Source organism: Protobothrops mucrosquamatus, unplaced genomic scaffold (genome assembly GCF_001527695.2).
Source record: "Protobothrops mucrosquamatus isolate PMUCROS unplaced genomic scaffold, P.Mucros_1.0 scaffold_282, whole genome shotgun sequence".
Lineage (NCBI taxonomy): Eukaryota > Metazoa > Chordata > Lepidosauria > Squamata > Viperidae > Protobothrops > Protobothrops mucrosquamatus.
This window is the reverse complement of record NW_015386358.1, coordinates 316,259-388,347: the sequence shown is the minus strand read 5'-3', so window position 1 is coordinate 388,347 and position 72,089 is coordinate 316,259. Positions and strand designations below refer to the sequence as shown.

Here is a 72,089-nt window from a genome sequence, read left to right as displayed (position 1 = left end):
GCAATGACTGAAGGCAGTTGAATGTTCATATCCTTTTTTCATGTGAATGTGATTTTAAACCCCTTTGAGGTCCAATTTGATAAAACACTTGTGTCTTTGGCAACTATTCTAAGAGTTCAAAAATCAATGGAAGAAAATAGTAGTCCACTTTGGTTATGGAGTTAAAGTGTCAGTAATCATGGATTACACATAGGGACCCATGTTCCTTCTTTACACTGGTGGAGGAGGAAGAGAAAGGCCAGATAAAACCTACATGCTTGTGGATAAATTACTTTAAGCAGCCTGACTTTATTTTTGGAATTGGGTAGCAGAACTATGGGAATATGATTGATTGTACAGTTACAAAGTGCCAGCTTTCCCCATATTCATACACATCTGATTGCTTTCATATTTGTCAGATAAAGTAGGAAGTATACTTATTTAAAGGTGGTAAATGCGGGGAGGTTGAGATCCTTAAAGGAATGAATCTAGTTTTTCATGGAATCAAAAATGATAGGATCCTGGTTCAAATATATAAATTATGAGTTTATAGCAGTTCATTCCCAGCATTAAATGGGATGAGGAAATAAAGTTGAAGAACTACTGATGTTTCCCATTAGAGTCAATCTGGGATAACTGGTTCATTTGATTTAGTTCTGATACTAGAGTAAGGCACTATTAACTTGACTGATGGTCAGTGAGGCTCTCAGAGGGTCAGCATTCAACAGTAATGATTTTCTGACATTTTATACATTAGCTTGGTTCTTTGGTTTGACTTTGCAGACGTTTCATGAAATTACTTGACTAAATACAAATCTTTATGGTAGACAAGACTGCTCATTACAAGTGAATTATTTGCATCAACTTCCTTCTGATACTGTGATGTTCTTCTTATGTGCCAGAAATTAATTGTGCAATAGCAATAGCATTTAGACTTATATACTGCTTCACAGTGCTCTACAGCTTTTGCTAAGCAGTTTATAGAGTCAACATATTGCCCCTAACAATCTGGGTCTTCATTTTACTGACCTTGGAAGGGTGGAAAGCTGAGCCAACCTTGAGCCGGTGAGAATTGAACTGCCAAACTGCAGGCAGCAGCAGGCAGCAGAATTACCCTGCAGTACTGTATTCTAACCACTGCGCCACCACAGCTCTGCTTGGTGATCTTTAAGCTGAACAGTACTTGTATGTTGCATATCTGCCATCTCTGGCCAGAGATTACAGGAGAGCTGCTAGAACCTGCCTCAATCTTCTCAAACCCCATTGCAAAGGACAGTCCATACAATTGGAAATGTGTATAGAATGTTTGCCATATTTCTAAGATGAAGGAAAAGGATGCAGCTTCATGGTAGAACCTCTATCCTACATCCAGAAGATCTTACTGTGGCTTTAATCCCTGATCTTTTCAGTGAAACCAGGAAAAAAATCCAGGTTAAAATTATGGAAAACAGTGCAGACCATATTAAACTAAGTAGATTAATAATATGATTTGATATAAGGGAGCTTCCTGTGTTCATAAGCACAGCATCCCTTTTTTTCAAGTCAAGTTGCCAAATTTATTAAAACGGATCTATTATTTCTTAAGACTGCTGTACTGTGTTTCTACCATGGAATATGACTCTTAAGATACAATACAATTATAATACAAAATTGACAAACATGTTGCAGCAGTGCATGCTATGCATGGAATAATAATCATTCCTACACTGCAGCTTTGCTTCTCTTGGAAAATATTTAAGGATGCATGTCTTTTATACCTATAACAATAAAAACATGTTTGCTTTTGACTCTTCATTTATAAACTGATGGGTTTATAAACTACCTATCATGCTTTACTCTAATAACATATGTCTCCTAGTCACAACTATCAGTATTTAGCCTCATATTTGATGTTTAATCTTACCTGACTTCGTGGAGATTGTAAAAAGACTTGTATTTACGAGAGAGCAAAGCTAGCCTCTCCACATTGCTGTGTAATGCTTGCTTGATAGTTTCTTTAGTATCATTGTATAGATCTGGTGAAATACCAGCCTTCTGAGAAGCTTCCCGCAACAGCTTCAGGTTTTTCCTCTGTGCTTCCACATTTATCCAGTAGCGCTTCTCTGTGATGTCGTATGTAGAAAGCTCTTCTATTTTTGTGAACATTTTAGGGAACCATGTAGTTTCTAGCTCAGAGGAATCTTCCTTTAATGCAATACTAGAAGAAGGAGTTAGCCGGGGAGTAGTAGTGATTATTTTTTCCTTAGAAACGGGTGGCATTTTACATTGCTTAACAAATATATCCAAAACAGAGCTTTCCACTACTTTCAATTTGGGACTCGAGGGCTTATGTTCCTTCTGTATCAGTCTCTGCTTCTCCGGCACTTTGCTCTTCTGCTCCTGATCTCTGTGCTCCTGATCTTGCTGTTTTTGCATCTCCTGCTGCCAGCTTTGCAGTTGCTGCTGCCAGCGCTTCTCCCGAATGTGTTCGAGCTCTTGTTGCTTCTGCTGCTGCTCTTTTTGCCACTGTTTATACTGCTCTTCTTGCTCCAGATGGGCTTGCCTCAGGGTCTCCATATGCTCCTCATGCTTTGCCTGTTGTTGCTGCCACTGCTTTCTCTTAATTTCATGCTCCTTATTCTCCTTTTGCCAGATCTCCTGCTGCTTTCTGTGCTCTTCCCTCAACTGGTTCCAGCACCACTGTTCTTTGGCCTGCTCCCCTTGGAGTACCACTTGCTGTTTGTACTGTTGTTGCAGCTGTCTGACCTCCTCCTGCAACCTGCACTGCTGCTCCTTCTGCTTCTCTCGTTGCTCAGCCCAGAACTGCTGATAATGATCGTTCTGCTGCTGCAGGCGCTGCCAATGCTCAAGCTGCAGCTGCCAGAGATGCTCCTGCTCCTTGTGTTGCTCCTGCTTCTGCTTCCACTCCTCCTGCTGCTTCTGAAACAACCCCTGCCATTGTACCAAGTTCTCTTTGTCCTTTTCTATTCGCTGACATTCCCCCCGTAACTGTAACTGCTCTTCTTGAATTCGTTCCTTCTCTGTCAGTAGCTCCTTTTGAAGTTGCTGGTACCAAAGCTCCCTCTTAATATTTAACTCCTGTAAGCTCTTCAGTTTCAGATGGCTCACTTTTGGGGATGGCTCTCTTGCTTTGTCGACAATCTTTGGTTGCTCCTCAGAAATTGGTATAATTATTTTGTTCTTGTCTTGTTCTTCCTGCTTCAGTTCCTTAACCTGCTGATCACCTTCATCAGGCACATGTTCCAAAGATTGCTCTTCTTTTGTGATAGGTAAAGTCTTGGCCAGGTCTTCTTCCTTCTCTTGCCATTTAGGCAGGAGTACATCCTGGGGAGAGAATGATTCTTTGCCCTGGGGAGGTGGGACCAGAATGGGTATGTCCTGGGGAGGCAGGACCAGAATGGGTATGTCCTGGGGAGGCAGGACCAAGGTGGTTATGTCTTCAGGAGGTGGGACCAGGGTGGTTATGTCCAGGTGAGGCGGGACTAGGGTCAGTATGTCCTGGGGAAGCGGGAACAAGGTGGGTATGTCCTGGGGAGCCAGGACCAGGGGAGGTATGTCCTGGGGAGGTGCAGGTGGGAACAGGGTGGGTTTGTCCTGTTGTGGTGGGACGAGAATAGGTATGTCCTGGGGCAGTGGGACCAGGGGGAGTATGTCCTGGGGAGGCGGGAGCAGGGGAGGTGTGTCCTGGGGAGGTGGAGGTGGGAACAAGGTGGGTATGTCCTGGAGTGGTGGGACCAGGGTAGGTATGTCCTGGGGAGGTGGGACCAGGGGGGATATATCCTGGGGAGGTGGAAGTGGGACCAGGGTGGGTATTTCCTGGGGAGGCGGGACCAGGGTGGGTATTTCCTGGGGAGGCGGGATCAGGGGGGGTATCTCCAGGGGGGGTGGAACCAGGGGGGGTATGTCCTGGGGATGTGGAGTCGGGACCAGGGGGGATATGTCCTGGGGAGGGAGGACTAGGGGGGGTATGTCCTGAGGAGGTGGAAACAGGGTGGGTATCTCCTTGGGAGGTGAGACAAGGGAGGGTATGTCCTGGGGAGGGAGGAACAGGCTGGGTATGTCTTGGGATTGCGGAAACAGGGTGGATATATCTTGGGGAGGTAGGAACAGGGGGGCTGTCTCCTGGGGAGGTGGGACCAGTGGGGGTATGTCTTGGGGACCTGGAGGCAGAACCTGAGTGGGTATGTCCTTGGGAGGTGTGACCAGAGTGGGTATCTCCTGGGGAGGTGGGACCAGAGTAGGTATGTCCTGGGGAGATGTGTCTTGGCTAGATATGTCCCTAGTAGGAGTGACCTGGGTAGGGGTTTCCTGAGTTGGGGTGAACAGGGTAGGCATGTCCTGGGTAGGTGTATCCTGGGCATGTATGTCCTGGGTAGGTGGAGTAGATGAAGGAGTTTTGGTTATTTCTTCTCCATTTTTATCTTCCAACTTTTCCATGCTTTGTGAAATGTGTTGCACAGTATCGTCCTCCAGATGAATAGAGGATTTTTGCTTTATCAAGAAACATTCTTCCACTTTGTCATGTATTGCCTTAAAGAGTTGTTGAACATGTGGATCTGTGGGTTGAAATTGAACTGATACTTTCCCATTGCCAGGAGGACCTTTCTTTAACTTTTCTAGCTTGTCCTCTAAACAAGCAAGAGTGGCTTCTTGAAATTCACGGAGAGCAGTTTCTTCAACTCTTGAGCTTCTCCGTTTTTCTTTTGCAGTAGATGCTTGCTCAGCTGTATCAGGAGGCAATGTGGACTTTTTTACACTGAATATTTTGGCAGGCCTCTCTGTATGGCGGCCTCCAGTCACTGGTCCTGCTGCAGTGTCTTTATATGATGGCTCTAATTCTTCGAAAAAATGTTTGATAGTCTCTATATCTATCATACCATCCTTCTCCCTGGCAATCTCTTGCAACTTTAGATTTAAACCATGAATCACTCCTTCAAACTTCTCGGCCTGCTTTGGGAGTTGTAATAATTTACTCCACCGCTTTGTTTCTTTCTTTTCTCGGATATCTTTTGATTTGTCTGCTAATGGTTTCGGGGCTTCCTCAGTTTGTTCTGCTATAGCTGTTTGTATCAGGTCTTTATCTTGGGACTCTGGCTCCTCCTTGGTTTCTGTTGTTGGCTTTTGAGTCAGTTCACCTCCAGGAATATCCTGGGCAGGAGTGTCCTGGGTAGGGATGTCCGGGGTAGGGATGTCCCGTGTAGGGGTGTCCAAGGTAGATATGTCCCTGGCAATCTCTGGCAACTTTGCATCTAAACCATGTCTTACTCCTTCAAACTTCTCTGTCTTTTTGGGGAGTTGTAATAATTTATTCCACCGCTTTGTTTCTTTCTTTTCTCGGATATCTTTTGATTTGTCTGCTAATTGTTTTGGGGCTTCCTCGACTTGTTCTGCTATAGTTGTTTGTGTCAGGTCTTTATCTTGGGACTCTGGCTTCTCCTTCATTTCTGAAGTTGTCGTTGGCCTTTGAGTCAGTTCACCGCCAGAAATATCCTGGGTAGGGGTGTCCTGGATAGGGGTATCCGGGGTAGGTATATCTGGGATAAGTGTATCCCTGGCAGTCTCTTGCAACTTTGCATCTAAACCATGTTTTACTCCTTCAAACTTCTCTGCCTGCTTTGGGAGTTGTAATAATTTACTCCACCGCTTTGCTTCTTTCTTTTCTCGGGTATCTTTTGCTTTGTCTGCTAATGATTTCGGGGCTTCCTCGGTTTGTTCTGCTGCAACTGTTTGTGTCAGATCTTTATCTTGAGACTCTGACCCCTCCTTGGTTTCTGAAGTCATTGTTGGCCTTTGAGTCAATTCACCTCCAGATATGTCCTGGATAGGGGTGTCCTGGGTAGGAGTGTCTAGGGTAGGGGTGTCCTGGGTAGGGGTCTCTGGGGTAAGGGTGGCTGGGATAAGGGTGTCCTCGGTAGGTATGTCCTGAGAAGGGGTGTCCAGAGTAGGTAGGTCCTGGGTAGGGGTGTCCTGGCTAGGAGTGTCTGGGGTAGAAATGTCTTGGATAGGAGTGTCTGAGGTAGGTATGTCTCTGGCAATCTCTTTCAACTTTACATCTAAACCATGTCTCACTCCTTCAAACTTCTCTGCCTGCTTTGGGAGTTGTAATAATTTCTTCCATCGCTTTGGTTCTTTCTTTTCTCGAATATCTTTTGATTTGTCTGCTAGCTGTTTCAGGGCTTCCTCAGTTTGCTCTGCTGTAGCTGTTTGTGTCAAGGTTTTATCTAGGGACTCTGGTTCCTTCTTCGTTTCTGAAGTCGTCATTGGCCTTTGAGTTAATTCACCTTCAGGTCTTTCCTGGACATTTGTGAATAGGGGAGTTATGTCCTGGCTAGCTATGTCCTGAGTAGGTGTGTCCTTGGTAGGTGGGAATTTGACCACCTTTTTTGTTTTCACGGTCACTACAACTTTATCTGCGGTACCTTTCAGTGATAACTTACGCCTAGCTCCTTTTTTATCTTTTTGGAAGCTTTGACCTGAAATGTCTTCTGCAGTCGGTTCAGTTAGTGATGAAGGCTCCATTGCAGATGGACTGCTCTCAATAGGCTTTTCATCACTAGATTTAGGAGCCCCCCTATCAGATTCTGTGTCCAGTGTTCTGTGACTAGTGAACATTTGGTTAAGTCGCTCCGATGATCTTTCAGTGAATGTTCCAACCATTGGTGGACCTTTTGCATCTGAAGCCATCGGTGGTTGCTTTGTTTTCCATTTGTCAGAGGTGTCTGGCAATTTGTCTTCCTGTTGGGGTAATTTGTCTTTTTTAATTCTCCTCTGTTTAATTTTTATATCTTCGATGCTTCCAGTTGGAGTTTGTTCTCTCCCAAAAATAGGTATTAGAGATGTTTGTGAACCCTCACCCTGAGATTCCCATTTTTCATCTAAGATTTCTCCTTCACCTTTTCTAGTTAGGTTCTTCTTAGGTTCTATCGGGAGTATTGGTTTCTGAACTTGTTTGCTTTTCACATTTTTTTCAACATCAGAAGGTTTACTCTGAGTTTTACCTGAAGTAGGCCTGGAAAGGGTGATGTCACCTGCTAATAATGTCTTCTCATTTGCATCATGCAATTCTTTTTGAATCATTTCATTTGTGATAAGGAGTGCTATGCATCTTTCTTCAGCACTTTGGACCTGCTTTTCCAATGCTGCCTTTTTGTCCAGGGCCATTCTCAGTTCTCTTTGTAGGACAACAACCTGAGGATCTTGCTTCCTGCTTTCCAAAATAGTCACACTGTCACACCTGAGTTTTAGGTTGCGGCACTGTTTAACTAGAAGGCTGAAAGCCTTTATAAGGTTTCCTACCATGGTTGCAGTGTACTTGAGGGCAATTATTTCTGCTTTGTTGAAAAATGAAGATTCCCCTAGTTCGTGTATCATGTTGTTAACATCATGACAACGAGCAAAAGCAAGAGATTCATCATCCAACATCTGTTCAGGTGTCAAAGGCTCACCTTCTTGAGGTGTTTCTGCCACTTTATCTCGCCATGCTTTAAACAGAAGGACATATTTTTGACCTGAGGTAGAAAGGTAATAATAAGAGTAATAACAATAGCAATAAGAGGAATAGTATTAGCTTTGGTAATAATGTAAAACTGAAATGAGAAATAAAGGATCATTGGACCAGAAATTCTTAAATGTTATTACTATAAGATTATATTAATAAACAATATCATATGTCAGAAGAATATTGCAATTAATTGTACTTATGTCAGTGCAACATAACTAGTACAAGGACATGGTCAGGGAATCAATATTAGATATATTTAGAAAAAAAGCTGCTCAGAGTCGCCTCAAACTGTGAGATGGGCAGCAAATAAATTTGATAATAATAATATTTTTTAAAAATGTTCTTCAGAAATCAGCTTGCAAACACTGCTAAACAATAGGCTTAGGACATAGTTGGTAAAACTTCATAGGCAATAAAAACTAGAACCAGATGACTGGGATTTGTATAGTGATTAAAAGGACATCAGTCACACAAAGCTGAACGAAATGCACATCTTCCCTAACAATATGCAAACTCTGACAGTGACTTAGAGATTGATTTTGCTTCTGACATTGGGTCTTTTGTGGCTCATCTTTGCCAGGTTATTGTTCTCAGATGCGTTTTGTAATTAAGCGAAAAATATAGCTTCTAGTGAACCCACTACTTTTTTTAGGTACCTGATTTCCGTCGTGCCCTCATTTTCTCTGTAAAGAGTGGCTGGAATAGCTTGATCAAACGTTGAACGTTTACTTCAATTTTTTCAATAAAGTTCATGAGATCCATCTCCATTTTCTCAACCATTTCTTCACTGGGAAGTAGTTTTTCTTGTAATCTAACTTTTTTCAGCATTCCACCTAGAGAGAAATTTTAAACTCAAATAGGATGAAAGAAAAATCCTTCTTAAATAACATTAACATTTCTCTTGGAAAATATTCTATTGAGCAGTCCAACAATATGAAAATTATATGAATTGCTTTTCCCAAGGCCTCAATTCTGTGATACATTCAAGGGACTTAATGTTGCTAGATTCATAGCTCAGATGTACAGTTTCCTACATAGAAAAGCCAAACATGGTTTAAAGGACCAAGCAGCAGATTATAGGAAAGACCAGCTGGTCTCTAGACATTTTGCTCGCTAATATAAAGGCAGTGGTGGGATTCAGCCGGTTTGCACCACTTTGGCAGAACCGGTAGCTATTTTTTTTGTTGCCCAGGCCCAGAATGGACTTCCGGAAGCGGCATACACACAGAGAACTGGTTGTTCATATATTTGAATCCCACCACTGTCTAAAGGACAACATTCTGCTCTAATATACAGGAAAGATAGGGCAATTAAATTTACTTCACTCTTCCAATAAAACTCTTCTAGCACAAGCTGGAGAGGTCCAACACTGGTTAAATAGTATACATAATTCTTATTCTCCTACAAAGAAAGACTAGCTGGAATTCAGAAGAGAGCTACAGGAGTCTGCCAGTACTACAGTGCAGGTAGGCCTCGACTTACAATAATTTGTCTAATGAGTGTTCAAAGTTACAATGGCACTGAAAAAAGTGATTTAAAACCGGTCATTACACTTACAACCGTCACATTATCCCCACAGTCACATGATCAAAATTTGGGCACTTGGCAATCAGCAATCAATTTTGTCAAGAGTATCCCTTTCCACTGCTGGTGTTACAGAACTTACTGCATTCTTTTAATGAGTCCAGTACTATGCGTAAATCCACTAATTTGCCCATGTTGACATTTAGCACATTATCAATTTCATCTAGAAGGTGAGATCGACGGCTTTTCTCCTCCCATGTTAGTAGGTTGTTATATTCCTTTTCTATTTTTGGATCAATACCATCATCTCTTTTGTAGCGATCATAAGCTCGATTCACATTCTCCAGAATGCGAAAGAGTTTTTTAGAAATCTCCTGTAAGGACAGAACATATTTGCAGGGGAAAGAAGTGTATTGAATCGTTAACAGGAATTCACAACTCAACTGTGTAAATCACTTCTTAGTTTTGAAGCTCTTTCAGTCTTCTCTTAAAATTCTGGGAAATTTGTAGATGTGTAATACTTTATTTGGTATGCTATCTGCTATGTGTCCTATGAAGAATGGGGATAGAAATGTAATGTTAAATAATAGTGAAATGTTAAATAATAGTGAAAGTCTCTACCTTAGATTTTAAACTGAGCAAATTCAAAAAAGATAGGCCTATCCATTTCTGCAGGTATTAACCAAACTATGTAAAATCTCCAGATTCAGAAATGCTTACTTTGGGAAAAAAGAACATAATTATAAACTTAAAATTCTGCTTCTAGATTTCCTTGAAGCATCTGCCCCCCCCTTGAAAAAAAACCAGAACCCTGGACTCTGCTTACTAGCAAGAGGAAGACATTGTGCTTTCTTTTTTTCATTCCAGAAAAGATTCAACAATATAGTATTTTTCATGATGAAAGAGCTTAATTTGAGTTTTAGCATTTACTTGTGGAATAAATTAATATTTTTCTTTTTCCTACCTTTCAGTGATGGTTGGAGATGCTCAACAAGGCTGAACCAAAACATTGGGATACCTGAGGGGGAACAGCAAATGCTACTCTCCTCAAACTGCATTTCCTAGTATTCAAGAAAAATCAGATGTTCCCCCAAGATAGTAAATCCCATAAGAAGTTGTCCCTGTGTCTGGGAGATGTAGATACATTTGCCCTTTTCTTCCCAAAAGTATAATAGTGATGATAGTGGTTTAAAATCAGGTTATAGTACTGTAATAATAAAGTTTAAGAGCTGACCATTTCTTCCCCTTCATTAACAACCAGAATCAGATTATATTTTGCCTAATGGTACAACTCTTCCTGATTTATGGTCTGAGAATATTTATGCTTTATGTACAATTGAGTCATGAATCTATGAAGCAAACCTAGATGCTATTGTGAAGTGATTAATATTTATATCAGTGATTAATATCAGTGATTAATATTTATATGTTACTTATATGTATGGGTGTAGGTCTATATATATGCTGTATATAGTATGTTTTAAATGTGTGTTATGTATGAGTACACTTTGAGAGGAAGCAACTAAATTTCATTTTTAATGTGTGCCATTGTGCCCACAGGAAAAAATGACAATAAAAGTAATCTAATCTAATCTAAGAGTTATGCAAATTTAATTGCCTTTTTCCAGGGACATTTTTGGTACCTACCTTCTTGGCTCGTTCCAGCTGTGCCACCTCAATTTTATCCAAAACTTGCTTTACAGGAAGAGGAATTTCATCTGGATGGCTAAGCGTGGTTTCTTTTTTGGTGGTTGTAACTTTGGGCAAACCAAAACCTTCTGATTCATATTCACTCACACTTCCTGATTTCGATGATGATGAAGATTCAAAGACATCAGATTTTGAAGTTAAGGATGGTCGATTTTCCCATGCCACAAATCTTTGGAAATGCATGATTACTGCACAAAATGAGCCAGATAAGCGTCCTTGTATTCTTATCACATAATTTGTGTTGGTAGGTAAGTGAATGGGTGAAAACAAAGAGATTTACATTTCAAAAAAAATTGGTTTTCTACAGTTAAATGGAAAATCACCCAGAGAGGAGCAGATTCTGTTTATAGAATTAATGTCCCCGTTGCCATTCCATGGCTTCTAATCCATGATGTCACTAAGCAGACAACAAACATTTGCATATAAAGAAGCTTCAAGGAAAAGAAAATCTTAATTCTACATATTGAATAGGAAGTTTCATTGACAACATGTCCCAACCTGTATCAGACTTTTGGAAGGAAAGCAGCATTGCAGTGCTTCAGTAGTATACAATAGTAGTTGAGCATTATAATCCTCAGTTTAGCTAAAGACATTTTGAAAATATTGAATATACAGTATTTGTATATTGGCACTGAATAGAGCAGTGATGGCGAAGCTTTTAGAGCCCGAGTGCCCAAACTGCAACCCAAAACCCACTTATCCATCGTTGAGTGCCGGGTGGGTGTGGCCCATTGGGTGGGTGTGGCCCATTGGGTGGGCATGGCTGTGGTGGTAACAGCAGACTGGGTGGGACTAAAAAGTTCAATCAATCAATTCCAACTTTGCAAGATCTTTTTTTTTCCTGCGAGAAGTTAAAATTGACTGATTGATTGAACCTCTTTTTTTTGCACATGGCGGCGGAGGCCTAAAGCGAAAAGGTTTTATAAAACCCAGTTGAAGGCCTAGGACTGGGGTGACGGCGCGCGTGCCCACAGAGAGGGCTCTGAGTGCCACCTCTGGCACCCGTGCCATAGGTTCGCCACCACTGGAATAGAGTATCCTTTCAATCCTGGCATCTATTTCTCCAAACTTGAACTGACAGTATAAGCCATTACCAAGTATTACAAAATATTTAATGTTATAATTTTTGCATAGCAGGCAGCTGATTTGAAGCATGTGTCATAGAATGACAATGTTGATAATTGATTAATTTGTTATTGCATGTTTACTGCAAGAGACAGAGAAATCAGAGAATGATAACTACTTGGAGCAGAGTTCCCCAACCTTTCCATTTAGGCGGACTGTTTTTCTCTGCCGAAAAGATGACACCCAGGTATTTCCTCTGATCCTTTTGATTTTGTATTTATTTGAGTTTTTGTATTATTCCTTGTTTGCTATGCTGTTGTTTGTTATACTAAAGTACTTTTTATTGAGTGTATGATTGTGGAAGTTGGTGCTGAAAGTGCTCTCAGAAAGCATTGAGAATGTGCTCCTCCTAAAGTGACTTTAAGCAGAGGAAGATACGGTGTTCAGGAAAATACTATCGGATTTAAAAAGTGGGACTATGTTTTAGTCTGACCTCTAGCTCTTAAGATTAACTTAACCAGGCCAATCTGATTTTGATCTTCTATACTATTTTTAAATGCCAGTCCAATCCATAATACAAATGTTTTGGGTTGGATGTTGAGCAAGATGCTTTGTTTCCCTCTATCACATGCCAGGAAGCAGAAACATTACAGCTTCCAAAGCTGGGGAGGTAATAAATAGGAGGCTAGATTTGGGCCGATGAGAGGAAGGTTTCTAATATAACTGAAGGTGGATATAGGAGTCCCTGCAGATTTTACTTTGCTAGTCGTTGCTGACTAAAGGGGGTGGTGCTCATCTATCGATATTTGACAAAAAATATACTGCTCAAAAAAAAATAAAGGGAACACAAACTCCTTCAGTTCCATGTTAAAATGTTCCCTTTATTTTTTTGAGCAGTATACTATATTACATAAAAAGAGTACATAAAAAGATGTTTCTGATTTGGGCAGGGGCAATCTATTTGTCTAGTAATTGAATCAAGCCAACCTCATTCACACACACACACACACACACACACACACACACACACACACAGATAGATATATAGATATAGATGATAGATAAATAGATAGATAGATAGATAGATAGATAGATAGATAGATAGATAGATAGATAGATAGATAGATAGATAGATAGATAGAAGAGTTCCTTAAGAATGAGACGTCATTTTTTAAATTCCTGTCTTTGGAAGAGATTATGAGACTTGCAAGATTGATGTCAACCTTCTCATGTAGACCAGACAGGAAACACAACCAGATGAGTTAATTGTACTTTATTGTAAGGCTATATTAATGGAATCTTGCAAGTCTGAAAGTACAAATCCCCCACCTTCTCCTTTACAGTCTGAGAAACTTGTGAAGGTCCCTTCTGAGCCTCTTGCTCCACCCACCATCAATGCCGTCTCTTAACTGACCATTCCCTAGGCAGCATCTCTTTGCTCTGCTCCCAAGGTAGTTCCTACATACCTGTATTTCTTTCTTTTTTGAAATGTATATGGTACCTGCTCTTCTAGTTCTAGGCTGTTTATATGATATGAGACAAAAATACTAATTAAATAAAAACATTCATAACATTAATATATGATAAATGATGATTAAGCTGCCTACTTATTTTTAGGATTGCAATAACTTTAGGCTTTAAAATAACTGGAGAGCCAGGTTGGTCTAGTGGTTAAGGCACCAGGCTAGAAAGGAAAGAGTTCAAGTCCCACCCTAGCTATGAAAGCCAACTGGGTGATCTTGAGCCACACTCCGTCTCTCAGCCCAACTCACCTCTCAGTGTTATTGTTGTGGGGAAAATAGGAGGAAGGTTTAGCAATAGGAAAAGCACTTAGACTTATATGCTGCTTCATAGTGCTTTAACGCACTCTCTAAGCAGTTTACAGTCAGTATATTGCCCCAATACTCTGGGTTTTACCAACCTCGAATGGATGGCAGGCTGAGTCAACCTTGAGCCGGTGAGGATCGAACTCCTGGCTGTGGACAGGCTTAGCCTGCAATATTGCATTCTAACCACTATGCCACCAGGGCTCCTATATTGAATGTGTTCACTGTCTGGATTATATATTTATTAAAATAATAACTCTGGGATATAAATAAATAAGAACTTGTTTATTTACCATATCATGAATACATATATGAATAGTATTATTTGACAGAGGTATTTGTTTTTTTCTTGGCAAATTCATATCAAAGATCATTCAGTGGATGGAAACTAATCAAAGAGAGAAGCAAACTAGAATTAAAGACAAACTTCCTAACAGCGAGAACAATTAACCAGTGGGACAGCTTGCCTTTAGAAGTTGTGGGTGGTTCATCACTGGAGGTTTTTAAGAAAAGACTGGATCGCTACTTGTCTGAAATAGTATAGGGTCTCTTGCTTGAAAAGGGGGTTGGACTAGAAGACCTCCAAGATCCCTTCCAGTTCTATTCTGATTGATTGATATGCTATGTCTATAGTTGCCAATTTCATCAATTTCTTGAATGCAGTATATAGTTTTGTTTTGTAATTTCCTTAAGCAAATGATAAGAAGCATAGAATATGTAACTATTAGCTGGAATATTGAATTTTTCTTATATAAATGGTTGTTTTTGCCTTTCAAATAAGTTCCATTCCCTGCCAACAGAAGCCCTTCTCAGCTTTAAGTAGCTACTTACCTCGCTCTTGTTGAATTGTGATTTGACCTACACCAGGATCACTGAGAACTATAAAATCTGTCTTTAAAAATCTATTTCTTTGTATCAAGGTGGATAATAATTGATGATTTTTTTAAAATAAAAGAATTGATTTTTTTTGTTTATATTAGATTTTTTTTATTTTTATCAAATTTATTTTAATAAAATGCTTTTGGAGTAAAAAAATTATCTAAATATAGTTTTCTATTTGAGATACATTAATAATTTAGTTTATTCAGCATGAAATGGAGCTTAGTTATGTAGCATGAGGCTGCATATTCTGCAATATTTATATTTTTAGTAAACTCATTCAATGAATCCAAGCTCTGCAAGCTGAGATAACATGCACTGCATTGATGCATTCACATAATTTCACAGTAACCATGAGATAAATCATAAAACAAAGTTCAGGAATATTTTTTTATCCCACTGTTTTGCAAATCTATGTACATTACAAACTGTATGATTGTTTGAAGAGAAATGTATCTGTACCAGGCTCTAAGTGTTTTAATTAAATAAAAGAATTTAGTAGTTTTCCAACTATTTGTGATTAACCTACTAACCTAAAATCGGTTCGGATATCGCTGCTTTACTAACCTGACAGCTTATTATTTTAAATAGGAAACCTTCATTTTGTTTGCAAATAATATTAAAGATTCTAACTACCAGCAAGAATGAGTCCTTACATTTAAAGAGCACCTGTCATTTCAGATCCATCATGGCAGCGCCTGCTAGCGGGCATCCACTCACCTGCTGCCCGCCATGTTCCTCACCTTGTGTCACTGCTGCATCACCAGCTGTCCCATTAAAGTGAATGGGACTCTCAGTGAGTCAACAGCGGGTCAGAGGAAGAGCCACTGCAGGACAGAGATGACAGTTGCTCTTTAAAAATTATGATTTAAATCGAGTTGATTTAAATCAATCCTTTTTACTAGTAATTTAAATAATTTACTAGTGATTTAAATCCACCCTGTGTCAACGCTGCTAACATTGGATGTTCTTGCTTTGACAACAAATGGAAATGTAGCCATCTTTTCTCTTTCACTTTTAGAGTTAGATCATGCTGGGAGAGGGGATGTGGATGAGAGTCCAGTTAGTCATTAACAACAATAACTCAGCCGTGGGAATCAAGGTTATTGTGCCCAGAGCTGATAAAGATTTGGCAGGCTGGAGAGCTGGGGAGAAAGCCCATGCTTCAAGCTAATTGGGGGTTGTGATTTATGACAGTTAATTGGAGGAGGGAATTGTGCTTTGATACTTTGTGGGGGGGAATTCAGTTTTTGGCTTTAACTATGTAGTGCTGATACTTTGTTTCTCGAATAAAAGATTCTTTAAGGTAAACAATGCCTCCAAGTTCTTTTAAAGAGTTTCATCTGTCGGAACCATGACACCCTGCTTTGTATTGATTTTTTTGCTATATTTTGACATTATACATGTCCAACTTTATATAAAAAAAGTAACAGTAAGTTCACAAATTATAGTACTCATCTTTTGTGCACCTTACAGTCACAATATATAATAGAGCACACAAGAAAGTGAGTCTGATTGTATTTATGATGCAGAAATTTCTAGGCAAGGCTGCTGCAGGAAGGGGAGGGGAAGATGTTGAGAACTGGAAGTGGATAGGACAGAGAAGCTCACCCTTGACCATAATAGAAAATTCACTTATTCTCTTAAAGGCAAACTCACCAGCACAGTTCATTATACATTCAATGTTCTAAAGGGAATGAGAATTTCTCAAAAGCATGATAGAATTACCATAAACGACATGGTATCCCATTTGGAAGCCCCAAGAATTGCAGGGCTACAGAAAGATGCAGTAAACAGAATCTGTTTTATTTCTTAAGAGTTCTTCACTAGCAGTCAGTGCTGTTCAGCTGCCTAAATTGGTTGCTAATCTAGTTGCCATAGCATTTAGACTTGAGCCATAACTGTTATTCCTTAAGAAAGCTATTACAACTGAATTCCTAATCTGGAGGGCCTTCAGTTATGACTCAGCTATGGCTCAGGGGGTCAAGTTGGCATGCATTACCAAAACTTGGCAGGATAGGCTTAGTACAGTTGATTCCATTTAACTCTGTCCTCCTAAACACTTGCTCCAATATCAGGGTTGGTATCACCTACTGAATTCCATTGCCCTTCACATGAAAATTCTTCTACCCTTGCACTAGCTTTGAGACTATGCACCTGATGAAGCTCCTCTTCATCTTCCAAGTCTGAACTGGCCATTACAATAGAGATTAGTCAAAAATGCCAAGATATTGTTCAGAGTTAGTCTGAACAATGTCATTGATGACACTGGAAAATTCCAAAGTGGTAATCTTTGAATATTTTAATGTCCAGATTGAATCCCATCCTGATGGAATTAACGTGGAACTTCATGGTCACCAGAGATGTTCTCTTAGTGCTTCCCTGATCTAATACAGGGGTGTCAAACTCGCCGCATCACATGACATGTCACAACATATTGCGACTTTTTCCCCCTTGTTAGAGCTGGGGTGGACGCAACTTCTGCGTAACGCAGTTTGATGCCCCTGGTCTAATACATATTTTGGACATGGTTCTTGATTAGATACGGAAAATATGGTTTGGGGAGTTGATTTCTGTGATTACTTGCTCATAAATAACTACTACTTTGTTAAGTTTGGATTGGTATAGCAGACGCTCCCTATGGATGTTTACAACACTTTCTGCTAGCAAACATACAGGTGAATAATAAAAAGGGAGATGTACCCTCTAAGATAATATGAGGAAATGCCAAGTTCCTTGTTCATTAGCATGGCTCTGTACTGTCATATCAAAACAGAAAACATGGTGGGCAGGAAAAGTACTATGAAAAGATCATGGAAATGTTGGGTGACAAAGATGAATCAAAAAATTGATACTTGCTTGTATGAAATAGATTTTTTTTCCACTTATGTCCCCCTGCCTCTCTGTACCTACTATGTAACATACTAGTAGTAATATGGAATAGATTTCAGTTTTGTCTTAATTCAGGGCACGAAGTTATGTAACTTCAGTGCAATGAAGTTTACGAAAAAGGGTGCCTTCCTGAAATAATTATGTAATTAACAGCACTCCCCTCCCTCCGAAAATAAGTTGCACATAGCAGTTAAAATAATAGGTTTCTTACTCTTCAAGCTGCTACAAAACTTTAATTCTAGCATACTGGAGTGACTGAAGGAAGATACTGTAAAAAGAAGCATTTTGCAAAGTCGTCCTACAAAAAAAAAAAAACGTCGTCTGAGAAAAAAAAAACCCACGCTTGCGAAAATTTAGCTGGATTAAAAAGTTGTTCGTCCCTAAAAGCACTCAGGCGTGAGCTTATCCAAATAAAATAATGCAGAGACCGTACAAGATAGGTTTTCAGGGTTGGCTGGGTACAATAAGGCGGTTCGCATATCTTGTGAGTGCTTTTCACATGCCTGCAATACGACGCTCCCTACGGGCCAAGAATGGTTCTTGCGAAGAGCAGGTGGAAGAAAGGAACCCCCTTCCCCTTTCAGATAATGGTATATTCTGCCGCTACCACGCTCGCGCGGCTGCTAACGCAGTCGCTTGTCACCAGAGGGTCATTTCTCCGAGGCTTGTCAGTGAGCAGCTCGTGGTCCGGAAGCGTTTGTGGAAATTGCCCCGGAAGGGGAGGGGGAAGGATTGCGTGTGGCGGCGGCGGCGGCGGCGGCTGCTGGGGCTTGGCTCTGGTGGTGAATGGAGTGATAGAGGCGGCAGGAAGGAGAAGGAGGCCGGAGGAGGCGGAGCTCGCCTCTTCTTGCGCGCAGTCAGGCTTTCGTTGCCGGCAGTGGTGGAGGAAGACGACCTCGGAGGCCCGCCGGGCTTCGGTCGGGGTCGGGAGGGTCAAAGACTGGCGGGGGGGGAGGCTGGAGGAAGAAGATGCTGCTCTTCATGGAGGTGAGTAGGGATTGAGCCACGTGATTTGCCAGGCGGCGCGCGCGCTCGGCCGCTTGGCGCCCGGCTGGTGGTGGGGGGGGGGGATGGGGCTGACACAGCAAATAGCCCCTTGGCGCGCGTGGGCGCCGATGGGGAGCGTTCTCGGGGGGTCTCCGGGCGGAAAGGAGGGAGGCTGGAGAGGACGAGGGGACGCGCTCGGCGCACTTGCACGCCATGGTGCGCCATAGGGGGAGGAGGAGGAGGAGGAGGAGGATCACGCGGCCGCGGGCGGGTAATGGGGCGAAGCGGGTTTCGGGACCAAAGCGCCAATCGGACAGGCTGGGGCAGTGGGTGGGCCTCCAAGGTCAAGCTTCGTGAGCCGCGCGGGAAGGCCTGTGGCGGGGCCGGGATCTGCGCGTGTGGGCGAAGGGACAGGATGTGGAAGCGTGGCTTGCAGCCTAAAGGTGAAGTAGGCCTAAGGGAGCGGAGTTCAGGGGACTGTACTGAGGAGTTTTGTGTGTTCGTGGACGATGTGTGGTAATTTCTGCCTATTCCTCGGGTGTGTGTGTGGGGAAAAGAGTCTGGGCCGAGAGGAGAAGGCCACGAAAGACGTCGCAATGACCTTTCGTAAAAGTTCTCTTGATGGCTGCTGCTGCTTGGAACATGGCCGGACACGTGTGAAGGTTACACTGCATCGAGGAGGAAGAAACGTTTTGGAAGCCGTTTCCTGCCTCCCTGTTTCTATCTTGCCTCTTGTTAAATAAAAAAATAAAAAAAAAATAATACGTGGGAGGTCATCCACTTCCACCTCTCTCTCTTTTTTTTTTTTTTAGAAAACTGCAGGCACGTGGCAGGAGTACAATATAGTCAGCTGACTGCTGGCTTTCTTTTTCCCTTGCCTGGCTAATGCTTTGAGTAGATTCCAGATTGTATTGTTCTTATTGTAGAAATGTCAGGCTAATAAAGCTGTAACTTAGCAACGTGGCACTGGTTTAAACTGTGCCCATAAACAGAGCTTTTTAAGAGGAAAGTGGTGTAAATTCTTGGTGTTGACCTGGCTTATAAGGCTGAACGTTTAAACTACTTTTTTTTTAATTTGAAGAAATTGCTGAAGGAGGGGCTTCATAATGTTTGTTTTAACTGAGCAACACAGTTTCACCTTTTTAATTCCCCCCACCCACACACACACAGTATATGCCTTTTGAAGTTGTTAACTGGAAATGAAGTTGCAACATATGGAAAAGTTTTTATACTACAGTGAAGTTCAAGTAGAGACAGCAGTTTCAGATAAATATGTAATCAGTTAAAAAGCATTTTTAAAATAAAATGCTTGTTTGGAGTTGTCTGTTTTATACAATAGGCTTATTACAGGTATGAAGTTTTATTCATAAATGTTCATAAGATTGATTCTGGGAAATAATATATAGGAAAAGGCTTATGGGTTGAAGACTTTACACCGTATTATACTCCGGGTATGCAAAATGTCAACTGCATCTAAATATGCTTGCTCTGAATTCAGTCCACTGAATTTATTTGGATTATAGCCCAGGTAAATGAATATAGGATTCCATCTTATCTCAGTGAATACTCCAAGAAATAGGACCATATGTATAAAAAAATATAAAATGAGAGTCTGATTTACAAAGATATCATCTACAATAAATCAGATGGAATAAATATGAGCAATAAAATATTTCTATGTTATAGTGAAATATGTGCAATCATTTATGGGGATAACTGAAGGAGTAACTGATCCTGCTGTTACAGTTGTTATAGAGAAATTATATTCTGATGTGCCATGACTCATCATTTGTTACTGTTAAGATGATTCTCAAAGTTTGCAACTTATTTTTTTTTTAAAAAAAGCGATTGAAGATAAATATTCCCAAAGCAAGGAAAGGCATATAGACATAGGCAGATGGGTATCCTGATCTTTTGACTACAGCTGTTAGAAAAGTTGTAATCCTAAATTTTTACTGTCAGCCTAAGGTGCTGTAGGTTTTTGTAACATGTAAAAGAAAGTATTTCTAATGTTTAGAGATCCATAACAATTCTGAGAAACTTAACTGCAATTATAAATATGTTTTTTTATAAGTAAGGCTTTTTTCAGGAAAACTTTTAGGAATGCAAGCTTGGAATCAGATTATTTAAATCTACTAAATGTTGGTGTTTGTGAGTTGTCATTAAGTTTTGTTTGGCAAAGTTGAATAAAATTGTGTTGGCTCTTTAACATTTGTTATAATATAGATTGAATTACAACATTGTTGAGAATTCTGGTTTATATGTTATAGATAATGGAGTTGTGCAATACAAATATTAAACAAACTGTGGGTTACAGAGGAGATAAATGCTTCCAGTTAGAGTGAACCTGTGCTTTTTGGTTGTTAAGGAAGAAACAAAATATAAATCCACAACAACAAAAAATTTTGGCTTTATTTTCTGGCTGGTTCAGTGGTTTTTGCTATTGGAGGAGTAATGCAAAGATAATTCATAACAATTCTGTATTAATTTTACTTTTAATGTGGCCACTTTAGTGTTGAATCCTGAATTCCATGGTTGTATTTCCTCTGCTGTGGCTAGCAGCTCTCTAGTTGAAATGAAGGAACCAAATATATAGTTTGTGGCCTTTTGCGAACTGTACAGGTATTTTACAGCTTCATCTTAAAACTTCGATCAGTACCTATAGTTACCTAGTAACTATGATCATTTTCTCCTGTTTTTTCCTATAGTTTTCTTTTTTTTCTTTCTATGTTTACTAGTTCATCTAATCTAAAACTGGTGAGAAAATAGCCATCTCTTCTTGATTTAAAATATTAAAGACTATAAAAATACAATCCTTGGGCACCTCTGCTGACATAAAGTTGGGTTACTAAGGAAGATGTGCTTAATAGAAAAGATAGTTTGGATCTAGTGTAGGTGTGGTTGATATATATATATGTGGACCTTAAAAGAAACCCTACCTTTTCCTGGTAACTGTGTAGCCCCAGGAAAAAATACTGTATATGCTCAAGAAGTGTTACAGAGATGGTGACAGGGTGATGATACCCTGTTAATGCTTCTTTAACTCAAACTTGGGAGCATTTTATGATCTCTCAAAGTAGTTTTTGGAATGGTACAAGAAATGTACTCATGATGGTGAATGAAAACTAAAGATTTTTTAAAATCTGTATGCTGCATCAGCATAGTCTAATTAATGTAGATGATTTAGCTCATCTTGAATTTTAATACTGAACAATAGAAAAATGCTGTTTCTCATATTTTTGTGGCTGGCTTATAAACATGCTAGACATTGTGGACAATAGGATGATGGATCATAAAAGATTCAAAACTCTTTTGCTGTTTAGTTGCTGCCCATAGAAAAATAATAAATCTGTACAGAAAATGTAAAACAGCTTACTAGAGCTGTTAAGTCAAGAACATTTCATGTTGCTGAGTATTTGAATTCTTTGTGCAAATTGATTAAAATACACCGATGGATTTGAAGAGCAGGTAATTAATTATAAGTACGTTTTGTCATATTTGGCAGTTATAATGGAAGAACTATATATGCACTTTTGTCTATAGTTCTTTGAAGGCAATTTTAAATCTTGCACTTTAAATATTAACTGAATTGCTGAGTTAAAAGTCAGCCCTTCATTGTCAGTGATGCAACTAGTTTGTTTAACTGAGTTATTTAATAAAATATTCTCTGTTGTTAAAAGTTAGATATTTAAATCCATTAGTGCCTACAAAGCTGGATTTGAGTTTTGCCCATACAACCTGAGAAGTGCCACTGAATTGTCTAAATAAAATATTTTGATTGTTTAACTCTCCCCTTTTCTAGGAAAGTTCAAATGGTTCTTGCTTCGTTTGAAGCCAGACTCCATTAGGTTTCTGCAGTGGAATATTATGTATCATAACTAACCTGAGAGTGAATAAAGTTGATCCTCTTTAGCAAACATTAACTAATTTTTAAACCCACTAATATTTGTCATATATCTTTCCTTCGTTTGTTGCAATTTATCCCTGAAACAGATGTGATCATTGTTATAACAATCTTGAGAGATCACTAAATACAATTTAGATAGACTGTCTCCAAATAGTAACTGACATAAATGCTCTCAGAAAATATTTGAACTAGCTTAAGTCCAGTACTGATAAATTATTAATGGTTTTGTCTTATAGCATATAGGATTTATCTAAGATGTAGCTTTTGATTTTATGATAATTTAAGGACTGATATATTGGGAAATGCTTATGAATATTTTCAGGTTGTGGCTTATTACTACCAGAACTGAAAGTATGAAGGAGAATGATAGATTTTTCCACTCAAAATTAAATTTGGTGCACCAATATTAAACAACTTGAATTTCTTGATTATCTGGGCTGATAATGATCACCTAAGTGATGTGTCAAGTCTCTTTTGGGATGTGGGTGTCAGATAAAGCATTACTTAAGTCTGCCTAGAACTAAAGCAAAATATGTGTGTGTGTGATCTTCTTGCTTCATTTGTTTAAAAATATGATTGGGTAATTGAGTTTGATATAAAATACCAGATTACGAACATTTTAATTTATATAAAATATGGAAAATATATTAAAGTATTTAAATTTGAGTTTAATTTATCAAACTCATACTTTGCAGTCAAGAAGCATTAATTACAATAATGCATTCTGTTATCTTCTTTTGTGGGCCTCAAGGACACGCAGAGATGAGTTGATTCTAGCTCTAAAACATTACTGTACAGATAGCTCTTGATTTACAGGCATTCATTTAGTGTCCATTCAAAGTTACAATGGGACTGAAAAAAATGACTTATGACCATTTTTCACACTACCATTGCAGCATCCCTGCATTTCCTACCCTTGAACAAGGATTCAAAATGGAGACAATAGAAATAAGGTTTCATTTAATTTTTTTCTTAGTCTTCAGATCATGTCTGAAAATATATTCTAAATTTAAATATCTGTTTGACTGAATAATACTAAGCAGATCATAGCCAGAAGTATCTAGAATTACTTTACTTACACTTAATTACTTTATTACATTCATTTCTACTTTAGAGGCTGGATTCTAAGTTAAAACAAAATTAGTCACATTATGTGTTGGCTGCTGTGATTTACAAATATAGTTCATTTCTTTCAGAGTTATAAAATCTAGTTGCTTAACTATTTAACGCCATTTAACAATTTTCCAATCCCAGTTGTGAACACAATTAAGGACTATCTGTATTTATTCAGAATCTGTTATGTTGTGTCCAAAAGTTTACTTGGATGTAAACTGAATTGGATGTAAATTTTTTAAAAAACCTGCAGTACTTGTTGACATATCCGATTCAGGGATAGTATTTTAGGATTATTATAACAGATCATGCTTTTGAGAGAGTAGTCTTTTTGATAGACATTGTCTCCACATCTGCTTGATTTGTTGAGTGGGGGATACTTCTCATGTTCTACTACTGTAAAAGATGTATGAATGTTACTAATTTTACTTGCATTCATTTTAATTTTTACAATAAAGAAAAGGAGAAAATATTATAGTCTGATATAGGCCCATATATCTGATATAGAAGCTATATATTAAATGTTTTCACTGAATGATAGACTTGTGTAACAGGTTCCTAATCCAAACTATTGAATATTTGGACATACCACACTATTTCTTGTTTTCAAGGCTGCTCAGTCATGGGTCATCAGCACATTGTAAAAGCAAGCTATAGTGTTGGCTTTAGATTTCAGCTGAATCTTATATATGAAAATTTAGGATTGCTAAAAGAAGCAGGAAATTGGTATATAGAAACTTTGTGCTTTTAATTGTGGTTTGAGTTTATTCATTAAAGATTATTGTTGGTAAACATCAATTTAATTTACAATTAAGCAGTTTGTTTATTCTTATAACTTTTCCAAACCCTCAAAAAGTAGTACTATAAGAAAGTCTTGCCAACTATTAAAAAGCTACTAGTCATTTGAAAATATGTACAGTAGTCACCTTCATAGCGTTATTTACCCATTTGTAAGATTTTGGATTAGGATTGCTCTTTTAACAATGAGAGTATTTCAGAATGATAATTTGCAGTGCTGTTGGTAGGGATTCACTGAATTGTTCAAAATCATTGCTTTTTTGCTAAAAGAGAAATATATTGTAAGTGTGAGCATATGCTGTTGTCTTTTTTTTGGATATGTTGGGTCAGTTCTAAATAAACCACTGGGCATTATTAAATGCTCATATATTAAAATTTTATTTTATTTTCTAAGAATGCCCTTTGGCCTGTATATAGCCCAAACATTAATATACTTGAGGCGGATGTTTTACTTTTTACTATATCTGCATATTTCTATAATTACATTAAAATGTACTTTTTCTAATACTGAATGATACATGGGTAATGTCAGTCTTGTTGCAGAATCCAGAATTTGCAAGACCGCCTCCTACCAAACACCTCCCTTCGACCAGTCTGCTCCCACAGAGAGGGCCTCCTTAGGGTGCCGTCGGCCAGACAATGCCGGCTGGCGACCCCCAGGGGGAGAGCCTTCTCTGTGGCAGCTCCTGCCCTCTGGAATGACCTACCCCCCGACCTACGTACAGTTGCGGACCTGCGCCTTTTTCGCCGAGCCCTGAAGGCTCATCTATTCCGTGCGGCCGGCCTGGCATAGTTTGATTATGTTTTAGTGGGGGTTTTGTATGGGGTATTTTTAGAGCAGGCCTGTTATTTAATTTGATTTTAGACAGAAATTTGTGTATATTTATTGTGGTTTTTATTATCGTCTGTTCACCGCCCTGAATCCCGTAAGGGAGATAGGGCGGTATATAAATTCAATAAATAAATAAATAAAATAAATAAACTAAGTGAATCTTGAAAAAAAAAAGCAATCCTTGTTTCTATGCCTGAGGAATACTCAGCAAAGATTTATTTTACTCCTACTTTTTTTTAGAAATATTGGAATTCTTAAGTTGAGCACTTTTATACTTTGTACTTAAACCATGCCAGTAATTTTTATGTAAATTTCTGCCTTTGGAATGCACTTCTTTGTACATTAGCCAATTAAATCGGGTTTTATAATAATCACACAGTATGTAGAAACCACTGTTTGGTCAGAAACACAGGAGCTTCTGGAAACTAATGATGTTATGAAACAAGGATGCACTCCTTAAGTTCTGGGTTGGTTTTTTTTTTTTTTTTGCTGTCCTTAATTAGTTAGTTGATTTTTGTGGAATTAATGTTGAGAACAGTCTTGTTTTAAAGCTTTACACATTAATTTTATTTTTTAAGAATGTTTTTGGGGCAAATGTTAAGGGAAAATAGAGATGAAACTCAATTTCTGTATCATATTTTAAATTAATACAATCTAAGCATGGATTACTTTTTCAAAATAACTCCTTCAAATATCATGATGGAGAGATTTTAGGACAAATTATGTAGGTAGTTTATTAGTTGCAAAACTATACAGCTATTACAATTTTTGAACTTTTATAGGAGCAAAAGTATGTTCATGGCCATCCAAACTGTTTCCTTATGTCCTATTTTTTTTCTGTTCTATGGACAGGGGATGGTACTAAAACTACTCCTTGATGCTAGAGAGACTCCAGAAGGCTAGACTCTGGAAATTCAACTTCCTTATTCTCTGGCTTATGCTTCTCTGTGACAAGATGGTCAGTGCTTGTTTAGTATCATTATGCTACCTTAATAAAGAGGCTTTTCTTGTGTTGTATTTTAGGATGTGATTTTTTTCAGGAAAGTGTTATTTCAGTGTGCAAGGCTTGGGCTTTCACAAAAGAGGCTGTAAGCAAGATTGGGGGGGGGGGACCCTAACATCTTTGAAGAATCAGGCTTTACCACACATACCAAGAGTAAAACCTGAGATGTGCAAATGGTTGGATGACTAGAAGAACTATACAATATTTTTATACTCTAAAGCTTTGAGATTGAGGAATAACATGGAATCTAAATTTACTCAGTTGCATGCAGTGATAAACTACAAGTGTATTTATTTGTCTGTTTATTAAACAGTGTAGATTGCTTGAGTAGAATGATTGAACAGCAAAGAGCAATAAAAACAACCCAAAGTTATTTTCTGAAGTTTTATTTTCTAATGCATATCTTCTGTTTTCTCAGCAGGTAACCTCGAAAGGTGCCAGCTTAAATCCTAATGCAAAGGTATGGCAAGAAAGCATGCAGGGAAACCCAGAAGCTGCAGCAGTAACTAATGGCACTGAGCAATCATGGCAAGAGGCAGCAGCTGTGCAGGGTAATTGTACAGAAGGTAAGATCTAATTGTATCTAAATGTTACTTAGTTCCTTTCTTAGTTTGAATTCTAGATTATAACACTAGTACCAGAATTTAGTAGTAAGAAGCAAATCTTGTTCTTGAACAGACTGGATGCTAGTGGCATTTAACATGAGGCATTAACTTTGGAGAAGTTAAGATGTTTGAATAGTAAGGGTAATTCTCTTAGGACTATAAGTACAGTGGCCCAGTGATGACAAGTATCGCGCTAAGAGGGACCATGTTGCTAAATGTACAGAAATGATCTCTTGACTTTTCTTTCTCTTTCTTCTATTTATTTTTCTTGTCTCACTTTTGTCTTGATCTTTTTCTCATTTCTGCACCTTAGTGAACACATGACCCTATGAACAAAAAGATTATGAGATCTGAGGGCCATGTATAATCTTTTCTACTTCCTTAGGATAATGAACAACTTAGTAAATAATTTATTATGGAATCAGGCCATTGATTCCATCAGCTATTTGCACTATGAATAAACTTCATTTTGATATTTGACATGTAGAAGCTGCTAAGTAGGAGATTACTAACTCTTAAGTATCTTGTAATATTTATGTGAATTAATGTGGCTAAGTGTTGCTAGGTGATCAGAGGCTAAGGCAAACATGTCAAACACAAGGCCTGCAGGCCAGATGTGGCCCGTGATGGGCCCGGTTCCAGCGAGGAACCGGCCCCCATCGCCCCGGACTGGCTGGGCGCCGCTCCTGTGCACGCGCAAAGGAGGCGGCGAGCACGCAGGGGCCAGCAGTGCCCAGCAGCAGCTGTAGCCCGCCAGCCCCTTGGCTGGCGCACCCCAGGATCCTGCAGCCCGTGCAGCATAGGTGGGTCTGAGTGTTGCGGGTGCCAGGTAGGCTCACCAAACAGCAGGCAGAGGCACGGGTGGGGGGGGAAGGCACACAATCCGGGCAGCTGCCCCCGTCTCCCAGGGCCCCAGGCAGCTCGGACTGCCATCCCGGGGACTCTGGCGCAGCCTGAGAAGGATGGTGAGGGTCCTCCAGTGGACCAGGGCCCAGCGCACACCCCTGTCCTGTCCCCATCTGCCGGAGACCTGTAGATCCCCCCCAGCCCCCCGCAGGTGCCCCCTCTGACATGAGCAACTTGAACAGCCACGTCCACCTGGCCACGCCCTCCCACTCGGCTGCGCCCACCCAGCCACGGCCACCTCCCCCCCACCCCGAGGGCAACCACAATGCTGATGTGACCCTCAATGAAATTTGAGTTTGATTCCCCTAGGCTAAGAAGAGAATATAGAAATATTAATCAAACTTATATGGCCATCCATCTCATGGAAAGTGACTACAACAATCCAATAAAACAATATAAAGCAAATATAAAATAATTTTTACTTAAAACCATTATAAACTATTAAAAACATTAAAACTATAAAAGAATAACTTATGTATATAAAATATACATATGTACTTTATATTTCCTGAGCAATGGTCACATGCCATTGCACATTTTCACTTTGTTTGTTATGCTGTCCATTTTCCCTATAAGGTGACTCTGGGTGGTTATTTGTATAATTTAGCAATGCATCTCTTTGTTCCATTATAGTTTAAATTATTTCTTTAAAAAGAGACTGTCCCAGTGAGCAGACTCAGAGAAAATTAATCTGATTAAATTTAAAATTAATTAAAATTGACTATACTACTTTTTTTGGATCTCAATGCAACAGACTTTATATGCAGACAAAATTTAAATGTATATAGTGGCTTATGTGAGTTGTATAATGACACCTTCATGAAAATGATGTAAATTGATAGATGTTATCTTTTGTGCGGTGCCATCACTCAAAAGATGTAAACCACCACTATAATGTCCTTCCTTATTTAGCAGCCATTCATGAATAGCAAATATTTCTTCCCTCTAATTCAGGGGTAGGCAACCTTGGCTCTTTTATGACTCGTGGAGGAATTCTGGGAGTTGAAGTCCACGAGTCATAAAAGAGCCAAGGTTGCCTATCCCTGCTCTAATTGGTTCATTAAACTAAGATTTCCGTGTAATACGATTATTTCCTTTGTGTTTAATATTTTTCCTGTCACAGAGTAAAAAATGTAATATAGTAGTTCATGTTGGTGCAGAGCCACTTCTCTGTAGTAGTTAAAGTGCTGGACTAGAAAACAGAAGACTCTGGATTTTAGTCCTGTCTTATGCATGAAAAATCAGGTGGATGTGACTTTGGGCCAGTCACTCTCGGCCCAACCCACCTCATAGGGTTGTTGTTGTGGGGAACAGGAGAAAGGAAAGAATATTAGGTATATTTGCTGCCTTTGAGCTACTGATAAAGGCAAGATACAATCTAATAATGTTCAAGGGATTGTGGAGCTCACTTAAAATTTTGGTGTTTTCATTGGTACTTTGGAGACTTTGGTTGACATGTCTTGTCTTGGTTGTCTCCAAATATATGTAGAAAAACTGATCTAAATATAAATCACATTGAATCATGGTTTGCTTTACTTGTTTTTTGAAACAAGCTTTTGAAGTTGTTTCACAGCTGTAATCTGAAGAATGAAGGACAGGTAGAAGGGATTATAGATTGTAAAAAAAGGGGGGGAGAGAAGGTGTAGTTGTTAATTGTCTAATATCCTTGACAATCTTTTAAGCTGTCATTTATATAAAAATTTTGGGGGAAAAGCCAAAATTGGTGGATGCATCCAAGTTAGCATACACACACACACACACACACACACACACGATACTTCCATAATTAAGTATAGTTTTTTAAGACTTTGTATTTTGGAGGTCTCACAGGTTCTTTTAATTATATCCAATTTACAACTATTCCTACTACTGCTACTCCAACTACCACTTAGGAGTTTAATACTTCTATTCCTTGAGACAATTATCTCTATCTAAGGGCTTCGCTCCCACACAACACTACCAGCTATCTCTCAGCACAGCTTTTATAGCCAAGGCTGCGATGCTGACTGGGGAGAGGGCTTAAAGAGACAGGATTATAGCAGCACAGGTGCTGTCCATTTCTGCTCAGCCTGGTATCTCACAAGAGGTTCTCAAGCATTAGCTTTTTATATAAGGATGGGATGCTACCAGACTTTATTTCCCATTGATTGCTCTTGTACTCTTTCAGGCAATACTGAGGCTGCAGAGGATTGTACTAAACAATATGAAGCAATGTATTCATCTTGTGAATTGTCAAGAAACAGTTCATGTGCTGAGGAATCAGCTGCTAATGGTCTGGTCTTAGCACATGAGGAACTTGGATATCCACTCTATGATGTTTCGGGTAAATAACCTACATTGTGAAAATCTACATTGATCAAAACTAGAAATAGCGACAAAATGTTATTCAGAATGCATTGATTAATTATGCAGTATATTACATAGGTTCTGAATAGTACATACACACTATACCTTCAGTACCAGTTATGTATAGTACATGAGGTTATTGGTATCTCAGAGCTTGGATAGTGGCAGTAGGGGTTTATTTTTCTACATCCACCTAGCATAGTTGTCTAAAATGGTGATTCCTTAATATTTTGGTAGAATCTGGAAAAGGGGCGTTATATGTTATATTTAGTAGTTATTCAGAAGACAATTGACAGACCAGAAAAAATATTCTTGAGACTCCAGAAAGAGCAACATTCCCATGAAAAATATCCACGAGGGTATCAGTGCTATTAATTTAACCAAGATTCGTGCAATACTATATGTATGTGAAGATAACCTTCGAAGAAGGACTTTTATTTATTTGCAGGATCCTATCTGGGTCAGTCACCAGGACCAGAGGTTTAGTCTTCTAAACCTGAGGATGGGGGCTCCAGCAAGAGTCTGAAACCTTGGAAGACAAAGCCCCTGGTCCCGGTGACCAACCCAGATTGGATCCTGCAACATTATCCTGGGACATGTGTATTCGCCTTCATTTGTATTTATTTTGTTATTTCTATCAAGACTATAGGGCAACATTTGACTCATCTCAGATTGTCAATATTTATAATAAAACTTGAGATAGATGCTGATTTCTTCATTTAAGAAATGAAACCATTGTACATTGTATAGGGTAATATTCATAATAGCGGTTATGAAAAAAGATCATATGGTAGTTGTTGTTTGCAAACCGAGTGTATTGCAGTATGGCTGCAAAAAGAATATAGTTTGAGAAGCATAGTTCCCAAATAATATTTAATAGTTCTACATTTTGTTATTTTTATTAGATCCCAAAATAGGCAGTAGTTGCCTAGTTCTGTACTATAAAGGAATTCTGGAGAAACTGGATCAATTAAGGGGCAACAGGGATGATTAGGGAACTAAATTCTAATTGCTATGAGGAGAGAGGGAAGGACCTAAATTAGTTAAGTCTTGAGAAGAAAAGACTAGACATATAGTACTGCCTAGATTCCTGAAAGTATGTTACACAGATTAAGATTGTGATCCTCTTATGTGAGGATTTGTTACAAGAAGGTAGATTTCAATTCAATATTAAAAATGTATTAATAGTGAAAACAATTGATAAATGGAATCAATTGCCCAAGGAAGAGGTGGGATCCACTTCAGGGAGGTATTCTGTATATATTCTGAGGTAGAGTTCTTTCAATTGCTTTCTTTTGAAGAGAGATACGAAGGAAGAATATTGCAGCTTTGAAACCACACCAAAACATTTTTTTAAAGTATTAAAATTTCAGTCCCTACCCTAAACACCATGTTTAAGGGGTTTAATGAAAAGTTGAAAATTATAATTTAGTTTCCCAGGCAAGACAAGGTCCTGTTTTACTTCTCTTCTTTTAAATGTTTTTTAAAGGATACTAGATTGAAAATAATTTCAGTACAAATGGCTTGTTCTTTTTTCATGCTTCATTTACTATTAAACCCAATGTATATTTTTTATTTCTTCTTTGATAGCTTGGTGTCCTAATTCAGTTTTGTGCCATAGTCTTGTTTTGCATTATTTGTGCTTATGTAACAACAAAATGGAAAGCTTGTTTAATTCTATTGTTTATGTGTAAATTGCATGTAAGGTTTTCTTCCAGGTGATAATTGTTTTTTTCTTCTTCAAAATATTTGAATTAGTATCTAAAGGCAAATAGACTATTACAAGTATTTGTGGGTTATAGATTTCTGGTAAAAATATTTTTATATTGTCTCTTATCGCTATCACATTAATTCAATTTGGTTGTTTATAGACCTTAACTGACAGCAGCAATCCTATAAAGAATTTTTCAATACCCTTTGTTCAAAATATACCTAGAACACCATAAATACTACAAACCAATGTTGTATAATTAGTTAAGTTTAAAAAAGAAGCAACAGTAATTACTATATGGAATTGGGTATGTCTAGTCTAATGAAGAGAAGGATGAGGGGGGACATGATAGCAGTGTTCCAATATCTCAGGGGCTGCCACAAAGAAGAGGGAGTCAAGCTATTCTCCAAAGCCCCTGAAGGCAAGACAAGAAGCAACGGGTGGAAACTAACCAAAGAGAGAAGCAACCTAGAACTAAGGAGAAATTTCCTGACAGAACAATTAATCAGTGGAACAACCTGCCTCCAGAAGCTGTGAATGCTCCAACACTTGAAGTTTTTAAGAAGAGACTAGACAGCCATTTGTCTGAAATGGTATAGGGTTTCCTGCCTGACTAGATGACCTCTAAGGTCCCTTCCAACTCTATTATTGTTATATGCAGTTAGAAATAACTGAATGCAGCCCAGGTATTGGGGATTTGATACCATTTGTTAATTTGGTGTTCTTAATAAATCTGCCCTACTGCTGTCCTACCAGTCCTCCATTAAGAAAAATACTTTTTTGGCTACTGATATCATTTGATCCAACATTGCTGAAAGAAGAAAGGAAGTAAAATTAGAAAATTCTTAGAAGAATTCTAAGAAGAAAGGAAGTAAAATTAGGGAATTCTTAGAAAGCAGAGGCTTTGGGAACTCAGCCTCTGCTTTTTAAGAATTCCCTAATTTTCAACACCATATTCTCAGAAGGGTGTTAGGAGCTAGGGGGAAGTGAGTTACAACTGCTTTCTGTCAGTAAGGATAAAAACTGAATCGAAGTTCCTGGTTTTAGACAATATATTCTTGGAATTCTTTTCTCAGGTGAAGGCAACCCTGTCATTTCTACAGAAGATTTAAAAGAATGCTTGAAGAAACAATTAGAGTTCTGTTTCTCACGGTATTGTGCCTTTTGATTATATTAGTATATTCATGAGCTTAGTTTGAGCTAAATAGAGTCACTTGGCATACTTTGTGGACATTTTATAAGGAATTAATTTGAAAATCTAATGACGGATGTTTCTAGAGCAGGGGTGTCAAACTGCCAGCCCACGGGCCGGACGCGTCATGAAACCACCCCCACCCCCATTGCCGGCAATAGGGGAAAAGTTCCGATACGTCGCACGATGTCACGTGATGTCACGAGTTTGACATGTCTGCTCTAGAGGCTCTCAGTGCTAATAATAAGATCTAGATGTAGTTGCAAAGTCAGATTGAGCTAAAAACATCTCAATTAAAATACCCTGAAATAAAATAGAGAAATAGTTTATTTTTCTAATAACTGTCCATGCTTTCTTAGGGATAAATAAGTGAATACTTGAATTCTAAATACAGTTGCCAAAGATGTTCAAAGTAAAACCTCAATTTGCTGGACTGGGATGTAATGAGATTCACATGGAACAGACCAAATTCCATTGCAATTTACATAATTGGTATAATTATATCATGACCCAAATGATCCAAATTATTTGCATAATTTCACATTATTAATGACCTAAAATGCATACTTTTTGTTGCTGTGATAATATACTCTGATATAGTTGATTCAGAGAAATAAAGGACTCCCTTTCCATCCATTTTTTTCTTAAAACTAGATTTTGCTGCAAGCTAGTCAGCAATGATATCCATAATTTAGTGTTTGGCAAGCATTAATAAATACTTACCAAAATCAGCTTGGAACAATCTGGGTGATGTAAAGTGGGAGCAAAGAGATACTTGAAATGTTTACAGCCGTCTACTTCTATATCCTAAATCTGAAACTATTTTTCAGTGATAATATCAGATTATATTGCTGTGGTGATTCTTTAATTTGGGAATATGATTAGGATTTTGTTTAAAAATAGTACATCCTTTAAAAGTAGCTGGATTGTATTATTAACTACTTAAACTATTTCTGGGGTTAGTAGCTTTATTTTATTTTATTTTTGAAAAGAAAATAGTATTTGTTTTTTAAAAAGTTCCGTAAAATGTTTACTAACTTTTTTCTAGTGAGAATCTATCCAAGGATCTTTACTTGATGTCTCAGATGGATAGTGATCAATTTATTCCAATATGGACTATTGCCAATATGGAAGGAATTAAGAAACTGACAACCAATATGGATCTTATTGTGGAAGTACTAAGAGGTATGTCAAAAATATTTAACGTATTTGTTACCTTTACCTATACAGGTAACCCCCAAGTTATGAGCAATCCTTAGTGAATGTTTGAAGTTACACGATAAGTGCCCCCTAGTGTTTATGAAAAAGTCCCGAAATTACGAATGTTGCCACCCTTACGAATGACCCAGTGGCACTGCAACCTTCACCCTGGCTATTCCCTCCCCCCTCCTGGGTCTCCCTAGACACTAGGCTTATGGATACTTACTTTGCGAAGATCGAGAGATCCATCACTTTCTTGGCTGTTTCGCTGCTTCCTTCGGTGTGTTTGCAGAGAATGGAGACCTAAAGTAACGCAAGATCACATGAGATCTCACGCTACTGATCTTGCGTGATCTCACAGTAATTTAGGCTTCTGTTCTCTGCAACAGAGAACGGAACGGAAGCTGGGGAGAACAAACCTCCCGAGGTATGCAAAAGTCTCCACTGGCCTCCGTTCTGGACCTTAGAGGCTTAGAGGAGGCCTCCAAGGCCCAGAATGGACCTCCAGAAGCACCTGGCTACTGCCCACAGCCTCCGTTCTGAGCCTTGGAGGTCCTTCCCCAGCCACTGCCACCCAGAAAGGATACTAGGGGACATTTCAGTGGGACTCCAAAGGCCTGTTTTGGGCCTCAGAGGCCTCCTCCAGGCCACGGAGGCCATGGGCGGTGGCCACATGCTTACAGATGTCCGTTCTGGGCCTTGGAGGCCTCCCTCTGCTCTTACCAGGAGCAGTGAAAGAAACAGAGAGACTGGAGAGGAGACAGATCTTCACAAGGTAAGTGATCTGGCACGGCAGGATGGGGGGGGAGTAATTGTGGGCCCCCAGGGGACGGAGCATGAAGTATTTCAGTGGGTCGGGAGGCCTTGGGTGGTCTGAAGATGGCCTGTTCCATAACTAGGCCCCCGTGTATTTGCCCACACATTAAATTAACAAATGTGTGGGCAAAAGCTGGGAGTGAATCGTGTTCATGGTATGAGATTCACTGCTACAAATACTCTAGTAATAAATGGAATGGGCAGGCTCCATTACATTCATAACTCAAGGACTACCTGTATTTGATATATATCTCATTTCTGTGTGAATTCTATATAATTAGTATTCTATATGAAGCTCTTATCCTGACCTTTTTATTACATAGAAATGGATATAGAGGTAGTCCTTGTTTAACAACTACAGTTGGGACCAGTTATTCTTTATTTTCCTTTTCCTCTCACCCTCCTTTGGAATGATCACTCTGGCACTGGGATTATTAACAAGAAGGGAATTGATGTTTTTATTTACTTTCTTTGACAAAAAGGGGATGACAAAAAACAGGCCAGGTACAAGAAAAACTAACTAGATATTGCTTGCCCTCCCCCCTCCCCATTTAAGCAATCTCTGCTCTACCAAGGTGAGAAAAAGGAAAAAAAAGCAATCTTTTGGGTACCTGGCCTATTTTTTCTCTCCACTTCCCTGCAGAGCAAAGAGATTGGAGAGAAAGGGATTACATGAGAGCAGACACACTGGACTGTATGTGCTCAGAATTGGCACCAGTGCATTCCTTTCAGTATGTATTCTCCATTGTGTGCCTGCTAACCCTCTTGTAATCCTTTCTTCTCCCATCTCTCTGGAGGTTAAAAAAAAGAAAAGGCAAAGGTATCCTAGGAGATTTTATTCTGCTAGTTATTGCAGACTATAGGAGACAGTGCTCATTTCTACTTCAAGGCCATTGAGCCAGTGTTGTCTGAAGAGATTTCCATGGTCATGTGGCCAAGCATGACATTACAGAACACTATTATCTCTCTGGAAGTGGAGAGGGAAATGAAATCAACAGCTCAGGCACAGGATCACGTATACTGACTAGAATAGCAATCATGTGACTGAGGCATGCTCTGAAAGTCATAAATGCGGGCATTGATTGTAAAACTACTTTTTTATCACTATCCTAACTTTGAATGGTTGCTGAATGAGGCAAATGATAAGTGAGGTCTACTTTGACTTACAACCAATCATGTAACACTTCCAGTTGTTATAAAACATCCCCCCACCAATAATGGCTGCATCTTGAGTAGTTGACAATTTGTACATATGACTGTTCGCCAAGTGCCCAATGATCACGTGATTGCCATTTGCATTCTTTTCTGCCAGCTTCCCTAGAAAGTCAATGGGGAAGCCGGCAAAGAAGTTGCAAGCTGTTGCTCCCTGCCAAGAGGACTCCCTCTCATCTCTGAGGACTGGCTGAAGGAGCTCCCTGCCGAGAGAAACAGAACTCCTTCAGCAGGGCGGAGAAATGAAGCTTAGGTCCCAAAGGTTCAAGCTCCATTCCCACAGCCCACCAGAGAAGTTCCCTTCCACACACACAGGAGAGGTGAATTTCATCAGGGTGCAAAAATGGAGCTTAGATCCTGAAGGTCCAAGCTGTGTTCAGCCCACCAGAGCAGTTTCCTTCCATGCACGAGGGAGCTAATCCCAGCAAGCAGTTCTTTTGCTCTGCTTAATGACTGCAACTAGGAATGCTGGGATTGCAGTTGTTGAGTAAAGCAGTCACATGGGCTTCTTGCTTAACTGCTTTGCTGAGTTGACTGAGATTCTGGTCCCTATCCAGGTAATAAATTGAAGTTGATGTATTTTCTAAAACAACCTGAAACTTTGACCAGTACAGAGCATTACTCCCATAAATATAAAATAGTACATAAAATCTTTTGTGCCAGATGATAACACTATAATAGAAGAATGAGCAGAGTTGTATACATTGAGTACTAAACAGTGACCAAATAAGCATATTGTTTTAGACTAAGTTGAAATTTGAAGAAAGAGATTTTCATCCTGCTTTCTCAGTGTATTTTCAATAAACAAGAGTTCTGTTTTGTTTAATTTAGCTTCTCCTATAGTCCAAGTGGATGAGCAAGGAGAGAAAGTTAGACCAAATCATAAGCGTTGCATTATTATCCTTCGTGAGATCCCTGAAACCACACCAGTAGAGGTAAGTGTCTTTTAAAATTTATTACAAATGTAATACGGACACAAGTTCATTTGCAGGATAATAACCAGTAGGCTAAAGTAGTGTTTATATTTGATACAAGTTTGCAACTGAGAGATGATAATGTATTTGAGCTACATCTTGGTTTTGAGCTAGAGATTTGAGAGAACAAATATTTGGCTATGATTGTACTTTTAAAATATCTGTATTGTTTACTGCATTCTTATAGCAAGCATTCTTATGTAATGGCCTTTTAAAAAAGGTATCACATCAGCATTGCTAGTTGTAAAGAATGAGGACTTTTTCTTAGCTGTGAATAGAGTAATTTTTTAAAAACTAAAAACTAAAATAAAAACAGTAATTTTCAAGCGATTGTTGCAGAAATTAAAATCCCCTCCAGCATGAATAGGATTTTTTTAAACATAATTGTTAACATAACACAATTCACTGAAATAGTTTTTATATATTTAATCCAGGAGGTAAAAGCACTGTTTAAGAATGAAAGCTGCCCCAAAGTTATAAGTTGTGAATTTGCTCACAATAACAACTGGTACATTACATTCCAGTCAGATACTGACGCGCAGCAGGTAAGAATATTGTGCGTTCTAAATTTCATTGCACTAATGAATTCTACTTTTTTCTAGTGTCTCAGATAAGTCAAAGCAGTTTGGAATTCCTGATTTTAAATATATTAATTTAATAAAAATAGATTGTATTTATAAATTCAAAAATATAGGCAGAGTGACAGCACCAGGAAATTGATCTTAATAAAGCATATGAGAGAATTACTTTCTTAAGACTATGAGTAAATGACCTACTCTTAACCAGTAGCACATATGCAAACATTTTCTTGCTATCTTCCCCTTCAAGCATGTTCTTGTACAGTTAATCTGAAAGTGGTTGGAAATATTTTAGTGTTCGATCTCTTCAGTGTGGGAATAATTCCTTTTGTTGTCCAAAGCTTGCAGTTGGAAGCGCAAACTTAATCGTTTGTTCTTCTGCTCTTCATAGAAGTTCTTTTATTAAACAAGCACATTGAATTTTAGACTCTTTCAGCATTTCTATAGACTGCTGTTCTTCAAATTAGGTTCATAAGATTTCTGCAGCTCTACAGATGTGCTGGTATTTGCAGCTTTGAAAATGAAATTATTTAGAATTTGGTCAAATCAAGATTTTTGTTGAACCAAACAAAACAAAACTCCTATTTCTAGGAAATTTCTTTGTTGTATTAAGAATCCTGTTTGATGTGACCTGTTATATTTTGTGCTTTCTTTGAATCTCATTAATGGGTTTAGGTCTGTATATAATTTCATTCTGGAATTTTCTTTAGTTTAGTTGAAAAGTAGTAGCCTAAACTATATATTTAGAACCAAGTTCACCAAAATTCTGATTTTTGTTATTCTGATGACCTTGTGAGGATCTTTTGCTTTACATTTTGATCTGAGATTTTTCTTCCATTCTCTAAAAGCAAGCAAAATAACCTGTGTTAAGACCTGTAGTTTTAAATGGATTCTTGGTTATCTCTCTTAGCCCCCAGATATCTAGTTTTGCTTTGGAGAAATCATGCTCCTTGTCAGAATTGCTTATTACAGACATACAGGATCAATTACTTTGACTCTATTCCTGGTTATTTAATGTTTTATCTTATTTCATTCTTCAACAAAGTGATTAAACTAATAGAGTTTAAGTGTTTCGTTAATCAGACACATGACACCAGCGAAATATTGTAGATATAGTATACTTAGACTTCAGTAAGGCATTTGATGAAGTAGAGCACAACCTACTCCTTGGTAAGCTAGAAAAAGGTAGAATAGACAACATCACCACCAGATGGATCTGTAGCTGGCCTGCAAACCGTATACTCAACGAGTAGTCCTCAACGGCACTACATCCACATGGAGAGAAGTAAGCAGTGGGATACCATAAGATTCCGTCTTAGGCCCAGTACTCTTCAATATCTTCATCAATTACTTAGATGAGGGAATTGAAGAGGAACTCATCAAATTTGCAGATGACACCAACCTGGCAGGAGCAGCCAATACCCCAGAAGACAAAGTATCCAAAAAGATCTTGGTAAACTTGAACAATGGGCCCTATCCAACAAAATGAGTTTCAGTGTGGAGAAAAATAAAGTTTACATTTAGGCAGGAAAAATCAAAGGTACAAATACAGATTGGGCAAAACCTGGTTTAAAAACCGTAACTGTGAGAGGGACCTTGGACTCCTAGTGGACGATCACTTAACCATGAGTCAGCACTGTGCAGCAGCAACAGCAGCCAAAAAAGCTAATACAATCCTGGGTTGTATAAACAAAATCATGTGAGGTATTAGTACCGCTTTATAAAACCCTAGTAAGACCACACCTGGAATACTGCAGCCAATTTTGGTCACCATATAAAAAAAAAGATGTTGAGAGTTTGGAAAAAATTCAGAGACGAGCAACTAAGATGATCAAAGGCCTGGAGACTAAAACACACGAAGAACGACTGTGGGACTTGGGTTTGGCTAGTCTAAAGAAAAGAAGAAATAGGGGTGACATGATAGCAGTGTTCCAGTATTTAAGGGGCTGCCACAAAGAAGAGGGGGTCACGTTATTAACCAAAGCACTAGAATGCAGGACAAGAAACAATGGTTGGAAACTGATCAAAGAGAGAAGCAACCTGGAATTAATGAGAAACTTCCTGACAATGAGGACAATTAACCAGTGCTCCAGAAATCGTAGGTGCTCCGTCACTGGAGATTTTTAAAAAGAGGCTAGACAGTCACTTATCTGAGATGGTATAGGTTCTCCTGCTTGAGCAGGGGGCTGGACTAGAAGACTTCCAGGGTCCCTTCCAGCTCTATTCTATTCTAGTTTACAGGGTTCCAACCTCCACTGATTCATACCTACTTCCAAATTCACCAAAATCATGTAAAATGGTAAAGAATTTGAAATCGTAAATTGTCTGCACTCCAATTGGGCCATACTATCCAAAGCTAGCAAATAGTACCTACACTGATTGCAGCCCATTAATTGTTGCTTAATCCTACCTAAGACTCCCTGATACCATCTATCCCAGCAAAAAATCTATTTCTTCCACTTTCAGTATTCCAAAAGCTAAGGACATTGATGATTGTAAGCAGCTAGGTGATTGTAAAGAGTCAGTAAATGGCAGAAGATGTGTCACTGCACACGGTGGTGTTTTCCAAAAGCCCAAATGAAATTCTTCCTGTCCAAGGATGACAGCTCTTCCACTTTCTTTAGCCCCCAAGTTCCCAGCAAGAACAACTTGTGTTCATCTGAAAGGTGAAATCAGAACTCCCCAGCAGGTTGGTGTTGAGAGAGACTCCACTCAGAGGACTTTAACATGCCTGAATGTCAGACCATATATACAACTTATATGTAAAATGTAATGTATCACCCAGTCAGCTTGGTTAGACATTGTGTGTTCAACCTCAGACACAATGCTGGTTCTTCCTTTGGCAAAATTTGCTTTCCTTTGCCCCTCCCCTCTGCCATCGGGTAAGCTCTCTAATCTCCCATTGCTCAGTTAGAGAAAATTCCAGAACTTTCAGATGCATTCCTTTTGAATACACTGATGACATTGATTTGCAGTTAAAGGTAAGCCAGCTGATGTTTTATCATTTATCTGTATATTGTTTTGCACAGGTCTTTACTTCTGGGATGTGATTCATAGCTTTAAAGAGAATTACTGTTTGTTTGTTTTTGAAAGAAAAATCTACGGATGATTTTTGAGAAAAAAATTGTTTCAGAAAATATGGGAAAGCAAGGTGGTGTGTAATTTTCTTAATGCTTTAATAAATACAACAAAGTTGAAATGTTGCAAAAGCAACAAAAGAGTGCTGTAGAGTTATTTATATTTCAGCTTGAAATCGATCCTGGAAGTTCTTTAATGTTTTTTAAAATTCTGTTATACTGATCTGTCATTGGATATTTTTATATCTATACAGGCTTTTAAATATTTACGGGAAGAAGTTAAAACCTTTCAGGGCAAGCCAATAATGGTAAGCTTTATTCTCGCATGTATACCTCAAGTTATAGTTTAATACTTAAACAGTAAGTTATACTCATAACTTAATCACTATTAGATTTTCATTAGTATCATTATCATAATAACCTTTATGATTGTTTTTCTACAGGGTGTCAGATATAATATTCTGAAGGACCAACTTTAGTTCAGGTTTAATTCAAAGTTAACCGTGTTAGGGTTAACTATGAATAAGATTACAAAAGATTATTTCTCACATAATTTTGTGGCAAGAGTAATGTTGTCATGGTAGAATCTTGATAAAAATTGAACATGGGGAGAGACTAAAAATCTTTGTTCCAGACACTTTAGATTTTAATTTGATTTTGTTCCAGACAATTTTAATTTAGAAGAATTAATCAGTGGAACAGTTGGACTAGGTGACCTCCAAGGTCCCTTCTAACATCATCATCATCATCATTATTATTATTATCATCATCATCATCATCATTATTATCATTATTATCATTATCATTATCATTAATAATAATAATAATAATAATATTGATAATATTAATGTTACAACGATTGAAAAGTGTATCTATTCAACTGAACTGCAGTTGCTCCCAAGATATTCTGCAAAATAGCAAATAATCTAAATTGGGTTGCAGAAATAGTCAAGAATTAATTTGAATTGGCATTTTTAATTGCAAATCCTAAAATTTTAACAAAAGTAAAAGTTACAGACTAACCTGTTAGGAAACTGATGAAATACAAATAATAACATTTGTGTCCTGTAACAGTCTTTATACCTGGTATTATAAATATAGCCGAGTTTAAATTTCTTATATAGGCGAGGATAAAAGCCATCAACACGTTTTTTGCAAAGAATGGTTACCGGGTAGTGGATTCCAGCGTTTATGTTCAACCTGTTCAGACACAAGCACAGTTTGCCTCACCACTGTTCATGCAGCCTATATACAGTCCTCAGCAGTACTCCATCTATAGTATTGTGCCTCAGACATGGTCTCCAAACCCTGCACCTTATTTTGAAACACCATTGGTAAGTACTTAACGTTTGCGCTTTGCAGTGTTTGCTTTACTTCAAAAGATATATCTATGTGCTAAACATTACCAAGTCCCTTGTCCTATAATGAACATAATTTGACCCTCATACAGTATTTAATTGATGTTTGAATTGCATATTGTATTTTTTGTGGCTTGGGAAAAAGAGAACTGATAATTTCAGGGATTATACACAGCCATTTAAATTCCAAATAGAAAATATTTATGCTTATAGCTAAGTGGGGTTTCTAGAAGTGTTGAACTATATTAGATTGGCAGAGCAAACTAGTGGGCAGACAAAAGCCTTCTTTACAAATTCAGGATGCTACCCTGAAACTAAACTATAGTAGCATAAATTAATCATGATCAAATATATAAAACAACTATCTTTACTACAGGTAGTCCTCGACTTACAACAGCTCATTTAGTAAGTGTTCAAAGTTACAACAGCACTGGAAAATGTGACTTATGACCATTATTCAAAGTTGCAACCTTTGCAGCATCACCATGATCATGTGATCAAAATTCCAATGCTTATCAACTAGTTCCTACTGTGTTTTCCTGAAAATAAGACCTATCCGAAAATAAGCCCTAGCCTGATTTTTACATGAGTGCCCAATATAAGCCCTACCCAAAAAATAAGCCTTACTTATGACCCTGCCCACTCCATTGCACCTGGTTGCACAAGGTGGGCAAGGCGCATGGGTAAAAATCAAGCTAGATTGGGGATAGTGGGTGTAGAGCTGCCCCATGCGCCCCACACCCACGTACCTTAGGACAGTTGTAGCCAGGTCACCCACGCCCCGACACCTGCCTCAGAGGTCCACTTCTTCGGCAGTTGCTCATCACTGCTTGTGTGCGTCGACCCTGACTTCCATTTTGCCGGCAGAGGCCTTCTGGAAAGGCCTCTGCAGCCAAGAAACGAACTCAGGATTGACACACATGATGCCCCCCCCCCGCCTCTGTTTCACCATCAGAAGCCTTCAGAAAGGCTTCTGCAGCCGAGAAATGAGCTCCAGATTAATGTGTGTGGCATCCCCCAGCCTCCGTTTTGTCGTCAGGCCTTTCCGCGCGTGTCAATCCGGAGCTCGTTTCTCAGCTGTAGAGGCCTTTCCTGAAGGCCTCTGAGGGAGAAATGGAGACTGGGGCCGACCGGTACGAGCGGCTGCAGAAGAAGTGGGCTGGCGAGGCAGGTGTCGGGACGTGAGAAGCCTGGCTGCGGCAGTCCTACGGTAAGTGGGTAAGACATCCCCTGAAAATAAGACCTGATGCCTCCTTTGGAGACAAAAAAAATAGACCAGGTCTTATCTTCGGGGAAACAGTACTTACGACTGTTGCTGTCTCCCAAGGTCATGTGATCCCCTTTGCAGCCTTCTGAAAGCAAAGTCAATGGGAAGCTAGATCCAATTAACAACCAGGTTACTAACTTATCAACTGCAGTGATTCACTTAATTATGACAAGAAAGGTGATAAAATGGGGCAAAATTCACTTAACAAATGTCTCACTTAACAGAAATTTTGGGCTCGATTATGGCCGTAAGTCAAGGACTATCTGTATTGGTAGAACACTAATAGAAAATAAAGTTAGATCTGTATTAATAGTGAATATAATGAAATGCAGTTTGCATTGTCCCAATTTTATATTTTTGAAGTGTTTAAATATTGGAACGCCACAGGGTTGTTGATTCCAAAACAAAAGCTTGTGTTTCATGAGCAGGTGTTTATTTTAAATGATAATCTGGTTTGCATTTATCTTTTGACTGCACTGTTATATCAATATTATTTTAAAAATACTTTCAAAAGTAATAAATTGGGGGACACCTCCAACCAATGTATAGGCATCCAATTCTATATTGTAACAACAATTATTGTGGAAATTATACAGGTGTAATAGAAAGAGGTAGTCCTTGATTTTGTCTGTAATGGAGCCTGGAATTTATGTTGTAAGTCATGACAGTCAAGCCTCTCACGTGACCAACTCAAATGTATGGTCTTTCTTGCAGCAGTCTTTATGCTAATGCTGTGGTCATAAAGCGAATCCATTCATTCCTATGGGCAGTTTTTGCTAGAAACCAGCAAAAGCATAGTAAATTGCAGTCATGTGACTGCGGAATGCTGTAACTGGCCGTAAAGGTGTACCGGTTTCCAAGTGCTTGAAATTTGATCATGGGATGGGAATACGCTGTCAGAACTCCAGAACTGGATCATAGGTAGCTTTTGGAAGATTCTATCGTAACGGTGACTATTCATTAAGCAAGGGCTGCCTGTACTTCCTTGGTTTTAGGTGTGCATCTGTTAAAATTACAGTTCTGAGAATTGGTATTCAGTTATTTGTTTCCAGTGAATCTCATGATATATGTCATGCTTACTTCAGGCTCCGTTTCCGAATGGTGGATTTCTGAATGGCTTCAGTTCTCCAGGTTCATACAAGACAAATACTGCAGCATTGAGTATAGGTCGCCCATTCCATAGAAATCGGTAAGGAAAGTTGGTGCCAACATTTTTGGAAAGTGGACTCCTGTGTTGATGTTGGACAGAGACCAAACTGGTTCAATAAAAGTGTCCATGCTCATTTGTGAATTCCTGTCAACTCCTGCTTCAGTTTTATATGTGCATTATATTTTCTTCAGTTTTATATTTTATTTTCTTCATATCTAAAAGTAGTTTTGTTAAAATCTACAGGAAATTTAGTTGGGTTGTGATACTACCAGCTGCAAAAAAAGGCCCTTTGTTTTGGATTTTTTTTAGTCTGCATAATATGTTTGATGAGAAGAATCATTTTTAACTTACTCATGGCAATATTTTGGTCTACATTTGTTTTAATCTAAAACTTAACTTCATTTCTTTTTTAGTTAATTTCATTATGGTAGTTATGATACCCAAATCATTCTTTTCTTTTTAAGCATGTTCTGACAACAGGTCATTTTAAGAAAATATTTTTGAAACATTTTTTCTCAAAACTGAAAATTCTTCATTTGGTAATTGCTTATAGAATTTGTTTTCTTATTTTCCCCAAGAAGTAAATTTTCACAGCCATGCTAATTATTTGTTGCATTGTTTTATAACCTTAACAGTTTAACAAAATTGTGGTATCATTGAGACAGGATGATGCATGTGCTCGCTTCGGCAGCACATATACTAAAATTGGAACGATACAGAGACAGGATGATGCAGAAACAGAATGAATAGATAAATGAGTGGTGGCAGAAAGAAAATAACACCAGTTCTTTTACAAACTGTCTTTGAGTTGTAAAAGAACTTCAGTAAAGCAGTTAGAGACCTGTGCTCACATTTTTCAGTTTGAGATTGCAATACATAAGCTTGGCAGTACATGTACATCATTGAAATTTAATCAAAGAATTGCTTGTTTTGGACCAAGAGTTTGGTGGATTGGGGCAGGAGGGAATCCCAGAATGTGCCAAATAGGTATGTTAACCTTTGGGAGAGACAAATATTCCTGCAATATTATAAGGTCAAAGCACATTTTTAAAAAGTCTGCCCTTGGCAGCTTGGCAGAGTTTTCTTTCTTTCTTTCTTTTAGTGCAGTGATGTGCTATTTCAGATCTGCTTAAGAATCCTTGATAAAGGATTGGAACTCTGCATTGGAACTTCTTAAGGAGGAAGAAATAGATTTGTTTTGTTTTATCCTATGTACAGAAAGTCCTCAACTTACGACCACAGTTGAGCCCAAAATTTCTGTTGCTAATGAGATATGCGTTAAGTAAGTTTTGCCTCATTTTACGACCTTTCTTGCCACAGTTGTTAAATGAATCACTGTGGTTATTAAGTTAGTAACACTGTTACGTGAATCTGGTTTTCCCATTGACAGTGCTTGTGAGAAGTTTGCAGTAGGTGATCGCATAACCTCAGGACACTGCAAATGTCATAAATATGTGCCAATTGCCAAGCGCCCATATTTTTATCACATGACCATGGGAATGCTACAATGGTCGTGTGAAAAATGTATGACATTTTGTCAGTGCTGTAGTAACTTCAATCAGTCACTAAACAAATGATTGTAAGTCGAGGACTATCTGTTGGTATCAATCAACAGTAAGTTTCATATTATTATACCACCAAATAGGGATAGTGGGAAGGTAAATACAGATCCTTGGTTGTCTAAAATTTAGATGGCCGTCCAACCTCCAAATGAAAAAAGGAAGCATTTGATTATTCCTTAAATTCAACTCTAACTAGAAGAGGAAAAGAAAATGAAAATGAAATAAATGTGAGAATATTTATTTGAATTTAAGAAAGGAATGGACAAGATTGTAAGCCAAAGTGGAGAGAGTTTATGTAATATGAAAATGTGATATTGCATACCTGTATGGTCATGTCTTTCTCCTCAGTATATGCTCTGTGTAATCTCTTTAACATCCATAGCAATACACTTGCCATCCATATACAGTCTTGTTTTACGTGGTTGAAGAGTTGTAACTTAAAGTGCATTACTTAGGTGCAAGAAAGAGTTTTTTTGATGGGAAGCATTTTTGGAAATTGTTAGATTTACTGAATATTGTTCTGTTTTTACTGAAAACTCATCTGTATTTTATGATTCATTTCTATTCATATGATATTGGTTTTATTGATATCTATATCTGTGTCAGTATTAAGTTAGTAATATATTTATAAATTAACTAGGGAAGAGTTGTGGTTGGATAATACCATTTAGGAATTGATTTGGAGAAATGTGCTTACCAGTTCTTGACAAACAGATTTACCGGTATGTAGTTAACAATCAGCAAAAAAATGTTGGCACATTTCCTTGATTCTTAGAACATCAACTTCCTCTGAGGTCTTTAGGGAAATTTATGTGTGTTGTGGCAAGAATTTATATATTCACTTTTTTTAATGTGTCAATCCAGTGTGAAGACTCATTTCCGGTTGTCAAATAGTTCAGAACACTCATCAGAAGGACCCGCCACACTCAGTGCTGTTTCAGTAGGTGATGGACACTTGCATAGAACCACTTTACGAAATTTTCAGCCAGAGCGGCAAGCAAGTACACTATCAGGACATCAAGAGCCCAGCTACACACAGAAGGAGTCTCAAATTACTCATGTAGAACAAAATGGTGATTATGGCATGGGAAGAGGCAGGTAAGGTCTTTGTATGATTATGTCATTAATGTCATTAATTCATATGACATAATAAACATAAAACATATTCACAGAAGCTTTTCTTTGCTAACTTGCAGAAGAAACATTTTCAGAGGTCGGAGGAGACGGGACGATGAAAGGCTATCAGTAAGTGTTTACTTTTACTGCAGGCATGTCAGTCACCAGCTATTGAGAATGATGTTCTGGTGCTAGAAGACCATGCTAACGTGAGAATTGTATGTGAATTTTAAAAAACACATTTGCACTATAAATTGGACTACAATAAGTATTCAGGAAATGAAACTAACTTTCAGAAGTATCACATATCTTACTTTTTTCTGTTTGTTAAATGTTCATTTGTATGGCTGCAGAAACATTATCACACAAGCAAAGAAATCCATCTTATATGTGTTTGAAATTATGATGGAACCCTCCCCCCCAAGGTTCTTATGACCTTATTTTGAAGTTCCCATGACTGCATGTACACACAGACAGCACACATATCCTGTGGCCACATGATTGTATTTTGAGCACTTGGGAACCACTTCACCTTTACAATCATTTGCGGCATCCCATGGTCATGTGACCACAGTTTTTTATGGTTTTTGCAGCTTCCATTGTTTTACTTGTGATTTCCACCCGAAAAACTCCATTCTGTAAAACAGATTAGCTTACTGACCATGTTTGCTTAACAGCAGCTTATAACCGTAATTGTGTGCTCAATTAAGGTTATAAGTCAAGAATTACCTGTATTCTGTAATGCAGATATAACCATAATACCAGACTTAACAGACCTGAGTTGCTCGATGGACAGCATATGAATTTAATAAATAATAAATAAACCAGTGATAGTCTAGAACAGGGATCCCCAACCTTTCTGGGTTGGCTCGGGGTGGGAGTGGTGGAGGCGCCTTTACGCGTATGAGCACACACATGCAAAAGGGGTCGCATGCGCCCAAACGCTGTGATTGCATGTGCGATGCAGATAGGGCCACAAGCGCCTGGGTGATGCTCAGGCAACGCTAGCGCCTGTGCAATGCCGCAGTGCTAGCACGAGTGGGGATGTTGCACTTGCAGCAACAATAGCACCGACATGCCACGACAATAGCGCAAGTGGGGTGCGCTCATAGCAATGTTAGTGCCTGCGAGACGCTTACGGCATTGCTAGCACCTGCGAGACGGCACGATGCTAGCATGTGTGTGGGATGTGCTCGTGGCAATGCTAGCTCCCGCCTGACGCTCACGACATTGCTAGCCCCTGTGCAACACTGTGACTCTAGTGCGAGTGGGAGGGTGCGAGCACACACACACATGTGTGCTGGCTAGCCACTCATGTGGCCCAAGGGCCAACAGCCCATGGCCCATTAGTGGGTACAGGTTGGTGACCCCTGGTCTAGAATCAGTTTCTAAGCACCAGCAATTTCTACCTAAGCTCTCATCAAAAGAACTGAACCTTTATGTAATTATAAGAAGAGTTATAGCCAGGCAAAATAAGTTGCTTTGGGGTCAGAAAACCTGGGAACTTACTTCCAAATATGTATTTTTGGATTCATGAGCTACAGACGTGTGATTGTTCCTGTACTACTAAAGCCTCTCCAGCATATGTTTCAAGCCGGTTAATATTGTCAACTTTTTATTTCATTGTCAACTTTTTAGGCAAAGATAAGCAGTAGTATTTCAGGGTGAGTTCCACAGAAGTGTCCATTGTGAATCAGAAAGTGTAACAGTGAGGCCTGTTTCCTATTAGAAGTATTCAGACTCATGAGTTTAGAGATTCAATGTTTCAGTGTCCCAGTTCTGTAGATGATATGACAGTTTCCTAGAACCAAGTATTCTGGAACAGGAAATGGTTCGGCAGGACTCTGAACAGATCAGAACACCTGAATTGACACATTCTCTAGGACAGGGCTTTTCAACCTTTTCACAGATTGTACCACTTTTAGGATATGGCAATGTTTGAGTACCACCAGTCACCTAGCAATGTATCAAAAACTTGATGACAAAAAAAAGGGAAAAAGTGACAAAGTACAGGTAGTCCTTGACTTACAACAGTTTGCTTAGTGACTTTGAAGTTACAACGGCATTGAAAAAAGTGACTTATGACCATTTTTCACACTTATGACTGTTGCAGCATCCCCAGGGTCATGTGATTTACATTCAGATGTTTGGCAACTGATTCATACTTATGATGGTCACAGTGTCCCAGAGTCATGTGATCCCCTTTTGCAACTTTTCGACAAGCGAAGTCAATGGCTGGGGGGCCATAGCCAGCTCAATGTCGCATAGGTGCAGGGCGCCTGTGGGAGGTGCGGGCGGGGCTGTGGGGAGGATCCGTGGGTCTGTAGTGGAGGGACTGGGGTAGGCGCCAAGGCATGGTCCACCAGAGGAGCCTCGCCGTCCCTCTTGGGCCGCGCAGGGGACTGCTGGACAGTGGCATGCCACCGGTTGAAAAACCCTGCTCTAGGAGAATAAAAGAAAAAAGAATTTGCCCCCCCCCCAAAAAAAAAGAGAATATTTGTCATTGAAAAATCTTGCTCTAGGAGAATAAAAGAAAAAAGAATTTGCCAAAAAAAGAGAATATTTGTCATTGGAATGATAAATTTGGCACATTAGCAATAATAATAGCACTTAGACTTATATACTGCTTCATAGTGCTTTACGACACAATGGACTATAACCTGTTATATTGACGATAAAGAAACTAAAGAAGATATAAAATGGGAAGACATGGGGGAAGCTTCATTGGAACTCAATTTGCTATAATTCAGTTCAAATAATATATAAGAGGTTCCTTAGGATTGTAATCTTGAAGTAAGAATCAGGTATACATGTAGTCCTTGACTTACAACCACAATTGAAACCAGAACTTCCATCACTAAGTGATGCGATCATTAAGTGAGTTGCACTAAATGTAACCACCTTTTTTCCCATGATCATTAAGCAAATCTGGCTTCCCCATTGTTTTTGCTTGTTAGCGAACCCTGGGTAGGTCACAAATGGTGATCATATGACTCCGGGATGTTGCAACCATCATAAATAACTGGTTGCCAAGCACCTGAATGTTGATCATGTGACTGCAGGAATGCAGTGATGATCATAACACCTCCCTCCAATCTAGCTGGAGATGCCATCACAAGGAGGCCTCGAAGAAAGCCAGGTCTCAAGCTATGTAGGACTTCAGAGGTGATCGTCGGCACCTTGAATTATACTCGGCTGGAAACAAACTGGCAAAGGGTGCAGTTGGAATATTTGTGTTATATGTCAATATTGGGTTGTCCTGGTAAATATGAGAGTGGTTTCATTTTGTACTAATTGTAGGTTCTAATCTAGGTGGTCTTTAAGAACAGCCCCATATAGACTGCATTACAGTAATCCAGTTTTAAGTACCAAGGCCATGAGTGACTAGTCAGCACTGTCTATTTTAAAGTTGGCATCTGTGCATCACCAAAACTGGGCAAAGGCCTTCCTGACCGCAGCTTTGACTTGCTCCATTAAGAGGAGTGCATACCCTGTTGGAATAACAGCTGTTTCTGGGAAACACAAATCTCATCTAGAGCTGTAGCAAATAATCTTCTAGAGTCACTCAGTTTTTGAATCTCCATCCACTCCAGAATTGCCAATGCTAAATTGCTCCCTAATATTGGAATTGGATACAAATGGCTAAGGGCATTCTCCGATTTTTGCAGACGAAATGAATGAGAATAATAGATATGCTACTTCTCTTTTTTAGCGCCCTCAGGCTTCAGTTGAAACCAAGACTTTGACGCCAAAGTTTGACTTGCTAGCCTCAAACTTCCCTCCGTTGCCGGGCAGCATAATTAAAACACAAGGAGATCCTGTTCTGGAGAATAGGATGTCAGATATAGTTAAAGGAATAAGCAAAGAAAAGGTACTTCCTTGTTATTTTTTTTCATATTCTCTCTCTCTTTCTCAATTTTAATCTTGCATGTCATTATTGTTTTATCTTTATATTATTTGGCAATGTTAAACATGCTTAATTCATCCCTACTAAATTTGCTTGAACTCAAGCAATACATTTTATTTTATTTCTATTCCTATATACACTGATTATGTGGATATAATGAATAAAAACCCCATAGTAACAAAAGCAAAGCAGATAGCTTTTGCAAAAGTTGCTTTTGCTTAGATTATATATAAATATATACTGTAAAATTCAAGAAATCAAAGCCTTAGTACATTCTGGGCTTGCCCACCAGTACAGTGTAGGAAAAATAAATTTTATTCCAAGGTGCTCTTTTCACATCCAACAAAAATTGTTGAAAAACATGGCTTACACTTCTTCAGCCACACACTACTACCCAATAACAAATAACAGTAATGATCTCAATTGGGACCTGCAACTTTGTTGCTAAGTCACATGGCTATAATTAAAACATCTCATAACTGCACATAAACCTGTCTGTTCTGCTTCATTTCTTAAGTAAATTACCTGCTGGTGTTGAACATAACAAGATATGAGCGTGACTTGCCAATTCCTGGCTTTCTCATTGACTTGGCTTGTGAGAGGCTGGCTGTGAAGCTTGCAAATGACGATCTTGTGGCTGCAGGAGACTGCAACACTGCTGCCTTCTTATCAAGGCCACCTTGTGCCATTCTCTAAGTGGACACCATTCCTCCTGTGCTTCAGAAGCCTTTCTCCAAAACATGGGGAAGGTTGGAGATGAGGCTTTCGAAACACCACAAGAACAGGCTCCATTCTTGCAGGTTCTATCCTAGTGCTGGAGGCTGTGTTGGTCTCAATAGGAGGAAACCAACTCTGATATAGCTTACCAGGACTGAGTGGCTGTGAATATTAGAGACCTGCCTGTCTGTCTATCTATCTAATTTACTGGCCGCCCATCTTACCATAGGGTAACTCTTGGCGGCTTACAGTTACATAAACTCTAAAACGTGAAAAGTTAAAAACAAACATTTAAACCAAAAATACTTGGAGAAGGCGAGCAGGCGCAGAATGGAGGGGGGGAGGGGGGAATTGTTATTATTCAATCAACCAACAGCAGCTCATTCCCCCAATCCCATTGCTTTCTATCTTCAATCTTAGATGAAGCTGCACTGGGCCTTATGATAGGGTTGATGGAACCCCTTGTCCTTTTTTAATGTTTTTGGATTGAGCCTTGTTCATATTTGTGATTTATTCCTCTTTTTGTTATTGCACTGCCCACTTTGATCCTTGCTACTCTGGCAATCAATAAGTTGTCTGTCCTTGATCTCAATGCTGTGAGGTAGTTTTTAGCCTATATGATATCTAATTTTTCTTTTCTGTAATAATAATTCACACAGGTTTAGTCTTAACCTGTACTTTTACAGATATTCTTTTCCCCCCTTTTGCTCTATTTAGGAAAACAAAGATGTGACAGTTAGTTGTCTAACATCCACTCAGGAAGAGCAGGGCCAAAGTGTTGTTCAGTCTGTCACGAATGCCAGTTCTCCCTATGGGATTGATCTTCCTGGATTAAGGTATGGAGATTGATTTTCCAATTACAAGTATTACCAATTATTTTATATGGCAAGAGAAGCACAAATACATTTTTGTATGTTTTAGTTCTAAAACCAGCAAAATTGGTAAGTTTTTTTTCTCCTAACATAAACCCCAAACGTAAAATACTATACATGTTTGGTTCCTTTTGAAAAATGTTGATTAAGGTAGCTGTCTTAATCAACCAACATTGAAAACATGAACAAGAGAAGTCATAGTTGATTTTATTTCCAAAACAGAAAATTAACCTGTTAGAAAATGTCTCTGTGCTTCAAAACAATTCATTTATGATTTTTTTTAAAAAAAGTTTTGAATCTGCAAGAAGTCACACAATTCTGTTAATGGATTTTCTAGTGCCACTCAGCAAGAGAAGAAACTAGAAGAGGTTCATGTGCACAAGGAGGCTGCAAGTCAGACTTCTCCACCTTCCTCTGTATGCCCCCCCAGTACTGTAAAACCACCAAGGACAAATACCACTTCATCCACAACCAATGCAAACACAATGCCTGTCGTAATGATACAGGTAAGATACTGCTTTCAGTCATTTTTGGATAGTTTTAGTAGACCACCTTCCAGATATAATAGAGGTAACACAATTTAACCTGGAAAAAAAAAACCTGAAATAAAAACGTCAGACTCATTTGGATGAAAGTGGAGAACAAATACAGGTAGTCCTTAACCTATGACTGTAATGGAGTCCGCCCATTACATTTGCAAGTCCTGATGGTTGTTAAGCAAGGTGTCCACGTGCTTTCCTTGCTTAATGATCACCATCCCATCTCTCCCAAATACAATCATTAAGTGGAGAACAGGGAGCCTTAGGGATGGGCAAAGCCCTTGAAAGCCTATCCTAGACCTGCCTACCCTAAGCTTTTCAAGGTCCCCTCCACCCCCAGGCATCCTATGCTCCCTTGAGGTGCCTTCAGGCCCTCGGCCTACTTTCCTACCTCACTGGGTACTCCATGCTGTAGCAAGGATTCTTGCAGAAGATCTACACTAAAAGATAAAGGGCCAGGTGATGGGGCTGGGGAGAAGGGTGTGGGAGTCGGTGGGTTGAGGAAGCAAGCAGGGCAGGATGAGGAGGGAGATCAGGCTACAGTTCCTACGTTCGGTCACAAGAGTGAATCCGCCTGAATGTTGTTCACATGACTGCAGGGTTGCTGCGGGAACTATAACTTCAAAATTAGGTTGTAAGTAGCTTTTTCAGGATCCGTCATAACTTCAAACAGTTGCTAGGCAACTAGTTGTAAATTAAGGACTACCTGTATGTACAATTGCTTAAATATAGCTTTAATTTTAAATTGTCACTAGCATTTTGTTATATTAGAGGCATACTAAAGCCTTTTTCTTTCGGTAAGGAACCCCGGAAGCTCAGTTATGCTGAGGTCTGTCAGAAACCTCCAAAAGAAGTACCGTCTCTTCCTGCTCAGCCACTTAGGGAGCTGCGTTCTAATGTAACCTCTCCTGCCAAAACAGAAGAAAATGGCACCCATGAGAAGGCTGGAGAGAAGGCACATGAAAAGTCTGAAGGACGGATGAATGACTTGGCTGTTTTCAGAGGCAATGGGCCTCCCAAAGGAGCTGCAGGAAAAATCAGGGAACAGAGGCGCCAATGTGGACGTAGGTCTTCTCCTCAGGGAGCGCCTCGGCGAGTTGGCAAGGAACAGTATATGCCACCGCGATCACCAAAGGAAAATTGATCAAACTTTTTATTTAATCAGAACTGTGAACTAAAGAGCAGTAGAGGAGAAACTGGCCAGCTCAGAGAAATATAAATATAGGGAAAGTGGACAGTAAATTCAAGAGCACAGGGTTTGCAATGTGAGAGAGCTTAAAGGGATCCCAATATTCATCTCGAAGTGATACAAAATGCTGGAGAAATAGAATCAATATAAATATGATAAAAGATTATAATTTTTGTAACTTTCTGTTTTTAATTTCCTGTTTGAATTAGATTTTTGCATTAAGAACTAGCTTATTAAAAATGAGGAACAAATACACATATTAGCATGTTTCTTACTTGAAGAGGGGGCAAATATTTTTTTTGGAAAAAACTGTAAAAGTTATAAATTACTTCTAAAAATCTATTTAAGGTATGGCTTGTAAGATGACATGTATGCCATTAATGGCCTTGCATTACAATTCAGCCCCAAAACTAACATGCTTGGTCAGTATGAATGAGTGTAGCCATATTACCTGTTATGTCATGATTTTGTCACTGATGATAATTGATTGTACTACTGTAGAATTTTGTGTTTTGGAAATAATAGTCTTTGACTTAACTAATTTTGGTCAGCTTTTAAAACTATGATTTTATTCTGGAGTATGCAAACAGCAAGATTAGTAAACAAGAAATAGTGGGTAAGATTTGTTCCAGTATTTTTTCTAATTAGGGATAGCATTGTTTTATTTTTTCCTCTGCTTCAATATTTTTTCTTATCCTTTATTACAGAATTAAGCACATCTAGCTGGAATGTAGTTATTCTGACACTAATGCAGAACTAAAAATAGGGAATGTGAAACTGCATAGTAAACATTACATTGGTGCATTGAATTGAGATTTTCAGCTCTTTGATATTCTCAATTCTCTGGAACAGGGGTGTCAAACTGGCGGCTTGCAGGCCAGATGCGCAGGCCACACCCGCCACGGCTCCGGAAAAGCAACAAAATTCACAAAAAAAGTCACATGATGCGATCGAGTTTGACACCCCTACTCTAGAAAGAGGCAAGACAATTTTGGAGGTCTGACTTCACTTTAACAAATAGAGGGGCCTCGCTGGGGCCATACTTTGATATACTGAAAACACTTTTTCTACTTGAAGGAATTTCAAACTATACCAGAAATCAGGTTTTATTTAATGGGGAGACTAAAAACAAGGATTCTTAAGTTTCCTTGTTTGATGGAGCTGATAAGTGAAAATTAACTTACTTTGGAGAATATTGGCAAGAATATTAGGATAGATTTATGTTAATTAGAATAACCTTGTGCAACAAGCAGTGTGGTTTACAAGCTGATAATTATAGAACTTAAGAAAAGAACTAGGACAATTACAACAGGTTAATCTTGCAAAATCAGCATGCTAGAGTTCAAAGTTCTGTATTAAAGTATTAGGGGAAAGTATATTGGATTCTTTAGTTGGTAGCAAAATATACAAATTTAAAGACATTAGTTGTAAACACTGGAAAACTCAGTTGTGAGATACCACCATGCATTTTTAGATTGTGTGTTAGTGATAATTTTAAAATGTCAGTGGCAGATAAATAATTAACTGTGAAAATGGTAATCTTCTGATTTTTCTTAGCCAGAAAAGTTTCAGCAGTTTCTTATTCTGTAGGCATTCTCTATCAATGGCTTTGAGAACACGCATATCTATTTTCATTTCTCTAACTTATTCAGCTTGGCAATCACTTTTTTTTATTAGATTGAGAAGTATAAATGTACTTAGGCAATTGATATTCTTTTTCTATGCATGTTATTAATCATTTCTCATTTTGAAGTAACTGCTGGCCTTGGCAGTTTTTACATTAAAACAAATAACTGATCACGTCTCTTAAGTACAAACCCACTTTGGTTTACTCATAATGCTATTTTTTCTGGATATGACACAAAAGGTGAAGTACTTAAAATGTTAGGAATTCTGAAAAATGTATAAATACTTCATTTTAAAAGACCCATAATTCTGATTATTGCACTTGAAATGGAAAAAAGGTTGAACTGCTATACTGTAGTTGTTTTTAGGATAGATAAAGCACTGTGTCATTGCAAACTAAAGATGGATTTGAATTAACAGTTGCTAGGAGTTATTTAAAAAATGCTTCCTCTTCAAGAAGAATGCAATTCTGTGGGAAGATGCTACTTTAAAAGTTACTTGGCAATGCAAGGATGTGAAATCTAACTCTGTTTGGAATGGAATCTAGTATTCAAAGACAGATCAACAAAATGTAACTCTTTTCGTTACTGGATATTGAAGCAAATATAGCTCACAGACATTTTCTTGTGAGGGAAAAAAAGTGATTGAGGGAAAGGATGCGTTGTACATCCTGAAGCTTATGTCTGTGCATGTGTGCTTTCCCTACACAAGTGGCTCTTGTGCAATGTATGTGTAAAGTGTGTAAAAGCAGCTTTTCCAATGTCAGATTAATACCTTGGAGAGATTTACTAAAACTGAAGTGTTTGATAAGCGTTTCCTCAGTTAACATCTACTCCATTCTCCTCCAATATCCCTTTCTATTTTGTTACCATAAATACCTAAATCTGTAAAGTTAGATAGAATGATGAAGTAAAAAAGAAGAAGAACCATATGCTATAGGCTGTTAACTTGGAATTACATTTGAGTGACAAAGGTATCTGGGCTAATCATTATTCTTCATTCTCAAAAAGTGTATTGGATTTTCATCAGTCTTCCCATATTACTTTAGAAATGAGACACAATAGGTTTTTAGATTCAATGTCAGGGCAATTTTACTATCTTGCTGTAAGGATGTGCAATATTGGTAGTGTTTGTTTTCTGCATAGCTGTGCATTAAATGTAAATGAGCAAATCAACATCGTTAAAACTGAAAGTTGATATATTGACCAACTTGTAAATCATTATCTTCTGTCTCGGCAATGGTTGAATGTAAATGACATTGCCAGTATGATTTATATTGGTAAATGTAATAAAAAGAGCATTTTCATTGTAAATATTGGAGCAACAGAGATGTAGCTGATGTTTGCATTTCATAGAGCATCAATGCCAAAACTTATCAACTAAGAGAACAGTTGTATTTCCCTTTTAATAAGTCACCATTGGACGTACATGCCTTTTACCCTTAAACTTTTGATGAAACAATAATATGCAAGATGATAAAGATCACAATGACCTTTGTTTCCTGAACTTATGAAAGGAGATCTTCATTAGCAGGAAATTTCGAGGTTTTTTTTTACACATTCTGTATCTTTAGTTTTAGTCAATAATTCTGAGTCAAGGTATTGTACTTTTCTAAAAGGGAAAAGAAGATTCTCTATGCGTGAAATTTGTATTTCTGTTTGTTTTCTCTTCTTTTTTCCCCAAAATAGCTTGGAAAGTTGTGATGCTGTTTTAACAGATTAAAATTGAAATCTTATTGACCTGAAGATGTGGGAAAATCAGTAGCAATTAAGTGACTTAAGCAATGCTTTACTATAATTTAAATAGCTATGGCCTTATTACTTCATCAGTATCAGCTAAATGTCTGAATATATCCACTATTTTTATTGTCGAGTGAACATTCACTTTGGTAAAAATTCCTGCTACATGTGTACAGATTATTTTAAATTTATAAAATGCAACATTGTATACTGATAAAATGCAACAGAAATGCACTTCGGGGTGGGGATTGCTTAAACTTTTGTAAACTATTGATTACAAGAAATATGCAATAGGTTTTTCTTTTAACTTTTGATATTTTCTTCTGAAACATAAGATCACCATCAGTTGTAATGGTCTATCATGCTCTTGTGTGTATGTGAGAGAGAATCTATTATATAGTGTTGGCTTTCTTTAGGATGGTACCTCTGATTCCCCCCTCCCTTGTTTTTGTTCTTTGGATGAAGGTTATTTGCATCTTCAGCCCTCGACTCTTGAAGAGATGGGAATGAGTGTATTAATGTAGATTTAAGATTTAGTATAGGAATTAATCAGCCTCTGAACTAACCTGTTAACAACTTCAACACTTTTATTTAATGACTTTTTTTTAAAAAAAAATCAGTTATGGATAAAATTTCCCTCAAAGAAATTTCAAATATAAGTGTTGGTGTGCAAATGGCTTCTGTTTTAATAAAACAAACTAATTAGCTATATCGTTCCCCCCAAAATTTTGACTTCTGTGACACATCTAGTCTCACTTATCAGAGTGATAGCTTCATATATATCTCAATTATTTGGCTTATCTATTATCAGTTTGGTTTATTCCTGTTGTCAAAGCTGTCTAATCCAAGAAATTGTGTAAAGTAGGTTCATGCTTAATTGTTAAGATTATACATGTATTTGTATTTGTTTTTGACATTGCCAAGGTGCTATGGGAAATTGAAATAACAGTTAGAAGGAAATAATAAAAGCCACCTTAAAAAAACAAACTTTGTCTGAATGTTATTTGGTGTAATAAAGAAATAGTAAGGAAATCTAGGTGAGGAAACTGATTGATTAGTGAAAGAAATCCATGAAATTTGTCAATGAAAATAAGATAGACAATTTCTTTTATTTGCATATTGGTTTCCATATGTGAGTTAAACCCTTTTGAAAAGTCAGTCTGTAGATTTAGTCATATTCCATTTAAAAGGTCTGTGGTCTCTCCAGGAATTAACGATATGGAACCCATTAGATAATTTTTCTATATAAATGTGTGAGTTTTAAATGCCTTCTTTAGCTTTGCTTGCATTAGCCTGCAATCCTAACTGGTAGTAAAGACCAATTTTTGCTATTTTTTCTCCAGTACATTGTTCCTAGATTCCACTTGAGGCCAGAGGTGGAAATGGGATTCTACCATCTCTGGAAAGAAATAATTTTAAAAAGAGAATGTGTGTTGGGAAGAGATGGCCCAGGGCACATTTGTTCCTTTGTGATGCAGACCTCAGAGCTAGATGATGGGCTTAAAAATGCCCCATTCTGTTACTCTGTTGCAAGAGAAAATCTAAATTCCATTCAGATGATAATCCAGATCCATTAATACATAGTATGATCTGTGTATTACAGGGATTTCTTTGTTTTTATTTTTCTTAAGGAGAAATACAATTTCCAGAACTCTAATCAGTATAGATTAACTCCAAGGTCATCTTCAGACCTACAATCAAGTAAGCAATACCCCGGTCAAGAAACTGCCGAAGAGCCATTAATAAACAGCCCGACCAAAGAATCCCTAAGACTGCCCTCACCGACCCAGACAGGCAAGACACCAGAATATAAACCAACAGCAAACAGCACTCCTTACTAGCACTGATGATGTTACTTAGTTAGGGTAATGAAACGTCTACAAGAAAACAAGCGAGCTTAAAGAGCACCAAGGACCACTCCCAGAACACTTTCAGATTTATTACTTAAAACAAAATCAAGAGTGATTGACCAAGAGCAGAAAAAAGCTTGCAGCTTGCTATTGCCTTCTTCCTGGTTGTCTTTATATTTTTCAGTTCAGGCCTGGAATTCCCTGGTGGCTTCTTATCCAAGGATTAATGAGGCCTGATCTTCAGCTTCTAAATTCAGATAAAATTAGCTAGATACTCCTGAGAATAAGGCGAAAAGGGCCGAACCTGGTTTAGGAGTTAAGAATGCATTTAGACAGAATCCTTAACTTATTTAATCTTCCCTAGAACAATAATCATATGGGCAAAAAAAAAAAAAAAAGCTGAGAGATTGTATGGATTTGAAAGTAAAGGGGAGAGTTGTTTGCAAGACTTTAGTTTATAGATAAATTGGAACAAGGCACAAAAGAGCAATAAAGGACTAAAGACAGATTTTCTGGAAATTCTTCATATCCAACCTCTAGTTTTAACACACTTTATTGTTCTCGGTAATGAATAAGCTATTCAGCAGAGAACAAACATACTTTGGATATTGTAAAGCTGTGTCTTGTTGAACAACACATAGCCTGATTTGCATAATGGCTGAGCTTGCATAATCTAACATATAGTTAGCTAGTTATAGCTCTGCATTTTATGAAATCAGGAAATTTCATTAATTCAATATATAGAGTTTCCATTAGCCATGAATTAGTGTTCTGCAAATTTGGTCACTCTAGCCCAGAATTTTTTACAAAAGGCATAAGACTTATTTTATTACCTATAGTTTATTGATTATTGTTTTAGTCACATTTGCATATGGAAGGCAGCTGCTTTGAGTTGATGACTAAGCCAGTAATTAAATAAATAAAATAACAAAAGCAGGGGAGATTGAGAATATGGCTATCTTTGTAATGAGTAAAACACTATGTACATGTGCCCCATTTTACATTTATTTCCCTTAGATAAATTTAGATTTTGCTATTATATTTTTGGTGGCCAAACTGTGATGATGCTTACAGAATTCATTAAATAATCCTTCAGAAGTGCTTTAGTGATGTGTTAATTAGGCCCAGAGCTTTATTTGGCTTACCTCCTTACATTTTTTGTGATGATGCTTACTTTCTTAACATTCTTATTTTGGATCCGTCAGTGACCATAATGAAGATGCTGATGAAGATGATCATGATTAAGACAACAAACTCTTCAATTAGCTCTGTTGTCTTATTATTGTGATCCACCACCAAAGGGAAAAGAGCACAGACTTGCCTGAATTAATTGGGACCAGCCATATTTTAGCGATTTTTGCTACTGATTGCTTATATTCTTTTTAGCATTGTATAGTTCTTTAAAACATTTATTTTATTTATTTATTTTATTTTTTCATAATTTATATGCCGCCCTTCTCCCCACGGGACTCAGGGCGGCTCACAGCATATTAAAATAACACAACACAAACAACACAACACAACATTTCCCCTATAAAAGCCAATTAAAAACCAAATATTTATAATCTGTGACATTATTAAAATCATTAAAAATTATCCCTATTTAAAATTCACCCTAGGTCAGTCCCGCTTGCTGAAAAAGCCATGTCTTGAGGGCGCGGCGGAAGGTTAGGAGATCCGGGATTGTCCGGATCTCGGGGGGTAGCTCGTTCCAGAGGGTGGGGGCACCCACAGAGAAGGCCCTCCCCCTGGGGGTCGCCAGCCNAGCGCTTTAAAGGTGGTAACTAACACCTTAAAGCGTACCCGGAAGGCCACTGGCAACCAGTGCAGCTCGCGCAGCAGCGGCGTTACATGGGAGCGACGTGTCGCTCCCAACACCGCCCGCGCGGCCGCATTCTGGACCAGTTGAAGCCTCCGGATGCTCCTCATAGGGAGCCCCATGTATAGAGCATTACAGTAGTCCATGATGGCCCTCCTGTATGTGGAGCCACTAGGCACAGTTTGGGAGGAGGCTCTTGACTTCTTTTACGTCTTTCTTTCCTTTTACATCTTTCTTTCATGTCTTTCTTGGAGTCGTAGTGGACTCTTACTTAAATATGAGCCAGCAGTGTGCTCCAGCTGCCAAAAAAGCCAACACAGTTCTAGGCTGCATTAACAAAGGGATAGAATCAAGACCATAATGAAATGTTAATACCACTTTGTAATGCCTTGGTAAGGCCACACTTAGAATACTGCATCCAGTTTTGGTCACCATGATGTAAAAAAATATGTTGTGACTCTAGAAAGAGTGCAGAGAAGAGCAACAAAGATGATCAGGGGACTGGAGGCTAAAACATATAAGGAATGGTTGCTGGAATTGTGTATGTCTAGTTTAATGAAAAAAAGGACCAGGGGTGACACGATAGCACTGTTCCAATATCTCGGGTTGCCGCAAAGAAGAGGGAGGCAGGCTGTTCTCCAAAACACCTGAAGACAGGACAAGAAGCAATGGATATATGTATCATGATATGGTAAACAAACAAGTTCTTTAATATTTATTTGTTTATACCCCAAAGGTATTATTTTAATAAATATATAATCCAGATAGCGAACACATTCAATATAGGAGCCCTGGTGGCGCAGTGGTTAGTATTGCAGGGTAAGCCTGTCCACAGCCAGGAGTTCAATCCTCACCGGCTCAAGCTTGACTCAGCCTTCCATCCTTCCAAGGTCAGCAAAATAAGGACCCAGATTGTTGGGGGCAATAGGCTGACATTTGTAAATCACTACAGAGTGCTGTAAAGCACTATGAAACGGTATATAAGTATAAGTGCTATTGCTATTAAGAGATGCTCCTATTTTGTTTCAGTTTTCTCCTGCCAAAGACAAATACCATCATTTTAAGCAGAGCAACTGATAAGACAAAAGGACAGGCAACCCATCTTAAGTAAAGGTGTTCCGGACTACCACATTTGCACGACCAGACCAATTACATTTGAGAGCTTGAAGGATCTTCTGGAAGTCTCTTTGGAAGTCCCTCTTTTTGAACAGTCTTGGAGGATAGAAATAGTGCCCAAGGATTAGAAGACAACAAATAATATTTCTATCTTCAAAAAGGGAGAAAAAGAAAACTCAGACTATAGACTCATCAGTCTGATGACTGATGGAACAGTCTCTATCTCTGGAACAGATGATTAAGCATAGATCTGTGAGCATTTATAAATGACTGCATGACTTTACCATGAGTTGATCAAGAATAAGTCACTGTGACAAAGTGACCAGCTTGTTACCAAGTTAATCAAGGGAATGCAACAAGAATAGTGTAGTTCAACTTTAGCAACAATCAATGATGTTACTCATGAGATTCTAATATACACAATGACAACATGTGCACCAAATTATGCTACCAATGGATGCGGGCTTGGGTGAGCAATCATACCCAATTAATATGTCAGTTTCACATCAAGCTGGACAGGGTTGAGAAGTATATTGCAGGGTTTTACTCTACATCCTATACTGTTCGACATATTTATAAATGACTTTTATAAATATGGACAACTGGGGAAAAGGGCTGTGGAGTGCCAAGTATTAAAAGGAGGGGGGAATGAGTGGGGGGAGTTGAAACATTCTTGTGGTTGTAAGTGTGGGTGGGCTACCAAGCATTTAAACTTTGATCAAATGACTATGAGGCTATAACTTTGGGGATCAGTCAGATCCTTTTGTTCAGTGCTGTTATAAACAGTCATTGAATGAATGGTCAGTAAGCAAGGACTAGCTGTATACTTATAATTTACATCTATGGTTAACAAAGTCACAGTTACAGAAAGCAAAATAAAAACAAAAGAAATTTGCAGAAAATTCAGACATTCCAACATCTCGTACTAGTTTAACATTGCTATGACATGTTTAAAAATTACATTTTTGCACAAATGCAATACTGAGCCTCTTCTTTTTAAAGCTTACACTTTTACGCTGTTTTCCTCTGATGAAATCTACCATTTCTCCATTTTGCACATACAAAGAATAACCGTGTATAAAATTCCAACTAACTGCACATGCACTAGCCTCAATTGTGCACATGCTAATCACGAGTTAATTAAGTTTGGGGTAATTTGATACACAGCTTGGTATCAAATTACAATTCACACTTGCACTATTCACCACCTACCTGTATCACATCTGCAGATGACACAAAGATGAATAGAATAGCAAACATCTTAAAAGTCAGTATCAGGATTCAGCATGGTCTGGATAAGCTGGAATGATGATTCTTCCAGCAAGAATTTCAATGTACAACTCTACATTAAAGCAGGGGAAAAAACAAAGGCATGAATATAAAATTGGGGTAGTGAGACTAATCCTATTAGGAAGCCAGGCTTGTGAAAAGGATCTGGATGCCTTGAACCAACACACTTCAAAATATGATGCAGCTAAAAACCCCAAATGTATCAACCAAAATGTAGTGTAACAATTAAGAGAAGTAATTGTTCCACTATGCATTTGTCAGACCAATCCAAAAATATTTCATCCATTTCTGAGCACCACATTTTCAGATAGACATTGGCAAATTGGTACTTTCCAGAAGAAAGCAATCAAAATGATAAAAGCCTGGAAGAAGAAAGAATATTTGGTGGTGTTGGGAATTTTTAGCTTGGAAAAGAGAATGGTGTGAAATTCCATGGTTCTAGCTGAAGAGATGTTATGTAGAAGGGACAAAATTCAGTTGGATATCAAGAAAAAGTTCCTTGTGTTAAGAGCTATTTAGCAATGCAAGAGACAAATTCTGGAGGAGTTTAAACTGAAACTAGGTGGGAAATGGCATTTATTGGGGATGCCATAGTTGTGGTTCCTTATACTGTGCAGGTGGGTTGATGGCTGAGTTTAAAGAAGTTCTTGGGAATTGAGATAGCACATTAAGTGCTAAAACTGTTTCTCAGTGTGCACGTAAGCATGCATACATCCATAATAATCTCAAAACAAACATTCTCCCTTAAATGGTAAAAACAGAACTAAATAAGCTTTCTGAACTGTTGGAGGCAAACACCTGCCCTTTGTTCTCCATTACACACAAACTCCTAAAAGGGTTTCCCTAATTTTGATGTAGCCATTACACCTATACAGGTAGTCCTTGACTTGCAACAGTTCATTTACTGACCATTCAAAGTTACAATGGCACTGAAAAAGTGACTATTTTTTGACTATTTTTCAATTACGACCTTTACAGCAGCCCCACGTTCAAGTGATAAAAATTCAGATGCTTGGCAACTGGCTCCTCTTTATGACGGTTGCAGTGTCCCAAGGTCATGTGATCACCTTTTGCGACTTTCTGACAAGCAAAGTCAATCAGGAAACCAGATTCCCTTTACAGTTGTGTTACTAACTTTACTGCAGTGATTCACTTAACAACTGTGGCAAGAAAGGTCGTAAAATGGGGCAAAACGCACTTAAGAATGTCTCACCGCAAAAGAAATTTGGGACTCGGTTGTGGTCATAAGTTGAGGACTACCTGTACTAAAGATATAACGTAAAGGTAACTGTAAAAACAAGCCATCGCTTGCTGCAGTGTCATGCAGTCCGCCGTTCTTCTTTGGCTCCGTTTGCATGAAGCACTGCAACCATTAGCTAAGCTGATCACTTTTCTAGGTAATGCAGAAATTGGAGTAAATCACGAAATCCATCCTGGAGAAGCGTCGCGGGGTCGTGGAAGGTACTTGCGCGGAGTTTGTAAGCCTCGAGTGAAACGCAATTGTGCCTAGAGGGAACCAGGAGCGGCTCCACACGCCGCCGCCTCGCCTGGCCTCGTACGGCCGGCGGCAGTTCGAAGGGGCAGGCAGCTTGTGGGAGAAAGCCGGTAGAGGACGCCCACGGCACAGGCCCAGCCTTTCCCAGCGCTGGGCCTGCCCTGCCCGGGGCGGCGCTTCCCCCGTCCTTTCGTGGGGAGAGGGAGGAAGGCTGGCGCTTGGGCTGGGCCTGCCCGCCTCTCTCATGTGACTTAGCCGGGCTCCTTCAACGCGGCTGAAAGGAGAAGGAGGAGGGTGGCGGCGGCGGCGGCGGCGGCGGCGAGGCTCAAGGAGAGTCGGATTATGGCCACGGCAGTGAGTCTCGTTGCCGCCTCTGTTTGGCACGGCAAGACCCGGAGCTGCCGGCGTTGAGAAGGGGAAGGAGGAGAAGTCGCCGTCTCCGAAGTCGGGCACTTATCGCTTCCCATCATGGCTGAGCCGCCGGGCGGTAACGGCGCTGTTTCTCCTCCGGTCGGTTTGCCCCGAGAGGTCCGTGAGCAGCTTGCGGAGCTGGAACTGGAGCTCTCGGAAGGTGAGCCCCCCTTTTCTCTTCTCTAGGGCGGAAACCAGATTATTGGCAGCCTTCCATTTCTCCGACTGTGGAGAACAGGGAACATATTTCTCCCCTGGGCTTCCCAGTTGAATTGATTTTCTTTGCTGGGGTGGTGGTGGAGACAAATGGGGGGAATAAGAAGAAAAGACCCGTGTCTCTTGTCCCCCAACGTGCGCTCTGTAGTCTGTTTCCTGATGGTGGCGTTTACATTTTCCTTTAGGGTTAGCATGGATCTTGCTATGAGTGTCTGTATGAAAGCAGGATAAAACAGATTAGGTCATTTTGGGTTTGTTTTTTTTAATTTTTATTTTAAGGTTGATTAAAATAAATACAGTCGCCTGTGCATACGCACACTTCTGCACACACCCACACAAATGTTTTCAGTTTATTTTTTCCTTCTCTTCCACAGAGACGTAATTTCCTCTTTTTCTGTGGCTGCATAGATGAGATTTCCTTTTTTTTTTTTTTTACACATTTCCCTTTTCCCTCAGCCTGTGACTTAATTGTGACTTTCGACCTGCATTGTAACATAACTCCCACAATCTACAGCCAGGGGTAGAATGTTACTAAACAAATACTTTGCTCTTGCTGTAAATGGGTTTTGGGGAGCAGTTTGGTGAAATTTAGATTCATACACATCCCTATGAATTTTTATGTAGGATGCATTGGAGGCCATGGCTAAATCACAGTTGACTTCTATCTCCACTAACTGTCATGGATCTGATGTTTTTTGATATTACTGTGGCACAATAAGGTGGATTCAAGGTGCATATGTGCTCCTTATTTTTGCATGAAAACTTCTATTAAAATAGAGGTCATAGTTATCTATTCAGTATAATGTTCACTGCAATAACATTGCTGGCGTATATAAAAAGGCCAAGAAACAGATCTGAACCAGAGGTTCCTGTGAATCCCCAAGGTTTTACTTGGAATCCTTCTGAAGCAATTATCAGAACACTAGTCTCATTCTGTGCAGACAAATGTGCCATTGCAATCATGTATCTGTCCATTTTTGTCACTGTGTTGTAAAAATAGATCCAGTGCAGTGATCATCATAGAAAGAGCATCACCATTTTATATGGAACACACCTGAAACCACCAAATCATAGATCTTTTTTTTTTCTTGCCAGACAGAATCATTATCATAAATCTTCTAATTTTGGGTGTTTAGTATCTCTCTCTGTAGAAATGACTTCAGTCAGGTTTTGAGGTTTAGTTTTAGAAGTACAGTATCAATAAAATGTATTTTTTTCCACCATATGGTCAGATGTCCCTCAAGAGTTAGGTTTTTTTTCTTCTATTTGTTAATAGTTTATAATTGCTAGGCAAAGTCTTCTTTGGAGGTATTACTTGACTAATTAAGCTTTCTTCTGAATCCATCCTTTAAAGAAGACTCTTGACCCATCACTTCTGCATCATAATTTAGAGAAATGCTTAGACAGAATATGATGGTTGAGGATGTAACAGTCACTGAGAGAACCAGGTCACATTCTTTCCATTCCTCCCATTCATTCCACTTGTATACATCTGACCACACCAGTGATGCATATAATCTGCAGGTTCAACACAAAAACTATAAGAATCCACATTTTTGCATAATAAGTGCAAATATCATTTTGTGCAGAAGGATGGAAACTGATTTGTAAGTGGTACTCAGTAGGTTCCATGTAAAAAAAAAAGGATCCATTTTAATCCTGCCTGATCCAGGTTTTACTTTATTCCATTTGGGTAGTGAGATGGACCTTTTTAAAAAATGTTTTGGTTTGTGGGAAACTGCTGTTGAATGAGAACTACAAATATGCTTTATGCAATTAAGAGCTTCTAGCATGATAGGCCTTTTGTCTGCCTGGATAATTGCTGCAGTTTCTCTTTTATTCCCCCTGCATATATTAATTTAGAAAAATGTTATATGTATCTTACCACTTGGTGCAGTGATATCACAACTGGTGTTAGAATATATAGGGACTTCCCTTACTACATCAGCAATGTTGCCTGTCAGTGGGTGGACTTGATAATCAGAATTTGGTAGATAACAGAAAAATATGAATAGTATAACCAATGTTACCATTTTAAAGATAGTCCAAAAACTGCTTTTAAAGTGATTAATTTTATTGTTCAAATATACAAAATAGTTTGTTTAAAGGTAACCAGAAAGCCTCTCATACACATTCTGAAGTGTGAGAGTGACATGATGGATCATTTGTTCTTGATATGATACACCAGACCTTTGTTACCACATTTTATGGAGTGCAGGTCACACTCATACCTTTGACTATCCTTAGCCAGCCTGTGGTGTTGGTATTGCCAGCAGGGGGTAGGGCATCAGCGCCAGGGCCTAGTGGTGTTGGAGGGTGTGGGCGCACCGTGGCCCTCCCCAACAGTCCCAGTTTTTCATATTGCTCCTTGGGAAAATTAATTGCCCACCCCTGCCATATACTGGTTCAAATGCAAATATGCTTAAATGCACATGTAAGCAAATGACTCCAAAACTACAGTCTGAAATTAGGAAAGTTGGTGAGGCTAAACAGGAGTTTGTTTTTGTGAAAAATGACTAGGGATTCTATATTCTTCTGGGATTCAAAAGCATTAAAAATTTGGAGTAAGCATTTTTAATGTTAAGTATATGTTAGTTGCATCCAGGTGAAGGGTCTCAAACTAGAACTCACTTGACTAAAGCTTACCCATGACTACTAGAAATGATTTGACTTGCATATACTACTGATTTGCAGGACAGTATCTCTTTGAAAGGAAAATGAGTTTTAAAAGGGGTCTATATGGTTGAGGAGTTTTGAAAACAATGAAGACTTTTGAGCTTTCTATGTGGTCTGCAGCCTGTTCAATGCATATGTAAGCACTTTACACAAGTTCCTGTTTATGCTGAAAACAAAACCTGAAATTGTATTTGAGACATAAATGGCACATTTCCTCTTTTTCTTTTCTTTTCCTCTTTAATTGTTGTCTTAACTCCCCTTGTTGTTTTCTACTCCCTGGCTGTTGAACGATTGTCTTCTGTCCTCATAAAATGACAGTCATAAGTGAATTTTGTGAAACAAAAGAAGCAGTTGATGTTAAAAAAGAATTAATAAAGCATACAGAATTCATACAGAATTTCCTTTTGGGACTCTAGGTATGAATCATTTTTCAAAACTCAAATAGTAGTCTAATTTCTGCAAAGCTGTAATTTTCTGAGGAGAATACAAAGTTAATTATTTCAGAAGGGGACATTTTATGAATTATCTTACCCTGATAATATATTTGTCATGACAGGCTGGATTCTGAGCAGTTACTTAATTAGTTCAAGGGGTTGAACAAATTGATGATTTTTTTTTTGGCTTTGTGGAGAGGAACTCCCCTCCCCATATCTTTCATAACTCTTTTTATAACAGCTCTTTTTGTTCTTTTTTGTCATCTAGTTTGTATTAACATTAGATCTGCCATTCCTTTTTTTTTTTTTCTTCTGTTCAATCATGTCTGATTCTCAGAGACTGCCTGGACAAGTCCCTGCAGTTTTCTGGGCAAGGTTTTTTAAAAGTGGTTTGTCATTGCCTCCTTCCTAGGGCTGAGAGAAAGGGACTGGCCCAAAGTCATCCAGCTGGCTTTGTATGTAAGGCAGGACTAGAACTCATGGTCTCCCAGTTTCTAGCCTGATGCAAATACAGGTAATCCTCAACTTACAACAGTTCATTTAGTGACCGTTCAAAGTTACAACAGCTCTGAAAAAAGTGACTTATGACCATTTTCCACACTTGCAGCATCCCTATGGTCACATGATCAAAATTCAGATGCTTGGCAAGTGGTTCGTACTTATGACGGTTGCAGTGTCCTGGGGTCATGTCATCAACTTTTGCGACCTTCTGACAAGCAAAGAGACTGAGGAATCCAGATTCACTTAACAACCATGTCACTAACAAATGCAAGAATTCACTTAACAAGTGTGGCAAGAAACGTCGTAAAATGGGACAAACTCACTTAACAAATGTTTAACTTAGCAACATAAATTTTGGTCTCAATGGTGGTCGTAACTCGAGGACTACCTGTATCACAAACCAAAGATACAATTGGCCAATTGAATTAATTTTTGGATCTTGAGCAAAGAAACGCAAAGAGATGATGGTTTTAAGTGTCCTACATTATATGGTGATTTTATACTATGAAATGTATACAGTACAAAATTAGTAATTGAGCAAATGTGTTGCTTGTATAATGCATTACATTTTAGTAATACTAGGCTATAGAGAAATCATTAAAACTAAAGGACTGTTGACATTCAAATAATATTAGTATGCAAGAGTACAGAGAAAAAAGGTAATTCTGTACAAATCTTTAAGGGATGCTGCTGTATTTCTGTACAATGGTCTTTAAGGTGAATAGCATTCTATACATTATTGCTGCTGCTGCTGCTACTGAAACTTCAAGTCTTGTTCATGGTTTTCTTCACAATATTTTGGGAGGAAGCAATAATGTTATGTTACATAGGAACATTATCTTTGAAAAAGTTCATGAAAATCAGTATGTACAACTTCAGAGAAGGAATGTTGCTTATTTAATAGCAAATTTATACAATTTTCTTGAGTTAGCCACCTATGTACCAAGGTAGCTGTTGCCCTTGCCCTTCATGTTTTCTGCTCATCCTATTTTTGTTTTTTAATTTATTTATTTTTTTACATGTTTTTCCAATCATCAGCTTTCAGAGCTTTTCTTCTTGTTATCTTGTTGCTGTTTTCTTGTTATAGTCTTGTTGTTTTGATATATAGCTCTGCAATATATAAATATAAATTTTCAGTATCAGATTTGATTGACCCAGTTTCATTTATGGGAATCTCACATAAGCAGTTAATTTAAATCATATTAACATTTGGAGAATCATGAAAAATACTCCTTTTTATATCATTTTCAATAAACCCCACATTGGAAATACACCGGCATGTTTGACTGCTAAGAAAAAATGGTTTTCTTAATGTTATAATGCACCTTACACAATTTAATCTTTTAAAGTATACTGTGGTACGCTTATTCTGCATTGTTTGCATAGCATCTGATCTTGATACGGTATCCTTGAAGCCGCAATTCAAAGCACTGCAGTGCTTTTTCAGCATAGCCCAGTGAGGATGCTAATTTAATATGGAGACATGTTTGCAATAGGGATATTTGTCTGTATCGATAGCATGCTACTTGCCCTGCATATAGGTACTTCTTTGTTGCATTGTGATTATTGTTGAGTGAAAATTATATATACAGAGAATGTAAATTATTGTAAGCCAGTAATATTTCCTCCCTGGGGAGTTCTGATTCTTAAGAGAGTAAAGATTTTTACATAATAATTTCAGCACCTTTGATCCAACTAAATTTTCCAGAAAGCTAAAAACATCAGATTTGAGGTAAGCATCTCTATTAGGAGGGACCTTTGTCTACATTGATTAGTTGTTTGCTACTATTACTGATGCCTTTTGGGGATGGTTTTATGCCAAGGATGTGGTACTTTTCACTGGGAATCAATATAAGCAGAAGGTGTATAAAACTATATAGACTTGAAGGGGAATACATCAACCACTTGCATCAGGCTACAAAACAGGGTGCCAGTCAAAAGCCTGGAATGTGATACAGTTTTTATTTGGCATCCTGCTCAGCTAAGTTTGTGTGTGATGGTAGATTGTTACATCCTAATTCAGTAAAACCAGTGCCTAGATTCTAAGCCACCCATCCTTGCTTCTTTCCAATCTACTGCTGTAAATTAAAGCAGTTCAGAAATTTGGAAGTACTGGTAGTGATTTCCGGCTACCAGTAGATACTGTACATGAAGTTTGGCTTCCTCTAGTCATACTGGCATACATTTTGTGATAAACAAGATATAAGTATTGGATTGTACGCTGACTTCTTCTGTTTTACAAACATCTTGCTTTAAGAATTCGCTTATTTTCACTGGGTATTGTTTACTGTGCATGTTTTCAGTGAGGGCCTTGTATTTCCATTTTGTTTCTGTTGGTGGATAGATCAGTATAGGTGTCTACAAAAGAGTATTACGTATATGGGCACCAAGTAAAGGTAATCTATACCGTGATATTGGTATACAAGTCAAATGTTATGGGTCTCTCAAGAAGTCGTCATATGGTACAAATGATTTGTCCAGATCCCAGTTTCTGTTTCTGACAATTGAACCAAATGTCTAGTTGTCAAGCCCTAACTAAAGGTTGACCATGTGCCAGACACGTTTTAACCAAGGAACCAAGGCTATTTATCTTTAAATATAAATAT

At 38.5% G+C, this 72,089-nt stretch overlaps 1 protein-coding gene and 1 non-coding gene across 3 annotated transcripts; both read left to right on the top strand.

The window, feature by feature from the left end:
- Positions 1–18,341: 18,341 nt before the first annotated feature.
- LARP4 (La ribonucleoprotein domain family member 4) lies at positions 18,342–54,467 on the top strand. 2 transcript variants are annotated; one of them, XM_015831851.1, is made up of 17 exons: positions 18,342–18,363; positions 25,866–25,971; positions 26,435–26,582; positions 29,695–29,850; positions 32,661–32,736; positions 33,825–33,961; positions 36,836–36,939; positions 37,413–37,523; positions 40,888–40,941; positions 41,758–41,967; positions 44,344–44,447; positions 46,835–47,068; positions 47,167–47,215; positions 50,799–50,957; positions 52,428–52,546; positions 52,920–53,088; positions 53,924–54,467. In XM_015831851.1, exons 2-17 carry the CDS (start codon positions 25,891–25,893, stop codon positions 54,263–54,265), a joined length of 2,253 nt encoding a protein of 750 aa, XP_015687337.1. In that variant the 5' UTR covers positions 18,342–18,363; positions 25,866–25,890; the 3' UTR covers positions 54,266–54,467. The 2 variants fall into 2 exon arrangements, with proteins under 2 accessions (XP_015687337.1, XP_015687338.1); XM_015831852.1 differs by lacking the exon at positions 18,342–18,363 and having other exon boundaries at positions 25,672–25,971.
- Positions 26,790–26,981, top strand: LOC114923932. Its single transcript, XR_003810739.1, has one exon. It is a non-coding gene; the product is annotated as a small nucleolar RNA SNORD97 (small nucleolar RNA).
- Positions 54,468–72,089: the final 17,622 nt, after the last annotated feature.

Excerpts from the sequence above, each read along its gene's own strand:
- LARP4 (XM_015831851.1), top strand. The coding sequence starts at position 25,891 with ATGCTAGAGAGACTCCAGAAGGCTAGACTCTGGAAATTCAACTTCCTT. Across the intron at positions 47,216-50,798 it reads GGGACGATGAAAGGCTATCA|CGCCCTCAGGCTTCAGTTGA; the intron begins GTAAGTGTTTAC and ends TCTCTTTTTTAG. Across the intron at positions 52,547-52,919 it reads ATTGATCTTCCTGGATTAAG|TGCCACTCAGCAAGAGAAGA; the intron begins GTATGGAGATTG and ends TGGATTTTCTAG.